At 33.8% G+C, this 72,089-nt stretch overlaps 1 protein-coding gene across 1 annotated transcript; it reads left to right on the top strand.

Moving 5' to 3' along the window:
• The first annotated feature begins 41,407 nt into the window (after positions 1 to 41,407).
• Positions 41,408 to 47,936, top strand: PHO1;H1 (EXS (ERD1/XPR1/SYG1) family protein). The gene is made up of 14 exons (XM_028058609.2): positions 41,408 to 42,249; positions 42,339 to 42,639; positions 43,293 to 43,704; positions 43,806 to 43,854; positions 43,952 to 44,023; positions 44,333 to 44,462; positions 45,111 to 45,231; positions 45,319 to 45,568; positions 45,676 to 45,780; positions 45,903 to 45,947; positions 46,040 to 46,192; positions 46,457 to 46,735; positions 47,142 to 47,278; positions 47,624 to 47,936. Exons 1-14 carry the CDS (start codon positions 42,025 to 42,027, stop codon positions 47,712 to 47,714), a joined length of 2,370 nt encoding a protein of 789 aa, XP_027914410.1. The 5' UTR covers positions 41,408 to 42,024; the 3' UTR covers positions 47,715 to 47,936.
• The last annotated feature ends 24,153 nt before the right edge of the window (positions 47,937 to 72,089 follow it).

Raw genomic sequence — 72,089 nt, 5'->3', positions numbered from 1 at the left:
ATAATAAAGCATAAAATTAAATTTAATAAAAAATAAAAAAATTTATTAAGATATTTTTTATTTTTTCTCTCACTGTTTTTTGAGTTTCTCACATATTGTACCCACTTTAGACTTTTACTTGTTTTGTTTTCTTTTGTTTATGAAGAAAAAAAGAAAGTTAAACACAAAATCACTATTTTGTGCTCTCATTTTGTATGCTTTCTTCTATTATTGAAGAAAAAAGTAATTCTTTTTTTCTCAATTGATAGTGAAATATTAGTTTAATAATTAATATTATTTTTTATCTCACGAGCATTTGATATATTCATTTTTATAAATATAGAAGAAAAAGTAATGCACTAAGTGTTTTTTAATAATTGGTTTTTAATTGTGACTTGATTATCATATATTTTTCTTTTATTAATTACGTATCACAATTTTTATTTAGATTATGATAAATTATCTTTTAGTATTTTTTTTTAAAACATAAGTATATTGATGAAGAAATAAAAGAATAAATTAATTATTTAAAAGAGATAAAATGGAAGCTACCATGAGGAAGAAAATAGAAAAAATCAATCTTTGACAAAAATAGGAAGTCAAATACATCTACATGATTGATTTTTTAATCCGTCTCGTCTTATTTTAACTCTTCTTGTTTCTACAACTATATCAGAAAGATAATTTTCTACAATGAAAATTATCAAAATAAGATTGCAAAATAAGACAGAAGATGAATTTTTTGGTTGACGATATGATTATTTACATTAAAAACAAAATATAACTAAAAATTTTAGTATTGATTCAATTATTATTGACTTGAATAATCTTACAGATCCATAATTAAATATATAAATTTTAAGTGTATTTTGGCACCCTATAAATATTGAGCAAGATTCGCCACTGCGATTAGGGATGACAAAAATACATGTGCCTATGGGTATCTGAAGATAAAATTCACAACGGATAGAGATGGCAAATAAACCCACTCCCGTAAGTATTGTCCGAACCCATCTCCGTTTTGATGGAGAATATCTAACTAGGTATGGGTATAGGTGTGGAGAATCCTCGACTTTTTTGAATTGGGTATGGGGATGTACATATCCCGCCATAATACCCGTCCCCATTTAAATTATTAAAATATTCACAATTAATTAAGTAACCCTATACATACATATATATATATATATATATATATATATACTTTTTTATTTTTTATTTCTTCTAATTATTTGATTTGTCATGAAACTCATTCGCATCTCCAATATATTTTTCATCTTATCATAACCTTTATATAATTATGTTAAAATGATGTATGTCAATTAAAAAAAATTAGGTTAAATTACTCTTTTAGTCCCTCTATTTGTCATGAAATTTCAGTTGGGTCTTCAAGTTTTTCATTGTCTCAATTTGGTCCTCATTTTCTTAAAAATGACTCAATTTGGTCCTCATTGTTAGTTTGACTAGACGGTTTTAAAGTCAACGCCACATATCAATTTCTTGTTTTTTTGAATTTTTTGAATTTTTTTGAATTTTTTTAAAATTTTTTTTAAAACTTTTTTAAATTTTTTTAACTTTTTACATGAGTCACTTCATAGTTGTGTCACGTGTCAAAGTTACTCAATTTAGTCCCTATATTTGTTTTTAGTTTCAATTTAGTCTCAATTTTTGTAAAAATGAAGTAATATTGTCCTTCCTTAAATTGACACTAAATTTACTTTTTTATAAATTTTATGGTGATATTCTTACTAAAATTAACGTTTTTATTAAATATTTGTATAAATATTTTAAATTAACTTTAAATTTTGTACAAAACATTAGACTTTGGTTTTGTTTTGAACTTAAAATTTAGTTCCTAAACTTATGTATGACAAGTTATTTGATTTTTATTCTTCACTAAGTTTGTATAATATGATACACTTGATGCCTTTATATATGATGACAAAATTGTTAATTTTTGAAATTAAGTTTGGGGTTTAACTTTGTTTAATAATAAAACTAAAAACAACTTATTTAAAAATATTTCTACAAACATTTAATAAAAACATCAATTTTATTAAGAATATCATCATAAGTTATATACAAATATTAAATTGAGTGTCAATCTAAGGAGGGACAATATTGCTTCATTTTTACAAAAATTAAGACTAAATTGAAACTAAAAACAAATATAGGGACCAAATTGAGTCATTTTGACATGTGGCACAACTGTATTGTGACACTGTAAAAAATAAAAATAAAAATTCAAAAAATAAAAAAATAAAAAAATTCAAAAAAAATTCAAAAAAATCAGAAATTGACATGTGGCGTTGACTTTAACACTGCCTGGTCAAAGTTAACGGTGATGACCAAATTGAGTCATTTTTAAGAAAATGAGGACGAAATTAAGACAATGAAAAACTTGAGGACCAAACTGAAATTTCATAACAAATAGAGGGACCAAAAGAGTAATTTAACCAAAAATTTATGTCTCATATTTGAATATTTCTATTATTTTATAATATTTGTATTTATTGTATATTTTACTTTCACATGAGAATGTTTAATACTCTTTGTACCACACCTAACCAAACTCGAACAAATAAGTAAACAATGCATCAAGGCAGCCAAGTATTCAACCTAGGTCGAGTCAGTCTAACTTGTACCGCACCTGGTCAATTTAACCATATAAATGATAACCCTCACGAACATGCCAGAGACAACCCAAGTACATGACCTGGGCCGCTATGGTCCCGAACTTAACTGAATAAAGGCTACAAAGTGGCCAACATGGATAGTATGCGGCCAAGGACGACATCTGACAAGTCAAGAAGTAAACGAATTAGACTGCTCTTGAAGACTTGGTAAAATGGAAGCCCCCACGTTCAATAGGCCTTAAGAGCCTGGATTAGGACCCAGGCCCACTCATAGCCCAAGCTAGGGCCCAAGACAAGGCACGGACCATTGGATAACCAGACATCATTAATGCTCTATAAATGCGCATGGACCCCAGTAATTAAAGGTACGCATTCATTAATCACTGATTTGACTTTCTGAGAGCTTTGACTTACTTGAGCTTCGGAGACTCTTCTGCAAGTAACCCCTCCTGGGTTCAAGCTGACATGTATCAACCGGGGAGAGAACAACTGAAGAGATAGCGGACTACATGGTAAGGTGACACTTGTGCCTAACTCATCTTATTTGTTCTCTACAGGAACAATTGGCGCCCACCGTGGGGCATGAGACGAACACCTTTAGTACCCGTTTTTCTCTGAAGATGGTTTCCACCCGTAGCAAAGCTGGAGTGAACAAGCAAGCGGATGCTGGTCCCTCTGGATCTCCTGGCATCACCCCTGATCTGGCCGCCATCCTAGACGGTCAAGCAAAGATGCAACAAGAACTCGCAGATTTGAAGAAACGCAGCGTTGACAAAATGGAGGCATTGAGGCAAGAGAACTCTCGCCTGAGGCGAAGGATCGAAGCTCATCCCAATCTGAAGGGAAAAGCCAAAGAAACTTCTGAAGCTGCGAAGTCTTCGGCCTTCCAGCCCACAGAGGAAGAAAGTGAGTACAACCCCACCCCTCACACATTCACCACCACTCAACAAACACCCATCCCCGCCACCCATCCCCCTCACTTCCCATCTACCCAACCGGGGATTACCGCACCCCCAACCCCCGCCGCTACCCTCCCTACCACCCAGATCCCCTACAACATACCCACCACCCTACACACCACACATATTCCACCCTACAACCCACAATATCTTCCGACAAACCCACATCCCCCCTCATAACCTAACCTCCACCTTCCCCGCTATGATCAACCATCCCATCCCACCTCACCTGCTCCCCCCCACCAGCCCAGGCGATGTCACCCCTTCACTGACTTTATTGCCAACACCCCTCTTCCAGCCTAGTGGGAACCTTTCACCCTGGATCGCTATACTGGCAAAACCGACCCTAACGAACACCTTAAGGTCTACATCACCCATGTCGCCCTATACACATCCCAAGACGTAGTCTTTTGCAAAGCCTTCCCCACTACCCTCAAGGGCCCTGCCCTAGAATGGTTCATAACCCTTCCACCTTACTCCATCGACAGCTTCGACGTCCTCTCCTACATGTTCTCTACCCATTTCGCTGGCAGCCGCCCCCACCAAACTACCACCATATCCCTCCTAGGCATCCGACAAGAACAAAACGAACCACTCAGAGCGTTCATAGATTGCTTCAACAAGGCAGCCCTCCGTACACCACACCTAAATCAGGAAATGATCCTCCAGTGCATGGCCCTTACCTTACAACCCGACCCCTTCGCCAACAACGTCTATCTCCACCCACTTGCCTCGATGCACGAACTCAAGTTACGTGCAACTGACTATGTTCGCATGGAGGAAATGCAAACCATCCATACCAAATTTTGCAACGACTATGCAGCCACCACCGCCAACCCTACCCCACAGCCTAACCCACGTCTTGATACCCGCCCACACGAACCCCGCCAACCTCGCTTCACCAGATACGCCCCTCTTACCGTAGCCTGCTCCCGTATCCTCGACGAAGCCCTACAAGCCGATCTAATCCCTCCACCACGTAAGACAACCACACCTCCCAATGCCGATATGACCAAATATTGCCGCTATCACCGCAACCATGGCCACACTACAGAAGAATGCAAAGCACTCCAGGATAAAATAGAAGAACTGGTCCGTGTTGGCCACTTTCGCCGCTTCATCCGAAGAGACGACCACTCCTCCTCCTCTCGAACCCGCCACCCCCTGATCCGATCACAGACGTCCTCCACATGACGCTCGTCATGACAAACACCCCACCCAACCCACCAGTCAAGAACCGGAGCCAGCCCGCACCGACATCACCCCTGCCGACCCTCCCTTACGTGGCACCATTAACACCATCTCTGGTGGCTTCGCAAGCGGAGGCTCCACCTCTTCTGCCAGAAAAAGACACCTCCGCCATATACAATCAATCAACCACATCGCCCATTCCCACCACAGATGTCGTATGCCTCTTATCGTCTTCACAGATGATGACTTTCACGGCCTCGACCACCAACAAGATAACCCCATGGTCATCACGGTTGAAATCAAAAATTACGCTGTCAAGAAAGTCCAGTGGATCAGGGCAGCTTTGTTGATATCCTCTACTCGGCCACCTACCAAAAACTTCAACTTCCTAACACTGTCATGGTCCCATATGACGAGCCAATATATGGCTTTTCCGGTGAACAGGTATCCACCTGAGGCTACATTGACCTCCACACCGTCTTTCGGGAGGGGACCCAAACTAAAACCATCCCAATCCGCTTCCTCATCGTCGACGCGCCAACATCCTATAACATCCTCCTGGGCCGTCCTTCCCTCAATATCCTTGGCGCCGTCGTTTCCACCCCTCACTTAGCCATGAAGTTCCCTGCATCGTCCGGCAACATCCTTACCATCCACTGCGACCAGCGCTTGGCACGAGAATGCTATATGGCCAGCTTGCGACCACAACTCCCAATCCAACAAACCAACCATATCGAGACACCCCTGGCTCCAACATAGCCCTATCCGGCGAAGATCTCGACCCCAGAATAGGCCAGGATGTTCGCCTTGAACCAGTTGAGGACACCTCTCCTCTAGAGCTTCCCAATGGTCACTCTAATAACCTAGGCACCAGTTTAAACTCTGACGAGCGTGCCACCATCACACCCATCCTTATCAACAACACCGATCTTTTCGCCTGGTCGGCCACCGACCTCCCTGGAGTGGACCCCCAGGTGGCATCCCACAAATTATCCATATATAAAGAAGTCCGCTACGTATCCCAGAAAAAATGCAAGCTTGGCGAAGAACGTCGGCAGGTAGCCAAGGTTGAAGCCGACAAGCTACTGAGCGCACAGTTTATAGAAGAAGCTCAGTACACCACTTGGCTTTCTAACGTTGTCTTGGTAAAGAAAGCCAATGGGAAATGGTGGATGTGCGTAGACTACACAGACTTGAACAAGGCTTGCCCCCGTGACGCTTACCCCTTACCCAACATTGATCGACTCGTGGACGACGCGGCAAGGAACAAGGTGCTTAGTTTTTTGGATGCATATTCAGGATATAACCAAATCCCCATGGCCGCATCAGATATGCACAAAACCGCCTTCATCACGGACGATGCCAACTACTTCTATAGGGTCATGCCCTTTGGCCTCAAAAACGCCGGAGCAACTTACCAACGGCTAATGGACAAGGTGTTCAACCACCTAATGGGACACTGTGTCGAAGTATACGTCAACGATATGGTTGTCAAGTCCCCAAGTCATCACCAACATGTTGAAGACCTGTCAGCAGTTTTCCCCGCGCTACGCCAATACAACCTTCGGCTCAACCCCGACAAATGTGTATTCGGCGTTGACCGGGGTAAGTTCCTTGGTTTTATGTTAACCCAACACGGCATAGAGGCCAACCCTGAAAAATGCAAGGCTATCATCGAAATGCGCAGCCCCACTACCATTAAGGAGGTCCAACGTCTCATTGGCCGTCTCACAGCCATTTCCCGTTTACTACCCAAACTAGCCGAACAAACCCAACCCATAATCCAACTCCTAAAGAAATCCACCTGGTTCACGTGGACTGATGATTGTGAACAAATATTCCAAAAACTAAAAACAACCTTAACCTCCCCACCTATCCTCTACAAGCCGAACACCCATCAACCCCTGCTTGTATACATCACAACCACCGACTATACCGTCAGCGCCGCGCTTGTCCAAGAAATAGAAGGCACACAACATCCTGTATATTTTGTGAGCAGAACATTGCAAGATCCTGAAACCAGATATCAAATGGTAGAAAAGTTGGCCCTATCTTTGGTCCACGCGGCACGCCGCCTACGCCCATATTTCCAAAACCACACCATAACCGTTAAGATCGACTACCCAATTCAAAAAATATTACAAAAACCAGATCTGGCCGGACGCATGTCATCATGGGCCGTGGAACTATCAGAATTCAACATCCGCTATGAACCCCACGACCCCATCAAAGCCCAATGTCTCTTAGACTTCGTCAACGACCTACAACAAACACCTATAGAGGACTAGTGGACGCTTCATGTAGATGGTTCCTCAAATCCAAGGGGTGCCGACGCCGACATCGTCTTAGAAGGCCCCAACAACATCCTCATTGAAAAATCCCTTCACTTTGCTTTCAAAACGTCAAATAACCAAGCCGAATACGAAGCCATCCTCGTTGGGCTTTCCCTAGCCCGCGAAGTAGGCGTCAAGAGATTAACGTGCAAAACCGACTCCAAACTTACTGTAGGTCATCTAAACGACGAGTTCCAGATCAAAGACCCCATCCTTCTACAGTATTACCATCTGGTCCGTGCAGTCATTCAATCCGCCTTCGAACAAGTCCGCGTCGAACACATCCCAAGAACCAACAACGTCAGGGCCGATATCCTTTCCAAATTGGCCAGCACCAAGCTAAAAAATCGTCATCGATCCTTACTACAGCAAACACTATCCACACCTTCCATCACACACACTTGTCAAAATTTAACCCACACCCCAGCTAACAACGTCACCCCCTTCCAAAGCTAAAACTGGACCACCCCCTACATCCAATACCTTAAAACCGGCAACCCCCTCTAGATGCGAACAAAACTTGGCTGGCTAAGGCTGCCAGGTACACCATGATAGGCGATGACCTCTACAAGCGCGGATATGGCCAACCCCTCCTTAAATGCGTCACGGCAGAGCAAGCCCAATATATTATCAGAGAGCTACACGAAGGTATTTGTGGTTACCATTCCGGCGCACGCACCATGGCTGCTAGAGTTCTTAGAGCCGGATATTTTTGGCCGACCATAGAAGCAGACTGCCAGGATCATGTCAGGAAATGCAAACCATGTCAGAAACATGGCAACCTTATTCACCAGAAACAAGAACAACTACACCACATACTATCCCCATGGCCATTCACTATGGGGAATGGACATTCTCGGCCCCTTTTCACCCGACAAAGGGCAGGTAAAATTCCTAATTGTAGCCGTCGATTATTTCACTAAATGGATAGAAGCCAAGCCGCTAACTACCATCACGGCCCAACAAGTTCAACAATTTATGTGGAAGGACATTATATGCAGATATGGCGTGCCACATACCATCATCACAGATAATGACCGACAATTTATTGACAAGGAGTTAGCCAAATTCTACATTGGCCTAGGCATCAAACACATTACAAGCTCTGTAGAACACCCACAAACCAATGGACAAGCAGAGGCGGCGAATAAAGTTATCCTCGTGGAGCTGCGCAAGAGATTGGATACCGCCAAGGGCCGATGGCCCGAAGAATTAATAGAAGTACTATGGGCCTATAGATGCACCCCTCAATCATCAACAAACGAATCCCCATTCAGTTTAGTCTACGGCGCAGACGCCATGATACCGGTAGAAATTGGCGAGCCATCCCTGCACTGAGAACTGTACGACCCGAACCACAATCACCAAAACATGGCCTTGCACCTCGACCTTCTACCCGAACTCAGAGAAAAAGCCAGATACGACACTTAGCTACCAAACAACGAGCTGCCAGAAAATATAATGCAAATCTATGTCCACGATCGTTCATCACCAGGGACCTAGTATGGAGAATGGCCAACAGTGCTAGAAAGAAGGATGGCAAGTTCTCCGCCAATTGGGACGGCCCGTACCGCATACGCAAAGATGCAGGAGGAAGAGCTTATCGCCTGGAACACTTATCTAGGGAAGACTTTCCCAACACCTGGAATGCATCCCACCTCAAGTTCTACTTCAGCTAAATGTACATTATAATCGAACTGATGCTTGTAACCCCGGGTGTACTCTTTTTCCTCACCTGGTCTTTTTTTTCTAAGGAGGGTTTTGGCCAGGGAGGTTTTAACGAGGCACCCCTATTCAATAAATAAAAAGAAGGCTTCCCAACCATACGACTTTCTCATGTGTTTTCTTTCACATTTGTTTAACTTTCCCACCCTTACCGCAAGTAAGCGGCTTGGGTCGAAACCCCTATATTATGATTAATTCGTTTAAGTTCCCCACCCTTACCCCAAGTAAGCGGCCTGGGTCGAACACCCCTATATTATGATTAATTCGTTTAAGTTCCCCACCCTTACCCCAAGTAAGCAGTTTGGGTCGAACACCCCTATATTATGATTAATTCGTTTAAGTTCCCCACCCTTACCCCAAGTAAGCGGCCTGGGTCGAACACCCCTATATTATGATTAATTCATTTAAATTCCCCACCCTTACCCCAAGTAAGCGGCCTGGGTCGAACACCCCTATATTATGATTAATTCGTTTAAATTCCCATCCCTTACCCCAAGTAAGCGGCCTGGGTCGAACACCCATATATTATGATTAATTCGTTTAAGTTCTCCACCCTTACCCCAAGTAAGCGACCTGGGTCGAACACCGTTATATTATGATTAATTCATTTAAGTTCCCCAACCTTACCCCAAGTAAGCGGCCTGGGTCGAACACCCATATATTATGATTAATTCGTTTAAATTCCTCACCCTTACCCCAAGTAAGCGGCATGTGTCGAACACCCCTATATTATGATTAATTCGTTTAAGTTCCCCACCCTTACCCCAAGTAAGCGACCTGGGTCGAACACCCCTATATTATGATTAATTCGTTTAAATTCCCCACCCTTACCCCAAGTAAGCGGCCTGGGTCGAACACCCCTATATTATGATTAATTCGTTTAAGTTCCCCACCCTTACCCCAAGTAAGCGGCTTGGGTCGAACACCCTTATATTATGATTAATTCGTTTAAGTTCCCCACCCTTACCCCAAGTAAGCGGCCTGGGTTGAACACCCCTATATTATTATTAATTAATTAAGTTCCCCACCCTTACCCCAAGTAAGCGGCCTGGGTCGAACACCCCAATATTATGATTAATTCGTTTAAGTTCCCTACCTTTAACCCAAGTAAGCGACCTGGGTCGAATATCCCTATATTATGATTAATTCGTTTAAGTTCCCCACCCTTACCCCAAGTAAGCGGCCTGAGTCGAACACCCCTATATTATGATTAATTCGTTTAAGTTCCCCACCCTTACCCCAAGTAAGCGGCCTGAGTCGAACACCCCTATATTATGATTAATTCGTTTAAGTTCCCCACCCTTACCCCAAGTAAGCGGCTTGGGTCGAACACCCCTATATTATGATTAATTCGTTTAAGTTCCTCACTCTTACCCCAAGTAAGCGGCCTAGGTCGAACACCCCTATATTATTATTAATTAGTTTAAGTTCCCCACCCTTACCCCAAGTAAGCGGCCTGGGTCGAACACCCCTATAATATGATTAATTCTTTTAAGTTCCTCACCCTTACCCCAAGTAAGCGGCCAGGGTCGAACACCCTTAACATATAACTTATCGCGACGCACATGCATCACATATTATCACAACTCGGCATACACAATAACACAGAACGTTAATCGCATTAAACATAAACGCAAAGTATACCAACGTAGCACAATGTACCGGTTATTACAGACATAGGCTCAAATATGTTCATAACAATAAAAGTTAAAGTCCTATTCTGCCGTGTCAGCCCCCACTTCCCCAGCATCAACCGCCTCGATAACCTCTTCAGCCACTTTCTCTTCCACCCTCAAATCCGCTTCCTCACCAGCACTATCATCATCCTCATTCACAAGCCTCCCATCGACAACATCCTTGTTGACATCAAACTTGACATCCGTAACATCCACCTCCTTGTGGAAAAATGCTGCTTGACGCAACCCTTTTTCAAAACCATTGATGTGTTCTTGTATAATGCTAGTCTTTAGATCATCGAGCTCGCCCACAGCTCCATCATACTTATCCTTCAAGTTCTCATAGTCCTCTTCCAATTCCACTATCCTTTTATTCAACTTCTCCTCAGAATCCAAGCAACGAACCCTCCATGTCGCCAACCTCTTTCTCTCTGCATCCTAACTCTCCTTTGCCTTCTCCAACGTAGCCTTTTCCTCCTCCAGCTTATTGAAATATCCTTCCTCACAGATATTTCTGGCAGCTCGATCAACCCAGATTTCGGCCCTTTCTCGCCATTGGCCGATCCTGCTCCACTAACCGACCTCGTTCCGAGCAGGGCTGCCCTTACCTTCTTCACGTATTTTCCCTTCCCACCACAGATTCTTACAAGTTGGGAACATCAGTCTTCCCAGCCGCCTTGGCCTTAGCGGCCATCTCCTTCCTCAGCGTTTGAAAAAGCGCTAAGTTCTTCTTTCCAGACTGCGCCATATGCCCTACAATAATACATTACAACTCGGATCAAAACAACTTAGAATTATTAACACAATTTAAGTAATAAACAGATACCTTCGATATCTATTATCGGATGCACCGAATTATAAACTCTAACTAGGCCCTTAGTGGGCAACTTATCAACAAACTTCAACAAGATCTCCACAACCTCCTTATCACTAGCCAACAACTCATCCATCCCCATGTCCTTATACCGAGAAGGATTGCTTGTCCAACTAAAAGGAAATTTGGTGCTCCCATCTGCGTTCAAAAAATGAGCTCTTCCTCCTTCTTCAACGACAACCTTGAAGTACCCATCCTTGAAATGCTTGAAAGACTGGGAAAATGCATCCAGTCTACTGATACTGGGGCGACTTATCAAAGATAGCCAAGTAGCCGGCCGCCGGGGTCTGGTGTCGTAAAAATACAAAAAAGCATAAGGAGTGGGCTCCAAATACAAGGATTGGCACAGGATGCGTAAGGCTTGCAAGTAGGCCCAACTATTCGGATGTAGCTGTGTAGGTGCCACATTCAACGCCCGCAATACGCCCATAGTGAAATCGTCTAACGACAATTGCACATGAAGTTGAGAAAAATGGCACATATACATGTAGAAAAACTTCTCGGTAGCCCCCTCCTGCCCATGGCATACCCGATCGATAGCACTAACCCTCTCTAGGAAAACAATGTCCCCACTGACACCCTTGGAGATGACAGGTGTGCAGTTTAACCAAGAGTTCAGTAGACGGGACCATCGGAATAGAGATGATTGGTTGCGGACGTTAGCAGCCGCCCACCCATAGCCACCTTTCGCCAGCCAGTTGCTTCTGCCAACTCTTCGAGGGGATCTTCTCGAACCTCCCTCACAGTCTCCATTGGAATCCCACTTGTCACGACCCCAGAACTTGTACCCTCTTCGTCAAATTGTCTACCCTTACTTCTCTCCGACTCAGTACTCTCACTACTACTAGACGTAGATAACGATATACTATCGCTACTAGACATACTTGTTTTCGTTTTTACGGGAAGATGTCGGCTGAGTTTGGGAACTAGTCAGACAGTATGATGCGCACAAGATCTCTGAATTCAAAACTCTCGCAAATGAACCAAGTAACCCCTCATCCGTTTCAAACCCATATTTATAGTCCACGATCCCAAACGACGAAAACTCTTCCCGCCAAAATAATACCCAGACCAATCGACACCATCATTGCGAAGGATATGACTCTTAAAAAATGACGGCGCCAAAACTTCTTGATTTGACCACTAACACCCCTTCACCTACCTTCAGGCAGTTACCACTTTTTAGCCTTAACATTGTTCATCACACTTAAAGGCTGGGGGACTGATGTATCACACCTAGCCGGTCCCGCTAGCATACCAACACATATCACCTTTGACCGACAACTCATATCGGACAAGGCTGGGGGACTAGTGTACCACACCTAACCAAACTCGAATGAATAAGTAAACAATGCATCAAGGCAGCCAAGTATTCAACCTAGGCCGAGTCAGTCTAACTTGTACCGGACCTGGTCAATTTAACCATATAAATGATAACCCTCACGAACATGCCAGAGACAACCTAAGTACACGACTTGGGCCGCTATGGTCCCGAACTTAACTGAATAAAGGCTACAAAGTGGCCAACACGGATAGTATGCGGCCAAGGACGACATCTGACAAGTCAAGAAGTAAACAAATCAGACAACTCTTGAAGACTTGGTAAAATGGAAGCCCCCACGTTCAATAGGCCTTAAGAGCCTGGATTAGGACCCAAGCCCACTCATAGCCCAAGCTAGGGCCCAAGCCAAGGCCCGACCCATTGGATAACCAGACATCATTAATGCTCTATAAATGCGCATGGACCCCAGTAATTAAAGGTACGCATTCATTAATCACTGATTTGACTTTCTGAGAGCTTTGACTTACTTGAGCTTCGGAGACTCTTCTGCAGGTAACCCCTCCTGGGTTCAAGTTGACATGTATCAACCGGGGAGAGACCAACTGAAGAGATAGCGGACTACATGGTAAGGTGACACTTGTGCCTAACTCATCTTATTTGTTCTCTGCAGGAACACTCTCAATTTAAGTGTTTAATATCATAAACCTTTCACTTACTGGGTAATATAAAATAAATTCTTTACTTATTATTATTAATTTTTGTTGCATTTGAAAATTCCTTTTGTTTCGCTAAAACAATTTTTGTTATTTCTCAACCATTGAGTATATATATATTGATATTTGAAAATTTTTCTTAGATCTCTAGAGTATTTTTCATCTTATCATACCCTTAATCATACATTTATTTTTCTTTGTGTGATTTCTTTCAATAATCTCTTAAATTGTTTATAAGACACACATTTTTTAATTTTTTAATATTTCTGTTTTTTGTTTCTTTTCATCATGTAGAATACTATTTCCATATATTTTATTTAATTATTTTTTATTTTTTAACTCATTATCAATCATACTGTAATTTTTTCACTATAATTGTATAAATAACTTTTATTTACTACAATATAAAAATTTAATGTAATTGCCATGTATAAAAATTTAATGTAATTGTATGTTTATTATTTGTTCTTTGTGTCTTTTTGATCAAACAATGTATTATAACTTTTATTAGTGTATAAAAAAAGAAATTCATTAGAATTTAAAAAATTGAAGTAAACAAACATTCAAAATATATTTTAATTTGAATATTTGTTTTCCTTTTATATTTTTTTAAAAATATTTTTAAATTTTATCAACTCATTTTCATTAATGTTTTCAAATTTAATAAAGGCTTTGGTTCTCATGAAATTTTATTTGGTATTCTAATCTAAAATGTAAACAATTATAATTTATTTCAAAGTATTTGATATCGAAGAAACAACCATCCTCCTAATATTGAATATTAGATAATATTATGTTTCCTTTACCATAATTTTTTTATTATTTTATAAAAATTAATTAAAATTAATATTGAAATAGTAAGAAAATGGCTACGGGTATGTGATGAAGGATTGACCCCAACCAAGGATGGAGGCACATGCTTAAGAAGACTAAGCATGTTTAGAAAGGAAGTTCACTAATCCTTCATCCCTTTCTTTTCTGTTTGTTATTTTTGATTCCCTAAGTTGACTTAGTTGAATCAACTTTAGTTGACTTGTTGACCTTTGACTAGGTTTGACTTGTTGACTATAGTTGACTTGACTTAAGCCAACATGCTAATCTACGTTTATTTGCTTTGTAGGTTAATTAGGAGTAAGAAAACAATGCTAGGTGGCGCATGGTGATTGAGGAGCATAAATGATGTGGAGGAGATAGTAAAGCAAAGGCATAAAGCATAAAGTAAAAGCCATAAAATAAGTGTACCTATGTACCTTTGGTCTCCTTTATTTTAGTTACTAGTAATTTTTAATTTATAAATTAGTATCAAAATTAGTTACTATAGGTGACTAATTATTTTTAACCACTAAAATTGATCATTATTTAAGAATTTTCTTGTATTGTTTGATACCGGCTTTTGTTTATACTCTCAATTATTTTATTTCAAAATTTTGTTTTATTTTTATTTATTAAATATAATAATATTATTAAAAGGTGGAGTCAAATAGAATGAAAAAATTGGGTGTGAAAATATAATTTTCCTAAATGTGATAATATGATCAATACTGACTTCATAAATAGTGTTCTATTTATAATATTTTTATAAACTTTTAGCTGAACGAATGTACATCAACTTGGTCTAGAGTTTTTTAATACTTTATTAACATATTCCTCATGTTGTTTTAGTGAGAATCTTATATCAGTTAAGTTCATATAATACACTAACTCCCATACTTTGGCCTCAAGTTTTTTATAAAAAAAAAAATCATTTCTTTGATGTCAAGGACTTTTCCGCGTACACGCAATGTTGAAAACCGTAAACATGAGACTCGTAATTCATCTCGCAAACAACTTTACGATGTTGACACCGAAATACAGGTTTTTGAAAGATAGAACAATAATACTCTTTACTAATGGTTTGTGAAACAACGAAGAGACAACCTCAGAATGATGATCGGATTTGATACCATTTGTTAATATTCAAGAAATTACTGAATTCCTTTGATGGTACTTAATGTTTCCCTTTTGATGAGGGAGAATGAGAGCCTAATTCATTTTTGTTTATTTTCTTAGAGGTCATAACAAAACCCCAAATTTTAACGAGTTACCTCATTTCTGTTAATTAAATTTATATAAATTTTATGTTGACGGTAGAATTAGTTTTTTAAAGGCTTAAATATATTATTGGTTCCAATTTTTCTAAATTTTATTATCTTTGGTTCTATTTTTTTTTTAAATGTTCAAAATGGTCCTAATTTTTATAAATTGTGGTCAATTTGGTCTTTTTCACATAAGCTGTTTAAATGATTAACCGAGGATGAACAATTATTACCATGTGTCACCTCCTGATTTTTTTTTTTATTTCTGTAGTTTTTTTTATTTTTTTAATTTAAAAAAAATTGTTCATGTGTCAAGTCAGCATTGTGACATGTGACAGTGTTAGTGTCACGTGTCAAGCAAATGTCACTGCCACGTGTCAATTTAGTATATTGTCATGTGTTAGTGTCTCGTGACTTATATTCAATTCGGTCCTAATTTTCGTTAATTTGTAGAATTTAGTCTTAATTTTTGTTATTTTTGTTCAAATTAGTTTCAATTTGGTCTCTCTTCAAATTGATTAAATTTAATCTCTATATAAATGTTATACTAAAATTTTATTTTTATTAAAATTTAAATTTACACTAAATATTTCTTTCATTATTTTTAAACCCGCCATAATTATATTATTGGAAAAAATTATTAGATTTATGTTTGATGTTTGCTACATGTAAAAAATAGGTTTAGAGTTGGTTTTAAAATAATAAATAATTTTCCTATTAATTTTAAAAATATTGAAAAACTTTCCTTCTAAGTTTAAAAATAATTAAGAATTTTCCTTATCATTTAAAAAATAATAAAAAATTTTCCTTCTAATTTTAAAAATAATAAAGAACTTTCCTTGTAATTTTAAAAATAATTAAGAATTTTCCTTATAATTTTAAAAAAATAAAGAATTTTCTTTCTAATTCTAAAAACAATGAAGAATTTTTCCTCTAATTTTAAACTAAGTTTAACCATTTTTTTACATGTAGCAAAAATCAAACATATATATAATAATTTCCTTCCAAGAGTATAGTTAGGTTTGGTATAAAAATAATGAAAGAAATATTTAAAATAAATGTAAATTTTAATAAAAATAAAAATTTCAGTATAATATTTATATAAAAATTAGATTTGGTCAATTTGGAGATAAACAAAACTATGACTGAATTGAATAAAAATAATAAAAATTGGGACTAAAGTGAACAAAATTAACAAAAATTGAGACTGAATTAAATATAAGTCACAAAACACTGGCTCGTGGTCATCACACTAACTTGACACATGGCAAAATTTTTAAAATTTTTAAAATTAAAATTAAAAATTAAAAAAATTACGAAATGACACATGGTAGTTACTGTTCACCACTCGTTAACGATTTAAACGACGTATGCAAAAAGGACCAAATTGACCATAATTTACAAAAATTATGTCATTTTGAAAAAATGAGAACCAAAGAGAACAAAGTTTACGAAAATTGATACCAATATATTTAAGCCTTTTTTAAATTAGATCACTTGATATATAGTCTATATAAATGTAAATAGTTTTAAGATAATACGTGACCCATTTTAATGTAAACTAGTAGACTAACCCATATGTACGCATGGATTATATTTTATTTTTTATTTTTTATATTAAAATAATAAAATAATGAAAATATTATGTAATAAAATATCATGAAAATGATGTTATATTATTGTAAATGTTGTTATTAAAGTAATGAATTATTAAAGCTAAGTGATGCAATAATAATTTTAATTTTAAATATAATAAATAGAATTGATATTACAATATAATGCACTTAATTGATTTTACAAAATAACTATATTAATATGTGACCTGTGACCACGTTTTTTCTTGTTTTTTATATTTCAAATCTTTTTAGAATAATAATATAATTTTTAATATATTTATTTAACCACTAAAAATACTAATAATAATATTAATATAAATTCTAAATTCTAAAAAGTTTTGAAAGATTAAAAATCTATTTAGCAAAATATTTAATATAACAACGTTTTTTATAATTAAAAAAATATACATAACAATAACACCATGAATAATAATAATAATAATAACAATAACAATAACAACAATAACAACAATAATAACAATAATAACAATAATAATAACAATAATAACAATCATAATAATAATACTAATAATAATAATAATAATAATAATAATAATAATAATAATGATAATGATAATGATAATAATAATAATAATAATGATAATAATAATAATAATAATAATAATAATAATAATAATAATAATAATAATGATAATAATAATAATAATAAAAATAGTAATGATACCAATAATAACAAACTAATGATCATAATAAATTTTTTATGTTATAAATATTAATGTCAATGTTAATACTAAGACTAATGTTAATGATAATAATCTATAATTAAATATAAAGATATACATCAACAACAAAACAAATAAAAAGGACAAGTAATTGAAATACGATCTCTTAGTAAATAAAATTAAGATGTGTGTCTAAATATAATAATAATAATAATAATAATACCATTATAATAATATCTCATAGCGATAATAATAATAATAATAATAATAATAATTCATAAACTAAATATATAAAGAGATACACATTTTTGGTGTCCTTTTTTATTTTTATAATTTTATCCTCTTAATTATTATTTGTTAAATTTAAATAATTATTCATAAAAAAATTATTTGTCAGTTTTATCATTTTACTAATTTTAGTAACTATTTTTTTAATTCAAATAATTACACAGATACAGAGATAAAATGAATAACAAAACAAATAAAAAGTACAAATAATTGAGATATGATCTCGTAGTAAATAAAAGTAAGATGTGTGCCTAACTATAATAATAATAATAATAATAATAATAATAATAATAATAATAAATAATAATAATAATAATAATAATAATAATAATAATAATAATGCAACTACATACATAAAGAGATAAACATCTTTTATGTCCTTTTTTATTTTTTTTAATTTTATCCTCTTAATTTAAATAATTGTTTATAATAATAAAATTACTTTTCAGTTTTCTTATTTTACTAATTTTAGTAACTTTTTTTTTAATTAAAATAATTGTTCAAATGTAAAGATAAATGTACAACAAAATAAATAAAAAGAAAAGTAATTGAAACATGATTCCTACATAGTAAGTAAAAGTAAAATGTATATCTAACAATAATTATGCCATTTTGACCATAATTTACAAAAAATATGTTATTTTGAACATTTTAAAAAAATGAGAACCAAATAAAACAAAATTTATGAAAATTGAGACCAAAATATATTTAAGCCTTTTTAAAATTAGATCACTTAATATTTAGTCTATATAAATGTAAATAATTTTAACATAATACGTGACCATTTTAATGTAAATGTTCCTTGTCTTTAGGAAAAGCATCGTAAAAATAAGAGTTGTTCCTGTCGCATACTAGGTTGAAGAATAAACTTTTATGTTTTTTCGTGCTTCGGAAAGAATCCCAATCCCCTTTTCAAGATTTTGAGCATTAAGATATCTATTAAGATGTCTATTAGGGCATCTAGTATTTCGGATTTAATTAGTTTATTCTAATTCCCTTTGTCTTCCCCAAATAAATTACATTATAGAGACAATAACAAATGCTTCCAAGGTTTTTTGGTATATGATCCAAGATATACTTTTGCACTTTAATTAGTTCAACTAAAGACGTAAAAGATTGCTTATGCATAAAAAAGTTACGGTGTGTGTATATCTTCGGAATATATATATATATATATATATATATATGACATTACACTATTAGAAACATTCAATTCGTCAACGGAAATTTATGGAAGGATGAAAATTTGTTGGTAATATGCAATAATCGAAGAAAATTATTGGGAAATTTTAATATTTTATTTATTGACAAAAATATTCGGCACAGTTAGTGAGTTGTGTTATAATGAACCAATTATTCGTCGATAAGGTTGTCACAATTGTTTTGTCGATCGATGCGAGGTGTTGGTAATTGAGTGAGAGAATTAAAATAAAATTTCTAGATTCAGAGAAGGTGTTTCCTCCCTTTTCCAAGTCGTGAGCAGCCCTTGCTCTTCCTCGTTCTCTTCTTTTCCAAGATTTGCCTCAAATTCTTCCTTCCCAATTTGCCAGGCCTTCATTGCCCACTCAACATTGCCATCAAAACCTAACTTTGAGTGATGATTTGGGCGTCTCTAGGTGTCGGCATTGGAATTTCCAAGTCGAGTCTACGGAGCTTTTCGGTTGTTCGTGCGTCGTCGCGGGGAGCAAAGATGGTCGATGTTCGACTTCACGACCATTTGTTACACATGTTTCAAAATTTTCGATTGATATACAGTTAAAGAATAGATGTTGAATTGTCTCTTCACCCCTCCCATGACACATTCACGATTTATGAGATCCTTCCCTCTTTTGAAAATAATATCCTATTTTCTCTTTCCCTAAATCAAGAAAAATTATTATCAAACTAATTTTCTTTGTGTCCCATCCCGATGCTTTCCTTAAATCTCTCACCACTAGGATTTATAATGACTTTGAATTGTAGAATTTAAGCTTCACCAGGAAACATAACTCCAAAATACTTTTCGCAAATCATGTTTATCTTTTTAAATTCACCACTTCCATTTTTCTAATAAAGATATGTTAAAAGCTTTTAAATATCTAATCCTTTATCCACATTCTTCTTTATATTTTAACATATTTTCTCAACTCATGCAATTTTCCTTCAACTATATCCCCAACCCCATATAGATTGCCTCTAAAATCTATTAATTCCTTCTCTTACTTTTGATAACATCTTAGAAAGAGATAAATAAAACAGTGATAGGACTATAATGACTGATTTTATGAGTGTGATTCCACCAGAAAAAGATAGAAACTTCCCTCTCCATTTATCAAATTTATTCCTATTCTTAGTTATAGAGTTGTTAAAATGAGTTGGAACCTGTGAACCAACTCGGCTCACCACGGGTTCGGGTCGGGTTGAGTTGAAATTTTTTTACAAATTTCAATACAGGTTGATTTTTGACCTGGCTCATCTAAAACCCGATTCACCCGGGTTGAACCTGTAGTGAGACCAACCCGTATATAAAAGGGTCACACATGTGTTTTTTATTTTTTTTATTAAGTTGGGTTTTACATTTGGGTCATGTTAGGTTGTTTTTTTATCCAACACATAAATATTTGTATTTTTTTATTTTGGTTTGTATTTGAATTGTATTAAATTTTATTTAAATTTTAATTAGAATTACAATTTAGTTTTGACCGAAAAAAATAAAAAAAAAATATTTTATTTAATTAAGTGAACCTGTGAGCCAACCCGTTTAACTCGCCAATCCGTGGTGGACCAGGCCGGGTTCAAATTTTTTTGACTCGCTAAAAAGTGAGCCTGGTTGGGTTGGCTCACTAAATCATCAACCTGTGATGGGTCGAGTCGGGTCAGACCGAGTTATCTGTTTTGACAGCTCTACTTATTTATCACACCATTCCAAAAATAACTCTTTCCATTATTTTCTCCCGGTGGCATGCCTAAATATATTAATGGAATAAGCATTTTGGTACAATTAAGTATAACTGATAACATTTAATAACATTTAATATGTATTATTGATTTATCCCAACTCTCACCGAATTAATTTTGTAAAAAATTACTTTTAACTACTATAAAAAAATGTTTCATTAATAATCAATTAGTCACTATAATAACTAATTTAAATAATAATTTATATAATAAAAAATCATTTGTTACTAAAATAGTCACTATTATGAATTAAAAATTATAATTGGTCATTAAATATATTAATGGAATAAACATTTTGGTGCAATTAAGTATAACCGATAACGTTTAATATGTATTATTGATTTATCCCAACTCTCCCCAAATTAATTTTGTAGAAATTTACTTTTAACCACTACAAGAAAATGTCTCATTAACAACTAATTAGTCATTATAATGACCAATTTAAATACTAATTTAAAAATAAAAAAATTATTGGTTACTAAAAAAGTCACTATTATAAAATAAAAATTATAATTGATCACTAAATTGATTACTAATTAATTAGAGACTAATTTAGAAACTAACTCTTTTTGGTAGCAAAAACCTTGCTAGCTAATATTTAGTAACCAATTTTCTTTGGTAAGTAAAATCTTGTACCTAAATTTTAATAACCAATTTAGAAACTAATTATAATTTTTTATTCATAATACTGACTATTTTAATAACAAATAATTTTTTGTTTTATAAATTGGTATCTAAATTGGTCACAATAGTATAATTTTGGTTACTAAAATTGATAACTAGTAAAGATTTTCTTGATGTTTTAACTATTTCAAAAAACAAAAGATCTTAATATATAGTCGTTATATTGAGTTTCAACCTAATACATAAACAAAGTATCATGGGTAAACTGTAACATGAGTAATGGCATGTTATAACGTAGGACTAAAATATATGTACATATATTTTTGCTTAATTAAGCTTTATTTTCAATAAATTTGGAGAACTTCGCTATTGGTCCTAAACAAATATATTCCCATTTTGGTCTCATACAAATTTATTGTTTTTTCTTTCTTTGTCGTTTATTGTGACCATGTCGGTGTTCGAATTACACTAAAGTTTTTTAAGAGAAAGAAATTAACAATATTATGGAAACTATGATATTTCGCTTTAGTTAGGGTTTGCATCACTATTTTTTTTTTTACTCTTCCTTATTAAACAATAAATTCCAAATCAGAAATAAAAACAACGGGTATGTAGAAAGAAATGAACAATGTAAACTCAAACCTAAAGAAAATGACACAACTCCATCACATTGATTAATTTCTTTCCTTTAATAAAATAAATATAATATATCATTTAATTGATGCAACACTATTGATGTTTATACTTTGGTCAGCACAAGAGCCATAGTCTAATAGGACAATAAATAGTTAAACTGTAAATGAAATAAAAATGGCATGCTTCAGAGATGCTCTGTGCCTAACTCTTTTAACATGTGAAGTAACAAATGATGTGAAATAAAACAAAGAGTCGTGTTCAAAAAGATAAAGGTATAGCTTTTTCTTTTAACGTGTTTTTTCTTGTGATCTCCTACTTTAGTTTAAACTAGTAAATACCTATAACTAGCAAAAAGCATACCTCAATTGTGTATCATCACAACCTATTCTGTACGTAAATGCAGAAAAAACAAAGAGTATCTACTCTTATTATATTACTAGTGGAAAATTTCATGTCTAGCATATATTTTTTAACATATTTGATTATTAATTAAGATCTTATCAATTAGTTATGTAGTGTGCGTACGGCATTACCGTACGGTTTTTACCCTTTAAATCTTTTATTCTTGCAACTGATCGATCAATACAGGCCGGACAGTCGAATCTTTTTGATTAAGCTTTCCTAATCACGATTTAGGAAATTGGGTGATGATTAGGGTAACGCTAATCAAAACTGAATTACAAAATCTATACCTAGAGGTTTAGGTAACGTGGTAGGTCATTTTCATTAGTTGTGCATTTAATAATCTTGCATTTGGACTTAACTAACTTTAGTATCGGAAGACGGTACATCCGATCAATGAGGAAAAACAGAAGAAGACAACAAGAATTGTAGATTAGGAAGTGACCGAGTGATCTCATATATTTGAAACATTTTGACGTCCATTGTGGGGATGTGTGATTACTTTTTTGAACTCATGATAACCACAAGGAACATGACAAGAAATGTAATCCTAAAAGAAGCTTCAAAACGAACAACTAGATCCAAGGAAAATGATACCAAGGATACAAAAGCAAATGGATGACATACATAGGAGGTACGAGGAAGAGTTGAAAGCATTGCGAGTTGAGAACACAATCTTTAGGGGGGAAGAGGTAGTAAGGACTTAGTCCCATCCACCCCGACTCTCTCAAGACTGGCAAAACAACCTCGAGACCAACCTCGCTCGTCCTACTTAGCATATGACAAAAGAAAGATGAATCGCTTCGTGAATTTTATGGATCGGTTCGGGAAGTTGACCCGTAGGATAAGGGATTTGAGGCTTGAGATAGCCATGCACCACCTTATTACTACCTTGTGATATGGTCCGTTCGCAGACATTCTATGCATGCAACCACCCAAAAGCATAGATGAGTTGCACCAAAGGGCGACTTAGTTCATAGAAGTGGAGGAAATCTGAAACTACCGTAAGCAGCTGCAAGCGAAGGTCTTAGGGAACAAGAAAGTGGAGGACATGAAACCGTCCAACAAACCAAACGAGTCAAGAGGTAGAGAGCAACTTAAGGGATCCTACTTCAATAACTACGCTCCTCTTTATGGCCCTTCACAAGAAACTGACTCTCCTAACACCGACGACGAGAGGCATTACCTTTATCATTGCAACCTTCATTACACCACCGAGGAATGTTCCCCTTGAAAGACAACATTGATGAATTCATAAGGGTTAGACATCTAAAAAAGTTTGTTAAACTAACTGGTACGAGAAAAGATCACCATAGCACCAGTAGTCTCCCAGCCATCGAAAGGCATCTCGATCTAATTGTCATAGAGAGCCATCTCACCAGCGAAGCCGTTGCAAGAGTAAAAGTTGAGATTGTCCCTTAAAAGGATATATAAACAACATTTCTAAAGGATTTGTAGGTGAAGGATACTTAGCCTCTACTTGGAAAAGGCACATTAGGGCACTAAAGTTAGTGCACCTTGTGGAGAGAAAAGTTAGCAATATGTTGTTTATCACCTTCACGGATGAATATTTTAAGGCATTGGATCTTGATCAAGATGATCTAATTGCCATCTACATCTAGCTGGCTGATTGTGGAGTAGGAAAGATCATTGTCAATCAAGGAACCTTGGTCAATATCCTCTATTGAAAAACCTGTTGAAAGATGGATATCTCAAAGGACTTGATTGTGCCATACAATGAGCATATCGTTTACTTCTCAGACGAATAGGTAAACACGCGTGGATATCTGGACTTGTGAACCATGATTGATTCTAGCAGAGAAAGTTGATAGGTTAGAGTTTGCTATTTGTTGGTTGAAGCGAATACCTTGTATAATATACTCATAGGTCAATCGTGTCTCAATGGTTCGACGCTATTATATCCACCACTCACCTAGCAATGAAATTCCCTTGGACAAAAGAGGAATATACATTGTGCATGTCGACCAGCAAATCGCACAAGAATGCTATGTGGCAGGATTAAAGGTGGCACTATATCAACCGCTTAAGAAGGTCCGCCGGTTGAAAATGGCCATGGCCGACCTAGACCCCATAACCAACACTGATGATAGCTTAGATGTTTAATACCAAAGTCAAACACAAAAACTTTAAGGAGGGAAATTTAGTTTGGAGAAACACAAATGATGACCGTAAAAAGTCTTCACACAATAAGCTAGCACCAAATTAGGAGAGTCCTTTCAGAATCGTTGAAAACTTGAACAAAATGGTGCATATCTACTAGACCACCCGAATGATAAAGTAGTGCCCAACAAGGAAGAGTACTATAATGACTGACATTGTTATATGATTTAGAAGTTACATGAAATAGTCCATACATTTAGTATGTGAAGTAGACGACTAGTCTTGTATAGTCTAGTATAACATGTACAATTTGTTTGTATCATCTGATGGAGTATCGTCTAGTGATTACTCAATCCTATGTTAGAAGCACTATTCACATGACTTACTCAAAACACTGAACATGTGTCTTCAAATTTGAGTATACGTGTGTCTCAAGCTTGACAGTTATAACAAAATTCATGTATATATAGGATATTGTAGCCTTTGTATTAGGTTAACCTTAAGTTGTTTTGTGCAAGAGTGTGTAGTGAGAGAGAAACCTCTATTTTGTAATAAATGATTTAATGAATTTTCTCTGTGTACATATAGACTTAAATTCATTAATACTTTAGTCGAATCACGTTAATTTATATGTATGTGTGTGTTTGTTCTTCTTGTTTTCTTGTTTTCTCTCATTTACCTTCTGCTATCTACCTTCAAATTCTACAAAGCATTGATTTTTCAACTAATTTCTTTGTCAAAATCTTGATGCCCAACGAAACCAACAGCGAACCCAATAGAGAAGAAGAAAAATGGAGCTATGGGAGATTCATACGCATGTAAATGATAAACAATATATATAATTGGAAAAATATAGGATGTGGAAAGAAGTTATAGGATGAAAAAAAACAAAACAAATTGTGTAACGTCCCATTTAATTTAAAATAGCAATTAACGGAAACGCCACACAAAGATAGTACAACAATGCAGTCCTGGGATTCATAACACCACCCCTACAAAACTAGGCATATCACGATGCCAACCAAAAACAGGATAACGGTTCGACTAAAAGTTTACAAATTCAAGAACAGCGAAATACAGGGGCCATAGCCCTAAAGAAAAGTCCAAAGGAATCTATAGTCCAATCCACGCGGACTAAGTAGCATAATCTCCATTTCCTTGCTGACCACGAGAACCTTGCCCATCTGCTCCCATCAATTACATTGATGATCATCGCAAGAAAGAAGAGCCACATACAAGACAACCATACAATAAGCATGGTAAGCTAGAGCCAACAACATTTTCATCATACAGTTAAATATGGCTTCACCATCCAATGTCCATACAACAACCAAGCATGTTATGACTCTACAATCAATACACTACGACTCCACTCGACTCATTCGGATACGTACAACTTAGTCGGATTCAGCGGATGCTTGCACTTGTGGTGGATACCTCTGCTCACCCCCGAGCTGCTCGATCCTGAGCTATGTGTTACAAGTATTACGATGAATCAAATTTCCCTCACCACAAGGTTAGCCCTTAATGAATTCCAGGCTTCTTGCTACTCTCACCATAGGAGTCAGTCCGCTCTAAGTGAGACTAACTGACTCCTTAGAGTGTCAGGATGCAACCTTGACTTGAATCCTTACCTAGTTATACAGATGGGGCACCACCATGGACACCCACTAACAGGGGCCATGGAATTACGTCCCGACCACTGAAACGCAACCCCGGAAAGTCTCACCTAGAGACCCCAAGGAATTATGCACTGACACGGACCAACATATATAAACAACCAAGGATTTATGCATACGTTGCACATAAGGTTTCAACCCAAAACCCATAACAAATCTCCATTTCTCATATGTTGAATCATTACCAACTCGTTATTCTCGATCATGCATGAGGTGTTTCTCCTCATGCCAACCATACCAAAGCTTTACCAACCACCAAAATTCATCATTGCTCATGCCAAGTTTGTGGCCCCACACACATACATATGTAACCAACTCATCATATACAAGTCATGTAGAGATCATGCCAACTTTCATACCAAACCCATCATTTGTAATTCAAGAATCATACTACGTATACCTCATACTCCATTATATACATATCGCTCATCATACATTCATACCCAACCAAAACAAACCATTCAGGAACAAACAAACATCCAATCACAGCATTGTCTCGCCCAGCACCTCGCTCAGGTTGAGGGGTCTCGCTCAGGCGAGGCGAGCTCGCTCAGGCGAACCCCCTTCGCCTAGGCGAGGGCTCGAAAGAGCATCTAGAAACTAACGCGGGATCTCGCTTAGGCGAGACCCCTCTCGCCTAGGCGAGATGTTTGCTCGCTCAAAAATTTGAGCGGGTCGCCTGGGCGACCCTTCGCGCAAACTGGTTTGGGCGAATCCCTGTTTGTCTCGCCTAGGCGAGACTGGCTCGCTTGGGCGAGATTAACAGGTATCGCCACTGTTTCACCTGCAGCAGCTATAGTTCCGAACCCACCGATCATACAAGATATCCCACACACCACAAACAACAATTTTATCCATACAAATATTCAACGAGCTCAAAAATAGATCAAAGACGACTCAACTTGAAACCCTAACTTCCCGTACCTGGAAATGGGTTCGTATAGGTCTCGACACTGGACCCTGGAGCACAGCAGTTCGAGAGATGGACAGGGAACTGGCAGAACAACGGAACAGTAGGAAGAACAGGGTCATCAACTAACATTAAACGGTGGAATACGAAAAGGGAAGTAAGGACAGTAGGTTTTAGGGTCACTTACATTGTGCAGAAAGTGGAACGTGAGCTTTGAGCGGACCAGATCGAGACGACAAGGCTAACCCTAGCAGAGCTTTAGTGCGGAAGGGGAAGGTGACGGCTGCTGAGTTTCTGCAAGAGTGAGAGTGAGTGTGGAATTAGGGCAACATGAAGACTTTTATCCTATGAACCGACCTTTAGGCCCATTATTGTAGGACAACCCTTAAAAGGAAGCAGAAATAAAAAGAGGGTCTTACAAATTGTCAATAACAATTTTGGAATTTCTAGTTGTATACAAATAAAGCATCATATTCAGACGATTTATAAAAATGTCTATCTTGATGTTGTATACAAATTTCTTGGTGGGAATATAGAGATTATATAGTTAAACTTAATTTCTCTATTACTTTTGAGTAGATCTCGTTGTGACATATGGTGGTGCTCCTAAGAATCCTCTACATTTTGTTTTATCTATCTCCCAATTTGAGATTGGATAAATTTTTATTTTGATTCTTCACACATCAATCTTTTCAAAATAAATAAATTAGGAAGTGACACCATGTGCTGAAATAAATAGTTTTGTTAATTAATACACAGAAACTTAGGCTTATATTCTCTAACATACACATCAATGGCCCTAAGAAGTTCACATTAAATTAAATAAAGGGTATAGTTTATAGTAGGTTATGTATTTGATGTTAAACGTCAGCATCAACGTGGGCATTTATGTATTCTGTTTAGAAATTGAATGGTTTGTAACATCTGTGTGGGAATCAGAAGGTGATGGTAGGCATTATTTGAACACTAACAGAAATATTAATATAATACATAATCACATGCAAAGAATAGAGCATATACTGGGTAGTAAGCTTGATGGTGGCAAATAATGTAGTGTTGTGCAAATGTAAGTCATATATGGTAGAACAGAACCTTTGTGGCATTTAAGAAATGCGTATATGCCCAGGTACTTAAGCATCAACCTTCATGTCTGCAGCATGGATAATGAAAATTCATAGCAACTTCTTCAAATCTTATCCACGTCAAACCAGACAAAATCACAAAAATTTCTATAATTTAACTACCAAATATCACTTTCGCATATAATGTATATCGTTAGAGATCGATAAAATGAATTTATATAGTATAATGTATGCGTATTTTTTAAATATTTATAAATTATTTAAATTTTAAAAATAGTAATTAAAAGAATAAAATTGAAAAAACAAAAATGTATATAATTATAGATATAAATATAAATAAAATAAATTTCAATTATTGAAATAAATATTAACAGTAATATTGTGTAAATAATTTTTTTAATATGAGTAATTATTTAAATTTGAAAAAGTAGTTATTAAAATGATAAAAAAGAAAATAATTATTTTATAACGAATAATTATTTGAATTAGAAGAAGTAGTTACTAAAATAGTTTTTGTAAATTATTTTTTTATTATGAGTAATTATTTAAATTTGAAAAAAATAGTTATTAAAATGATAAAAGAGTAAATGATTATTATATAATGAGTATTTTTTTTAATTGATTAATTATTTAAATTTGAAAGAGCAGTTACTAAAATGATGAAAGAGTATATGATTTTTTTGTAATGAGTTATGATACACCCATACTTCAATTTAGGGACCACGTATATATATTTGACACGTTCCTGTTTTCGATACTTTAAATACTTTTCTTTATACTTAACAATGAAATATCTAATCGATGAAGCATTAGTACTTTTATGACGACAATAATTTCTAATTTTTTATGTTAAAACTGAAAATATATAATTATTTTAATATGAACAATTATTCAAATTTAAAAAGTAATAATTTATATTGTTGAGTTAAACTTGAAATCCATCTTTTAAGATAGTAACGGAGTCATCCAAAACTTATCTTAACGAAATTTTATTATTTGTTAGATCAACATTGATATCGAATTACCATTTAATATCTAATCTTATTTTCAAGACATTTGTCTCAACATAATTATTGGATGATCATTAATCTGATGCTCAAAATATATATACATTTATATATATTAATGTCAAATATCCTACTCAAAATATATATACTCTATTTAAAAAAATATATATACTCTATTTAAAAAGTGATGTTGAAAATCTCATATTAATTAAAATTAAAAATAAGATAAATTTAAAATATATAAATATTTACAAGTCAATTTTATAATATTAAATTAGATTTAAAGTTCCGTATTTAAATATCTTTTAATTTAAATCAGGCTGCGTATATTCTTAGGAAAAAGGATAATATTATTTAACATAGGTTAAACTGCTACAGTAGCATCTCAGTTCAGTCATTGGTATAAAGGGTACGAAATTCAGCTCGCGAAACAGTAACAATGCTGGTTTTACTAGTTTGTGGATGTGGTGGGAATCGAATATCAGCATAAATTAATTGTTCCGACAACGTGTGTAGTTATACCGAAACATTCTCGGGTATAAATACTCCTGTGTCTAGATAAAATAATAATATGAAATATAGATGGAAAATTCTATTGGGTATTTAAGGAGAAACATATCATAGATTCAATGCGAGTAAATTATGACTAATTTCGGAAAACAGATTAAAAAGATTTATTCTCAATCTAAAATTTGAAGAAAATAGATTTGAGGACTTTTTTATATATTGTTCATGTTATTTATTTTAATTCACATTTTAATTTCTAACAATTTTTTTCATGTTCTAGATTTTTCTATATTAGAACAGTTCTCTTCGACCACCAACAATTTTCTTATTATGAGTATTTCAGTTAAGTATTGTATTGTCATTTACTTTATATGGCCCACTTAATTCTGCCATAAAGTTTAAGAACTTATCTTGGTCTCTTGAGCCTAAGGTTGACTCATAGGGTGTCAAAACCCATAAACCAGCCTAACCTTCTCATTTCTGTCCACTTTCAGAAAAAAAAAAAAAACAGTTTCCCTCCTCCCCTTTTAGAACTACAGCAACGCTCTGCTAGGGTTTGGTCTCTAGTTCTCTTTAAGCTAGCTCAACCCCATTACTACTCCATGTAAGTTGATCTTCAACCCATATCTTCTCCTCTTTAGCTCCATTTTCGTGGTCCAACAGAGGTTCATCTTAATAACCTCATTTCCTATCTGTGCCAGTATTTTCCAGCTCACGAATCTGCTCCTAGAGCTACTGTGCTCAATTGTTTGGGTGTTTGAGTCTTTTGCTAGTCTTTTCCAAGTAAGAGAAGCTAGGGTTTTTTTTCGCATTTTGTAATATGTTGATATTTGGCTACTGTTTCTTGATTTAAAATGCTTGATTGATGTTTATGCTTGTATGAGATTGAACTGGTTGTGGCCTAGTGCTATTTTCTTGGCTTGTCTGTGCGAACAGTGCATGAACCTGATATTCTCGCCCAAGCGAGCAGGTCTCTCCTAAGCGAGAGTACCTAGAACCCTTTTTGGTTTTGGTTTGCATTGTTGCTCAGGCAATGAGCTCACGTTTTGAGTGAGAAGACATCTCGCTCAGGCGAAGAGGTCTCGCCTAAGCGAGAACACACGAAAAACCTCACTGTTCCACTGCTCGAGTTCTCGCCTAAGCGAGAGAACCTCTCTTGCATGAACGAGAATTGAGCAAGGAAGTGCTCAGATACTGTTTTCTCCTCTGTTCTTGATTGATAATCACAAGTTTTGTTTGAATTGCTCTATTAAAGCATGATTTGGGTGATTATGCATGTATTAAATGGTTTATGGGATGAAATTGATGAGTTTGGTATGATCTTCGTATCGAACATGATTGGATAGTTGGTTATATATATATATATATATATATATATATATATATATATATATATATATATTTATGGGCATGAGATTGATGCATGATAACTTTATGTTGGTTGGTGAAACATGATTTTGGTATGGTTTAGGACGTAATTCCGTGAATGTCTTTGTGAGATCTCATGGTGGTGCCTCATGGTCAGGACATAATTCAATAAATCTCTTGGTGAGATTTCATGGTGGTGCGTCATGGTCAGGACGTAATTCCATGACCCCTTTTAGTGGAAGCTCATGGTGGTGCCTCATGGTTAGGACGTAATTCCACGGAGGTTTCGTGGTAGTGCCTCATTATATAATTTAGTAAGGATTCAAGTAAGGATTGCATCCTGAAACTCTAAAGAGTCAGTTAATCTCACGTAGAGCGTACTGACTCAAGTGGTGAGAGTAGTAGGAGGCCCTAATCTTTGGCAGGATAATGGCCTTAGATGTTTGAAGGCTAACCTTGTGCGTGGTAGGGTGAAACCCATTGGCAATGACTCTACGAAGCAGTAGAGGCCACCATAAGTGCAAGCATCCAGTGAATCTGACTAATTATATGTATCCAGATAATTGAGTCTCAGAGTCTTGCTTGTTGGTCATCACATGCTTGGTTGTTTTATGTATCTTTGTCTTTTAAATTGTATGCAATTGTATGATAAAACCCTTTTCACTCTAGCTTACCCTTTATGTTTGCTTGTGTGCTCTGTGTGTGGTTTTCTCCTTTTGCGATGATCATTAATTTATTGATGTGAGCATATGTGGGAACTCCTCGTGGTCATTAGGGTGATGGAAACTCCGCTGCGTAGCTTATCTTGGGTTGGATCCCCTTCCTCCAAGTTTTCTTTTAAGGCGCCATGACCTATGTATTATCCTACTCCTTGAGCATGTATTTTGGATACTGTTAAACTTTTATCTTGTCTTGTTAATGGCATCGTGGTATGCCTTGGTTTCCTTCCTAGTATATTCTGGATAACTGTAAGGAGTGACATTTATATTCCATGACTTTGCTCTTTATATTATTCATCGTGATGTTTCATTTAATTAAATTTATTTATAAATAGAACGTTACAACTTCAACGTGACATTTTTTTTAATATAAGGAAATCCATGAACCTAAAACTCATCATTCACTCTATATTGTACTTATTCAAGCCACTTACTCAAATAATTCAACAACTCTAATACCACTCGTTCTTTGTAACGAAATACTTTGAAAATTTTAACATCAATAAGTTATTTATAAAGTCCTAATGAATTTCAAGATACTATTTGTAAGTTTTTTTACATGGCCAAGAACTTCTAACTCTCACTTAAATTCTTAATTAAAAATAATAAAGAAGAATGATTAAGTAAAATTAACATATTTAAAATATGTGTATAATTAAATTATAGATAGTTAAATTTAGAGGTTATGAGAAGATAAATTAAAAGCAATTCCTCAATATTATCAGCAAAATTTTAAAAACATAGAATAAGTTTAAGAGTAGAGTAAATTGAATTATGAATTTTTTTTCATAATAATATGATTATTTTTCACTAAATCAAATTAAATAAAGTTGTTAAACAAGTTTTACAAATATTTGAAATGAAATATTATTTCAGTAAAGGTATGGAACTTTACTCCGAAGACAAATGTAAAGAAATATCTCGACCTTAACAATTAACACTTAAACCAAAATAGTTATGTCCCTTGGTTATGGGAGTAACATTCTTATTTATAGGTAGATCGGTTACAATTTTTTGTCAATATATAAAATCATATCTTCTTAAATAATTTAGCTAAAAGATAATCAACAGTAAATAATGACAATATCCCCTGATTCAGTTTATATTTATCGAATATGGGAGAGATAACATTTTATTAATTAAGATTCTCCTATATTTTCTTGAATATTCATCATATCTTGCTACTCTATAATGTTTTTCGGCCTTCTGGAGATATCTTTCCATATCTTGGATCATCACATGACTTCTTACTATGACCTCGGTCCATTGGAGACATCCTTCCATATCTTGGATCATCACATGACTTCTTACTATGACCTTGGTTCATTTGAGACATTCTTCTATGACCCGAACCCTCACCTAACTTCTTACAATGACATTATCTTTATGCATATATCCTTTATCCGGAGGGTACAAATATATATATCAAACATTCTTTAAACTCTTAGAAAATTAAAATGTAATGAACAATATGTCATTTGAAAAGGTACGAAAGAAGAGACACACGTAAATATTTATACAAAATTACTTTGTCACAAGAATTACACCAAGTTGTTTAAACGATATATTTTATTATTATTTAATATTATGTTACACATCATTACTTGCAAACTTTGACATCTAAGTTGGGTGGACACCCCAAAGATCAACAAGTATACGTCATCACATGAAGCAATCCATTTAAAAAAAGAGAAAAACAAATATAAAAAAATGGGAATATCAAACTAAACTCATGCACATAAACATACAAAACAAACTCCCTTAATACTATAAAAAAAAAAACTCTAAACTAATAACAAGAGGAAATTTATTATCAATCTTAGATATAAAAGCTTATCTGTACAATGATTATGGTAAAAATATTGATGATATCAGATCTTTAAGATTCAAGATCTTGTTGTATTGTGTTTTGTTGGGAGATTCTTGCAAAACTAAAAAATATAACTAATGGGTCTAATAAAATGCACTCAAAATTAATATTGAGTAAAAGTTAATTAATTAGTAGAATATTCGGTCAGATGATCCTTTTCTCAAGAATTTTAGGTTTAATGAACAATAACCTTTTTAACTTATTAATTGTACCATAAACAGGAGAATCATATTCTAAGAAATTTATAGTATAATGGTTATGTGCATGTACGAGTTAAGTTTGTACATCTAATGCATAAATTATTGTTTTGAGAAGAAATAAAAAATGCACGGATACATAGCAGAGGAAAGGGGTGCTGGCTGTGGCATCATATTCTAAAATACCATTCGGGATTTATTCAGAGGTGATGAAATATAGGTCATGGAAGCATCGAATATATGTGACAATTCATTGAATAGGTGAAAGTCATAAATTTACACAATCTCCTCACTTTTTTTCTTTACGAATTTTAATGTCTTATAAACTAACTTTGATTTAATAGGTATTAGAAAACGAATATTGGTCAATATTTATTCACTGTCAAGTTTAAGCGAATATGTCGAAATAAATAATTAATTAAAAAATATATTGAACTTAACCATTATTAATTTATATTTGTGTTTTTCCAACTTTTTTTAAAAGCAAATGTACTTGGATAAGGTATTTTAAGAGAATAATGTGTTTCTTTAGAAAAATTGAAATACTTTGTGTTAAAGTATGTTGTTTGAATAAGGAATTTTGAAAGAAATTGAAATTCTAGCAATTATGTTTAAAACTAAAGAATTTCAAACCTAAAAGGTAAAATATTGAAATTCTTCACATTCTCAAATTTATGGTTTTCATAGTTTGGATTGATATGAGTCTAGGTCGATTCGGCTTAAGTTAGATTCGAGTAGACTTGGTTCGACTTGACGTGAAATTGATCCAAATTAATCAAGCCTAAGTTGACTTCAATCTGTCAAACCTAGAGTAACTTATAGCTCAACCTAGAGCAAGGCCAACTTAACTCAACCTAGGTTTGGTCTAACTTGGTTAATTGACTCAAGTCAACTCAACTCAACTAGGCCTAGATCGACTCAGCTCGACTCCACTTGACCTAGTCTTGATTAAGCTAGCCCAACCTGATATTTATTGGACTAGGACCACATGGGCCTAGCCTAACAAGGTTGAACGTTACTTGGCTCTAACTAAAATGAATGTGGACCTGCATCGTCTCAACTCAAAGTTTAAACTAGGTACAAGCCAACTTGGTTCAACTCAACTCGCTCAAATTGACTTGACTTGACTTGACTTCGCGCAGGTTAATCTTGTTCCTCTTGGGTTGAGCAAACTCAACTTGACTTGGCTCGACCAACTCTTGATTAGGCTAGTCTTGACTTGATCTTAATTAGACTAGGACTGATCTAGGCCTAGCATAACACAATTTAATGTTTGTTAATCATGACTTCGATGAACATCAACCCACTTCTAACAAACTGAATCTAGGTTGCCTTGACCCACTTCCTCCTATGTATGAACCGACTTGGCCCAACTTGGATTTGGAGGCCTAAGCCAATTCGGCTTGACCTAGGTCTAAGCCCGCTTGACTCGACTAAGGTATAGGCCTACTTGTCTCAAGTTGGGCCAAAACCAACTTAACTCGACATGAACTTGGATGAGCTTTATTGGTGCTATCTTACTTGGATATGACCTATCTATAATTTCATAACTTTAAAATAATCTCATTTAACATAAATTGAGTAGAAGTTTTGCAAATATAAAACAAAACAAAAAAAAAAACTTGATAAACTTCGATAAAAATAACATATTAAGATCGACTACAAATGATCATCAATATTGATACCTTTTTACTTTTAACAATTATTTGATATATATTTAAATAGGTTTTTCAACTTGGTGTTAAAATACTTTATCCAAACAATAAAATAAAATAAAATAGTCTTTATACAATTGTTCTATAATTGCCAATAATTAAAAAGATTTACAAGAATTCTTAATTGCTCTCGTATTTTAACATATGATGGTAGTTCTAGTTTTAACTATGAGTGAGATACAACATCATTTTTTGTAATAGTCATTGTGATATGCTTTTCTAATTTTTTTTTATTAGTTTGTTTGACTTTCAATAATAGTTCTTGATAAAATCGTAGTTGAAAATCACATATAGTAAGAATTATATTAAGAATAGTCATCATCATATGTGTAACTTTTTTTCAATGATTGTTCTATTTTATGACTACCTCTAACCTCAATTCGACCAATTATCAAACACATTGTCCCAAACTTAATCTAATTAATTAGAATTTATTTTACTTCACACAATATAAAAAACATGATTATAAACACATGGTCCAACATGAAAGTCCAAATCCTTTTTATTCAACATATCAATAAGTAAAAGTGTAATTCAAGTGTCAAAGCATATTTAAAAGGGTAGTACAAGCTAAGTAATGCAAAAGCAATATTGTTTTGCCAACTATCCTAAATTATTATATATAACCATTTGCAAATGTTTTCTCATGTGTTTCTAACACAAGCCGATGCTTCTAAGTTTAACAATTGCGTTTTGTTGAAAAACAACAAAATATTTTGTAATACAACATTTAAAAGCAACAATTACAAGGTTAATTAATATTGTCACATTTAATTTTAAGACTAATTGACACTAAGTGAAGTTATCCAAATCAAATGAGCCTATTAATAGAAAAATACTAAGATGACTGGAATGTAAGGGTGACAATGTGGGTCAGCATGGCCCATTTAAGCCTATCCCACACTAGGAATGCACATGGCGGGCCAGGCTGGCTCTTCTCGTAAAGAAAACACAAGCTAAAAGTCTGGTCCGTCGCATATTCTTTTTGACCCGCAGGACCACGAGTTGGCATGTTTTTTTTTAATTATGATAAAGCTTTCAATGTTCAACAAATTGGGAAACTTTAACAAGTTCACAAAATTAAGCAAAGACTTTGAGGAGTTGAATGATAAATTGATAATTCAACATTTTCATTATATTCATATTCGTACTACAACAAACACGATTTATTCTTCAAATTTTAGCACATTCAAAAATACATAACACTTGTCTTTTCCACTCTTACAAGAATTTGGAACATTCACGTAGAAGTCTAGAAGGAAAGTAATTAATATACATAAGTGCAAGTTTTTTTATGCGGGTCGCGAGCCAGCTCGCATAGGCTATTGGACATTTTACAGGCTAGTAGACTCAATATCTCAGCATGCCCCGCATTTTTTGGTTAAGCCCACATTGCCACCCTTACTTGTATGTTTTGATATTACTTACCTTTCATCACAAAATTAATGTTTATCAAGTATAAGTGTTCAACAAATTCATAAGCTACACTCCAAAAATAGAGATATGTGATATCTCCAATAGATATAATAAAAAGATTATCCAAATATTTTTATGGTAGTCTGAATATTATTTTTATATTCATGAAACACCAATGCAAGAGGATTTTTAACAATGATGAAAATATTCTTTTTACAATGATACCAGAAGTGTTTTTAAAAATAGATTCACAGGGACCCTTAACTGCCATTGTATATATTCACATATAACAATAGTTATAGTTTTAACCTTCAATTTTTATGTTCGATACAACAATAATTCTTGCAACAATTATATGCATTTTAATTATCTTTCATTAAACTTTTGGCTAACTTTCAACATAGGCTTTTGATTAAACCGTAGTTGATGCTCTAGCATGACAACAACTATATTAAGAATCGTCATCATTTGTGTAGCTTTGTGATGTAATGGTTAAAAGGACGTTAGAATCATGATCAACTCAAGAAGTGTTGGAAGGCTCAAAATCCATTAAAGATAAGATAGTAATGTTGAAATCAAAGGAAATACCATGGTTATGATTCAAGTGTAATTAAAGTTTCAAGGTGTATTTAACAAAAACAAAATAACATGCAATGTAATAGATTATGGAAGAAAAATTACTCAGTATTTTTAATACTAATTTATCTTATACTGTAGATTACGTTCAACTCTTAGCCAACTAGTCTCCAACTAGGAAAATTACTGCCACAAAGCACACATGAGTATTCTTTTAGAACATAGTCACTCTTGTCTAACCCCTTACGAGTTTTATTTCAAAATGTAGCCTTTTCTAGCTAATCCACCAAGTATTCTTTGACACTTAATCACTTCTGACTAAAAACTCTGTATTGTTTCAACAACTCTTGACTTAACATGAGTATTCTTTAAACATTTCAATCTTGACCTGTGGCACATGACGAACACAAAGTCTATATTCCTCAATTTGCGAAGATGTGACAAAGGCAAGGTCACCTTTGGAGGAGTCGACAAAAGTACGATTTCAAGTTTTGGCTCTTTTGAAATTCTCTCCTTGTGTTAGCTAAAAATCTTTTGCACATTGAAAGGCTCAAATATAATCTATTAAGCAAAATCCTTGTGAATTTAAACTCAAAGTATGTTTCAAAATTGTCAAATAAAAGCCTCATCCGAAGATTTCCCATTCTTTCTTGGAAAGTTCATCTTCTTTGCAAAGCTTGTTACAATAAAAAGCAATTAAAAAGCTCTTTCAAATATAAAAATTGTGTTTCTACTACTAGACCTTTGCAACTTTTGCACTGGATCATTTAAATAACTAGCCAGAACGTTGAGTTTGGGTGGTAAAAGGTATGAGTCAGACCAACTTTTGCACTCAGGTTGTAGCCAGAAATGGTCGCATTCCATATAATATTTGGCTTTCTAGTCAAAAGTGGTCGATTTTTCAAATAATACTTGGATTGTTTTAGTCAAGGTGGTTGAGGTTCAAACAATGTCAGCTTTTGTCTTTTCAATGTTAGTCTGCTTAGTAAAACTTGAACAAGTTGATCAAGAACTAAACACGATTTGCCTTTGTGGATGAACTAATATAAATATTTACAATATAAATTCTCTTTCCTTAAATTTTTTTTAGATTGCATGTTATAAAACATGCACTAATAAAAGAATGAGAGTTTTCAAAATAATAAGTTTTCTTAAACATTTTTTATATATAGATAACCTGTAAAAACTTTTAATATACAATTCAAGGTTTTTTCTTGTGTATTTAACATGTTTTCACATTATTGAAGGAGTTAGACTTTGAGAAGTTTCTTCATGATGGTTTACCTTCCGATAAGTTTTTTGTTATCATTTATTGTCTTTCTGAATTAAAATATATTGCTTGTAATAACAAGAGAAGAGAAGATTAATAGTTTAGTACTTTTTGATCAAATGTGAGCACTTTATGTAAGTCTACAAAAGTGAGTAAATTGTGAATTTGTTGTGATTATGAAACATTCCCTTCTCATAATACACAAGTATTCAACTAAAATTTATTTCACATTTACTATGATAATCTCCTCCATTATTAACACTTTGAAACTCCATAACTGCGTGTGCAGAATTATGCAATGAACACAAGAACAACAGTACTGTTTGGTAGACATGCTTTGGTGACAGGCCCACGTTGCTGAAATAAAGGTCAAGATCAAAAAGCATGTAGGGTCAAATGCATGGTGTTGTGTGTAAAAAAAACGTAGTATGTGGTAACACGATAATGTAAATAACGATGCATATGAATGAAAACACTGATGAGTTGGGTAGAGGCTCTAGGGCGCACCAAATGTTATATGCTATCCTAATCAGACCATCATTTTCATGGCCTGTCATTGGTGCCACACGCCTGAACCCTCGCATGTCTTTTTCTTTTCCACGTGGAAATACATGTTTCTCTTATTTGCATCAGACCATTTTCCTATAACAGTAGAAAAGTTAATATATGTGGTTAACGTTTCCTTCTTAATCAACTTCTCCATGCCAATTCTTCTTATATAAGGATCAGTATTATAAGCAGGAGTTATACCTTATTATAGTTTTCTAATTAAGAGTTACTGTTTTTGTTACGGCATGTAAATTGGGGTGCTTATGCTGATATTTTCAGCTTATACAAATTTAAGTGAGATGACACCAAGTTGTGTTCACATATGAAGATGACAAAGAATATTTATTGCACATGATGCTTGAGTTGTTACATTTTTCCTTAACTGTGTATGTTAGTCAGTTTGTTCAATTCATGCTTATGAACCTACTTAATCATCCTTTATATTGTTTCTGCAAAGTGTTAAACAAAACTCATAATATTCCTTTTTTTTATTTCTCTGTATTGTTCTGTGCAAATATCTTTTCATGCATGAGAGGGTCCCAAATGGAAAAAGAAAAAGAAAACCTAAAAATGGCGTATCTTTGAGCCACCCATCTTAGGGCGCTGTCAGTTCTCCACAATTATAATGGTGATTTTGCAATCCATGCCTTGGTAGAAAACTGAAAAGATGGCACCTTTGTTTGTTTGTTTGTTCCATGAGAAAATATTACATGATCTAAATATTAAGAAATCTAATTGTGAGTTCAAGTTCCAGGAAGTAAATAATGAGAAAATTGAATAAGATCCATAAATTCATTGCATTAAGATTTATAATTAAAGGTGGTCTAAATCTCTTATGTGCATTAAACTCGTTAACTCAATCCAAATTGGTGTGAGTCTGAGGAGAGAACAAGGAGTGGAAAGGGTACATATATGTTACAGTTTTTGTAGCTTTTTCATTGAAGGTCCAATCATGTTTACAAGTAGGGTAGATAGTGGGTTTAGAACCAAGGAATAGAACACAGAATTCAGTATTGTTATTAGCAAGATACTGGTATGCCAAATATATTACCAGCCTCATCAGATATGTCATCACACTATTATATGCTGCTTATCCTAAGTACATTGGACATGCAGGATGGAGGAATTATTCCATACCAAAACCGCGTATTAAAGTGAGCCTTATCTACTAATTCCCTTGTACAAAGATTCCAACATCAGGTGTTGGAACTTACCTAATCTATAGCAGTAATAATTTAAAGAAGATTTGGCACTACGAGTGTGCAAATACGTGTTGGATTTATAAAATTTCAGTATGCTACTTTTTCCATATATTTTGCAGATATTCTTTTTGGCACGGAAATAGGGAAGCAAGAGGTGGTCATGTTCTCCCCTATGGTTTTCTGTGCTACAAAATTGACTTCTCATTGCCACTCATCAATCAAGGTCTCTTAGAACTCAATTGCCAAAACTTGACGAAATTGAAATTGTGATGCTTTTGAAGTGATGAGTGCAACCTCTTGGTTTATATGTGAGGAATGGACTCAACTTTACAGTTAAACAAAAGGGGTTGCTTAATGAAAGTGGAGAAGTTGTGAAAAGCTTTTAGTTATCCTGAATTAGTGGAAATCAGGTTGGGCTAATTAGAGAACACCTTTGTGTGCTAGCAAATAATTTAGCCAATATATTTCGCTTTTTAACTATTCAACAAATTCTTGACTTAACATACCAAACAATCACACTAAATACAATCCATATCAAAAATCAGAAATGCCCTTAGATTGTTTGTTTGCGTTTCAATTCCAAGTCTGTGAAGTGACATCGCTAAGATCAATCATCACATCCAAGGTATTAGTCTGAAACTTCATCACAGTTCTTTGGGGTGAGAGGAGGTAAGAGTATTTTAATTGTTCTTGATATCGACTCTTAAGTGATATGAGACTATTGAATTTACCTAGACAGTTTGTATATTAACAACATCAGCAACAACAATAACTCTGATTTTTGCTAGTGAATTATTGTGGCAAACTTTATGAATTGGAAAAGCTTGGTCATCCTCTGTCTATCTCTGAATAGTCTAATTTGTCCCTTCTCGGACAGAACCACTTTAAATTGCCACCCTTTTCAAAATCCTCATGAAGACATGTTGGCCGAGGAGTGATCCTAACCCGTGGTGGTTTGGTTACTTTCCGGTGAGGCATGCCATTGTACATGCCAAATCCTCAAGTGGAGAAGCATAGGATCTAAGTATATTATAGAATGTGCTCAAGAGCATCAGTACCACAACATCAATCAAAATACCTTTTCCAACTCCATATATTATGTCATTTTGGGTTTCCCTTAAGCACTCACAAGGCAACAACACACTCATCATCTAGAGCTACACACTCTACTTCTTCCTTCTGAGGTTTCCAACAACAAACACAGAAGATGGTGAAGTTCTCAAAGCAGTTCGAGGGGCAACTCATTCCGGAATGGAAAGAGGCCTTTGTTGATTATTGGCAACTCAAGAAGGACCTCAAAAAACTCCATCTTTTTAATAACACCAACAACACACCCAACAACACTAGCACTTCTTTACCTAAGTACATATTTTCATCACTAAGAAACTACTCTCCATTTGGCCACCAACATAGAGAGCATGGACCAATACAAGTAATCCATCTTTCTCTTAAGACACACATATAAGAAACAAAGTTTTCTCAATTTTATCATTTTTTTATGCTTCTTTTGGTCTTTTTCAGGTCCATAGGAAACTTGCCTCATCATCTTTTAATGGGGACATGTATGAGACTGAACTGCTAGATCAGTTTTCTGACACTGATGCCACCAAAGAATTTTTTGCATGTCTGGACCAGCAACTAAACAAGGTCAACAAGTTCTACAGAACCAAGGAGAAAGAGTTCATGGATAGAGGAGATTCCTTGAAAAAACAAATGGAAATCCTCCTTATTCTCAAAACCACGTTCAAGGAGCAGCAGAGCAAAGCAGGCTCTTCCCATGGCTCCAAGGAAGATCAATCTATCTCATGCACATTCTCAAATGGTAAACAACTAACTTTGTTTCTCTCATCTTACATAATTCAATGTCCTTCATATGAATGAATGTTTATTCACAAGTTCATTTCATTGCAATTGTTTTCTTTCAACTATCATATTGAATAGTATTTCCCTCATGTTAGCACACATGTATTAACATGATAACTATTTGTTGTTAAACTCATATTTTTCTAAGTTTCCAATAATATTTGTTTAAAAAAACTCATCCACCCATGTCACCTTTTACGTATAACAACTAGCAACACTGGATGATAAGACAACTCATTCATTTTTCGGTGATACTATTCAGTAGGAATAACATGTGCACGAATTTCTCCAAAGTAAAGCGAAATGAAGGTTTTCGGAAATAAACATTGACTGGAAAATTTAGAAATATAAAATGATATTACACAGAAATAAATATACACAGTTCATGTGAGTTTTGTGAAACCCTTAGTGAACAATTACTGTTTTTTTTCTTTATTTGCTTTATATAATCAAACTTTTATAATTAACCAAACTAAATGAGCATGAAACACAAACAAAAACGATTGTCATGACAACGACTGTTAAACATTTTTTTTGTGTTTTATGCATGAAACATGATATGAGAAGTGATGAGTAATTATGTGTGTCTAAAAGTCTGTTCATTGGAAACAGAGGAGGACTCTGTTAGGAGCAGACCACAGCAAGAAGAACTGCAGGACACAACAAGCACAGATGAATTGGAGAAAATTGAGGCTCCATTTTCAGATTCCCCTGGTGCAGAAGAACTTGCCAAGTCTTTGCAAATGAAAAGAGAAGATGGTAAATTCAGAACACTTTCTGGCCGTGTGATCAACTGCCAAGGGAAGAATCTGAGGATAAACATTCCCTTGACCACACCATCCAGAACCTTTTCAGCCATAAGCTACCTTCTCAGGGAAGATTTGCTTAACCAGTCTTCAAGGAAATGTGGTCCAGAAGGTGGAAACATGCACCTGAACAAAACTAATTTGCACCATGCTGAAAAGATGATCAAAGGAGGTTTCATTGAGCTCTACAAAGGCCTAGGATATCTCAAAGTTTACAGGTAAAAAAAACAAAACTTGTTTTTCAAGCATGTTTGTTTAATAAACTTAACAGATGTATTCCATTTAATATGAAAAATCTTATGTTTTGTTCAATTTTCAGGAACTTAAACATGCTTGCATTTATAAAGATTCTGAAGAAGTTTGATAAGGTAAAGAATTAGAGGCTTCAAAGTTGATGCTACAAATTGGGTTTCAACTATGTTGTACTAAACAAACAGTACAAAACATTTCTTTGTGGTTTTTCAGGTCACAGAAAAACAAATTCTTCCCATTTATCTCAAAGTGGTTGAGAGTTCCTATTTCAGTAGCTCAGATAAGGTAAATCTCAGACATACACTAAAACTGCTTCCTAGTAAAATATCTGAGTTCCATCAAATGGACTGATAAAAATATGTGTGATACATATCAAATCATGTCAAGAGTTTGGCCACAAGTTATGCTTGCACATGAATGGTCACCGACAATCTCAAGTGGCCAATAATCCTATGTTTCATTTTGTGCACCACTAGATGACCTTGAATCATGCAAAATAAAAATTAGATATGGCTGTCTGTCACTTGCACAAGGGTTTCTTTAACTTTTTGAACTGGCTTTGTTTTGTTTGCTTATTACTCTGAGAAATGACAGGTGGTGAAGTTAGCAGACGAAGTTGAGGAACTGTTCATCAAAAATTTTGCTGAGGAAAACCGAAGAAAGGCCATGAAATACCTTAAACCAAGCCAACGCAAAGAATCACATGCTGTAACTTTCTTCATTGGTGAGTTGCTCTCAGCCAAGTATTGATCTTTTTTACTTGAACTTCTATTTTGTGTCTTTTGCTTGTCAACCATTTTGGTAGAGATCTTTAGTCTTGTGCTTTGTGACCATTGGTATCAAAAGAAACCACAATAAGGAACCTTTTAATGCACTAGGTTCACAAAAGGAATGGCAGTAACTGGTCCACTCTATAGTGGATGGGAAGTACAGGTCCCATGCTACTCTCTATTAATCATATTTGAGCCATACATAACCTTATGAAGGATAAAACTTAAAAAGCCTATCTAAACATATAAGGGAAGTATCTCAGTGGCTCTTTGGCAATGGTGCCTATGTGGGTTTCACTAACAAGATTATGCCTATGTGGGTTCCTTTATTGCAATTATAGTACACCAGCACCATAACATTTGTTTCATCATGTCCTTGTTTTGGTAAACCTAAACCTATTTTGATCATGCTTGCAAGCTAAAACCAAGAAAATAGAGTCAAATTTAAAGTTCCATGACCTTAATGATTAATTCTAGGTGAATTTAAGGGGTGAATAGATACAAAATTTTCAAACACTTTTTACTCTAAAGAGTGCAGATTGTGTAGAAAGTTACTTACTTCCAAAATAACTTATTAGAGATTATGTTTCAAACAAAATCAGGACTATTTACTGGATGCTTCTTGGCACTTCTTGCGGGATATGCTATAATGGCTCATGTGACTGGTTTGTACAGACCACATCAAAATTCTGTGTACATGGAAACCGTCTACCCTGTGCTTAGGTAAGTAAAAGTGGTTCTTACATCAGAAAACATAAGTCAAATTTGCATAGTATTTGCACATCAATAAGTTCTGTCATGTCTTTGCAGCATGTTCAGCCTTGTGTTCCTACATTTCTTTCTCTATGGTTGCAATATTCTTGCATGGAGAAAAACTCGTATAAACTACAGCTTCATTTTTGAGCTGGCCCCTACCAAGGAACTCAAGTATAGAGATATATTCTTAATTTGCACGATGGCAATGAGTGTTGTGGTTGGTGTTACGTTTCTTCATCTGACTCTACTGACAAAAGGGTATTCATATGCCAAAGTACAAGACATTCCTGGACTTCTACTTCTGGTAAATATGCTTATCATACATTATACATCACATTCACTTTTACATTTTTTTGGCCTAATACTTTAGTAAGCACAGCTGAAAATTTAACACTGTTACTGCACTTGCAGGGCTTCTTATTAATACTAGTGTGTCCCTTCAACATTATATACCGGTCAAGCCGTTACCGTTTCCTTTGTGTGATAAGAAACATAATTTTGTCACCCCTTTACAAGGTAGTGTTTCCCACTATCATCATTGTAGAATCATGTCATCAGGCACAACAAACAGTAGCACTAATTGTCCAAAAAGTGAAAAGATGTTCAATGAAACAATTTGGCTTCTCTCTTCTTTTCAGGTTGTCATGCTGGATTTTTTCATGGCTGATCAACTTTGTAGTCAGGTATGAAGATTTTTCATTACCATTAATGAATAGCTTTTTACTCTAAGGAAAAAATGTAATATTTATTCAACAGTTGTATCATTATTTTGCAGGTGCCAATGCTCAGGAGCCTTGAGTACGTGGCATGTTACTATATAACTGGTAGCTATAAAACTCAGGACTATGGATATTGCATGAGGACAAAGCACTATAGAGATCTTGCTTATGCAGTGTCATTTCTCCCCTACTATTGGAGAGCTATGCAGGTAAAACAAAACACTGAGTAAATTACATCAACACTTGTTTAGGTTCAGCCAAGTTTCTCATGATACTCTTTGACTGCTACATTACCCTTTTGATTATCCTGCAATAACCATTTAGAAAACAAGGGTCATGGTAATCTCAAAAGCCCTCAAGGACTGATACTGCAATTTACTTTGAAAGATTTGAACTTTTCTTCCTTTGAAGCATATCATGATATCCATTCCAAAAGGGTAGAACTGATGTGTCCTATAACTGATGTTTTGCAGTGTGCTAGGAGATGGTTTGATGAAGGGCAAACAAGCCACCTTGTGAATCTGGGAAAATATGTATCAGCAATGTTAGCAGCTGGTGCCAAAGTGGCTTATGAGAAAGATGGGAGTGTAGGGTGGCTCTGTGTTCTGGTGATCATGTCAAGTGCAGCAACTATGTACCAATTGTACTGGGACTTTGTAAAAGACTGGGGTTTGCTTCAAATGAATTCCAAGAATCCATGGTTAAGGAATGAATTAATGCTTCACAGAAAAGCCATTTACTACTTCTCAATGGTACATGTCAGGCCCCTCTCTATCTATTCACCTAGGACCCTGTAGTGTGGACCATTGCCTTACAATTGGCACCCAAAAGCTACCTTCACTCATCAAAATTATTCAAACATGCTAATTATCGTAATCTAACCAAACAACACATCAACCATGCTATTGGGTGTTCATGATAATAAAATGTCACAAAGTGGAGAATCAACATATTCTCAAAAGAAATGCTGATAAGGCCATTACACAAATTAAAGTGAGATTCTCCAAATCTAGATCAAAAAAGGACAAAAGATAACAACAGAAGGTTATATTTTGCCTGATACTAAAACCACACATAATAGGAGCTAATTACTATTTGCAAATATGGACCCTTCCATTTTCACACATTGACCATGAAAAACTTTGGCAATTTATGCAGGGGTTAAATCTTGTTCTGAGGCTTGCTTGGTTGCAAACTGTTCTTCATTCAAGTTTTGAAAATGTTGATTATCGAGTTACATGCTTATTTTTAGCATCTCTTGAAGTTATTAGACGAGGGCTATGGAATTTCTTCAGGTAAATGAGTTAAAGTGCATTTATTTTCACTCATGACACAACATACATGCATAATCTTTGTCTGATACGAACCAGGTTTCTCAAATTTTATGTCAAAATTAGTTCCTGTCTTTGAAAAACATGATTTTAGTACTCATATTTTATAATTTGTACTATCTTAAGTTTTATATCTTATCAACATCATTGGTACCAAGCCAACAGTTACCAATATTATAAAATAGGATGTTCGAAAACATTCTGAGACTAAGTTTACCTCAAGATTTGTTTTACCATTACAAACTGTGTATCAGTCACGTGAAGTTTACACAAAAACATATCATGAAAAATAATATTTTTCTGGTGCAGATTGGAGAATGAGCATCTAAATAATGCTGGGAAGTTTAGAGCAGTGAAGATAGTACCACTTCCTTTTCATGAAGTTGATGAAGAAGACTAATAATAAAGCCATTGGGTGATTTATTCGAGGTTGGGGATGCTTCCAGACAAGTATTTCAAGGAGAAGATTTGTTGTCTTCCTTCAAGTTGATGTAACATTGATCAACTTGATTATTTCATTTGGTTTATTTGCCTCATATCATCCTCAATTCTATTATACAATTTTTCATTAACAAGAAATACAAAATTAATGAAAAAGTGTTGCTCCACTTTATTTTATGTACTTTTTAGATCCCTTATTATATCATCCACAACATTGTGTATAATTTACAATTAAAGAAATGGGAAAGCAAAATAGCATGTTCTCCAATAAAACTGATAGGGTTAATATGCTTTGGGAATATAATTGAGTTATTCCTCAAAAGAATTGGCAAATCCCTTTTTTTTCTATAGGGGATTAGGTCAAATCAATCTTGTCTTCTCTCCCGATGACAATTTAAGGGTTAATAAAAATACTCAAAGTAAAATGTGTAGTGATAATTTAAATCACTTTCTGAAAAATACTTTGCAAATGTCCATTCAATAAAAGAATGAATTGATTTTGATATTAATTATCAATAAATTAAAAGTTATTGTAAACATGATTTTTAAAATAATTACTATAAAATTTTATAATTTTCAGTTATTATAAAAAAAAAAGAAAGATAATATATACAGTCTACTTCAACTATAAAGGAATACCTATAAAGAAGATTGAGCAACTAGCTTTTTCAACAAATTAAGCATCAATATCTCAAAGTGGTTTATACAATAGGTGCTGTTTGGAGACACTATCCCTATTGGTTCAATTTTGAAATTGTGCTCATTGTTAAGGCATAAAAGTTGAAGAGGATAAGGTAGGCTAAATCAAATAGTAGAAAGATAACAAACAATAGATCTTTACCTCGTACAATTGGTCCGAAATATTTTACATGAAGATTTGAGAAATGTATTCGGTGAAAAATATCATGTTGTTGTATACCAATGTTTCATTGTTGCCATCATGGTGTCACTGAAATCGTCCATAATGTAATCAAGAACAAGAACCCACCAAAGTTATCATAAGGTGAAGGGTTGATTCATTCCATATATTTTATCAAGTACGTTTTGAATTAAATGAATCCACTCCGAAGTGAATTGGGAATCTATCTATTATCCACATTTTATTTTAAGTATTAAAAAAAATATTTATCTTTGATAAATAATTGGATTTTTCTTTTTATTCCTACTAGTTTTTTCTTTAAATATCTCTAATTTTAAAATTGTCTTAAATATTTGGTTTCATTGTTCAAAACACTATTTAAACCGCTAGTGGAATAAGAAAAACAATAACAAATTTATTAAAAAGAAATTATTAAAGAAAAAATTATGTTAAAGTTGTTAAATAGTGATCCGTCTAATCAAATATTGATACAATGCATGTGATCTAATGGGACATTATCTCCACTATTGTATCTACATCATAATAAGAAAAAATATACACTTAATATTAAAAGACTAAAACAAGTGTTAAATGACCATATAATCTGTAACAAAGTAAAACTTTACTCATCCATTTAATATATTATATTGTATTAAAACAAAGATCAAGTTAAAGCCATTCTAATAAAATAATGCAAATTTTGTTTAACAATTATTAAGTCAAAATTTTTTTTAACTTAGATTGAAAATGTGTACACAGATAAACAACATAAATAATATCCTTAAACATTACAAGATATAAAAGTAGATCAATTATCTAAGGATAAATGGTACAATTTACTATTTTGAATCCTTACTTAGATACAGTGAAGTCATTTTATGCGTGAGTATTTTTTTTTTTTTGATAATGATATAATAACATAAAGAATTTGGCTACTTCTCTTGCAACCCATATGTGACAATTAAGTGGGTATTTTTTTTTTTTTAACTGAGAGAAAAGAGAAAGGAAAGGGGTTTGAACAAAGTGGGTTTCAGGACTCTTCAACTCCTCTCCTTCTTAAAGTCCTCTTCTTCTTCAACTCCTCTTCTTCTTCAATCTCGCATGAAGCTCTTGAACCCTTGCTGGTGGTGTTGACTATATTATTATTGTTGAAAGCTTTTTTGTTTTTCTTCAAACCCTTATTGTTGGATCCCGCATTGTTGAAATCCGACTCAATTGTCGAAATTCATCTTCATCTTCGAAGCCCTCTTGTTGAAAGCTTGTTAAACCCTGTGCAAGTTCCAATTCCCCACAAGTTCTGAAAATCCTAAACCTAATTTTAATTTTTTTCGTCTGTTTTCAATTGGGGTTTTTATCGTAAATTTCTTTGTGTAGTTCGGTCCTTCGTTGCGGAAGAGTGGTATTGGTTGATTGGTAAGCACTCTATCATTATACAATGGTTAACTGTGTTTTTAGTCAGTCCCTTCTGCATTCCTTTGTCGATTAAGAAAAGAGTGAATCCTAACCCCTTAATCAGTGAAGGCTTTCAAATAAACTTAGGCACCTACTGTCAGAAGTACTTGCAAAGTCAAATATAAATAAGTGTCAACCCAACTGATTTCTTTTGCACTTTTGTGATACCTCTTAGCATACGTGACTAAGTAAGTGTTCACTTTAAGTTTTTCAAGTAAACATGATATTTCCTGCATTTATGACAATATATATGGCATAACACGTGAGTAAATAAGTGTGAACCCAAGTATAAGTATTTGGACACTATGTTCCCAAGCAAACAATACTTCACAAAATACCATTTTGACAAGTTGAGTGAATGAGTAAAGTTTTGGTCATCATTCTAGAAGTATTTCAAGTTATTTTTACTAAATATTATATTGCATTCCATTGTTAATTATTTACAGTAGGTTCTATTGACAAACTATTTCTTCATCATAGGAAGAGCTTCAACATGTGAATGGGTTCTGGATCCAAAAAATATTCACCGTGATATGATTCTTCATGCAATAGAGTACAACACTTTTGATTTCCCAAAAGAGGAATGAAAACAGTTTATGGAAAGTTTGACTGTTGTTGAAGGTAAATTTGTGCCTTGTTTAAAGCTATTAAGTGTCAACCCACGATATTTGAATTGTGCATTACCTGTCGATGTTGATTATACATGTCCCACCTTAATTGTGACTGATTCGCATTATCAGTAACATGTAACCGTAAATGGCTGAAAAGGTTATTTGGCGTATTAACCATAAATAACTAAAGCACTTCTCCTCTTTCTAGGTTAGAATAACATATAAGTCCAGTATGATAAGCATGTGTGAACCAGGAGTCAAATAAGCGTTAACCCAATTGTGTGTTTTTCACTTTTTGAAACATGGTCATAATTGACAATATTTTCAAGTATAATTTTGGACTCCTTGCCTTATTTATGTACATGTAATTGTGAATAGTTAAATCACTTGTCCTTTTTTTAGATGAGAATAACATATAAGTCCAGTATGAAATGCAAGCACTACAAAAAATCGTGTAAGTTACGACATTTAATTTTGCAAATAACAATGTTTTTAAACGTCGCTATTTATGCTAGTGGTGTTTTTCGAAAACGTCATAATTCTTGTCGCTACAAAGTATAATATGGTGTTTTGTACTTAAACGCCGCAACAAACGCCATGTTATACATTGTATAAAGTGGCGTTTTAAAGAGGTAATTATGTCAGTTAAAAATGACGTTTCTTACTTACTGGAAAACGAATCCAGTGGAAAGAGCGACATTTACAAATGCCATATTTCACATCATATTACAACATTAATAAATGTCAATATTATAAATAATTATTTAATAAATTATTTTATTATTTATTATTATCTACCTATATTTATAATTTCATAATTTAGTAATATTTTATTATTCATTATTATCCACCTATATTTTAATTTCGTAATTTAATATATTTTGTCCTTAATAATGACAAAATTATTTACAAAAATTATAAAACTCTAAAAAAGTATATGCGAGTACAAACAAAAATGAACAAAAAGATGAAATTTCATTGATTGCTCAACAATATCAAAGTGCAAGAGTTGAAATATTAAAACATAAAATAGACTATATTAAAAATAATTGTCAAAAATCGAACTACAATTCTATAATTAAATGTATAATTTGCTTTTGTCGTTTGATTGTCCTATATCATTTAGAGACGGTACATCACTTTGAATGTCCTGTGAATTGAATGAATAAAGAATTTAAGTAGTTGAACAATTTTAAAACAATACAATAAGATTAAGTAATTTTCTTAAGTAAATTATACCTCATTAGCATACGGGTGTACCAAAGCAGCAACCATTGTAAAAGAGATTTAGGAACATCTTCCCTATAAGCAATATAAGCAAGCAATGTTTGACAAAAATTAAAGAAATTATCTAATCAAAGAAAATATCAAATAAAGAATAAATAAATTATCTACAAAATTGATTGACAAAAATATCTAATCAAATAAAGAATAAAAAAAATAACTTTCAGGTATGCTAAAACTTTCGATCCTAATATACTCCATTTTAAGCCTTCCAAAAATGGCACAAAAGAAACTTCAAAATTCAAATTCCTTACTTTATTTTTGGTAAATTTTCTTTTCCACAAAAAAAAAAATTAAAATGTTAAAATATGGTTGTCGCTCTTCCAACTTGCAGCAAATCATCAAAATATGGTTTTATTGAGATCTTGGAGGGAGTTCTAGAAGGAGCAATTTGCTCTACTTTTTTAGAGGGTTGGCATATGAAGACATGATTTACGTGAATGTTCACCAGGGCTATCAAGAATTCACACTCTATTGAAGTTGAAAAACAAATGAAGAAGTTCCTAGTGTTGGTGGTGCCTCCTTTAGAAAAAATGTGCAAGACTATTATATTGTCCAAGACTTGGAAATGATTGTGTGGCTGAAAAGGCAGAGAGGATTCTGAAACTATGGCTGGCATGCTCTCATCCTATTGCTAGTGAGAGACCAAAGATGCGAAAATTTTTTCAAATCATATTTGGTTCAGTATTTGTGCCTCGTGTTACACCTTTCAAACCAGCTTTTGCGTGCCCAGCTATGGATCTATCAAGCCTTGCCAATGACCTCACGCAAACCATAAAAACACAAACCATAAAAACTGAGTATACACCCATGAACAATACCACACATTCTACGCATGTTGATTTCTCAGGTAGTGGTTCTCTCGTCTAAAACACAATATATGCATGCATTCCAATTCCATCCCCTCTTTGAAGACAACCTTTTTACCTTGTTTTTTTTTATCTATATGTTGGTTAACTTTTCCTTCTAAAAGAAGCAAAATTTCCCATTATTTTTCCCAAACTTGATTTGATTTCATTTTTCAGTGATTAAGTATATGTTTTCTTGTAATTTCTAATTTTGATTGGAAAGGTGAAATAATTCATATTCTGTATGTTCTTTTATTTGTCACTCTAATACTTAACATTCACGTATTGTTTAAACATAAGCAAAAGGGATATACAATTAATAACACCTATCACAAGAATCTCAACACCTTTCTATTCACACTTTCTTCCCACACACAAATTAGCTATGGTTTCTACAATTCTCATATGGTAAAAACAATGACAAAGTGAGCGTGCAAATGAGATGTTAAGCTAGACGAGTGTCGCAGGTCCCTCAATGATTTACAATCACACAACTTTGTCCAAACCAGAAAGAGGCACTTCTAGGATGAAACACTAACAAATGTCTATTGCGTTATATAGCAAATATTGGGCTTAGTAGTGCCCATAGTAAAATTAAAACACATTTCAAGAAGCCTAAATTTCTAATGAACCCTAAATAATAACAGTAGAAAATTCTATTGAAAAATAAATAAAAAAACCCTATAACACAAATGAAGAATGTGAATGAGGTAAGACCGTAAGGAGATCGAACAACACAAACCGAGAACGCATCTGAAGTGGTTACAACAAACACTGAACAACGAATCGAGAACTGAATTGGGAACGAGAATGTGAACCCAAAGGTGAGCCAATGAATAGCGGACAATGCGACAGAAGTGGTTACAACGGATAGCAGCCAACAGATTGAACTGTTGAGTGTATCTCCGTCACGATAGCGTTCAGTGAGTCTAACAGTGGAACTTGGTGTTTAGAGTGGGATTTAGGTAGAGAAGGAAGTGGAAAACGAAAAATTTGAGAGAAGAATATAGAGAAGGGATTTAGTGGGAATTATTTTAGTAAATGTAAAAATTAAAGTTTTATATAAAATGTCGTTAAAAAATGTCACAATTTTAATGAATAGTATGACGATGTAAGAAGCGGTGGTTATAAATGTCATATTATACATACATAGTTTGATAATTGATAAAATGGCATATTATAATATAAAGTACGACGTTTTTAGTTAACCGTCATATTAAAAACGTCATTATATACATCATTTTTTATAGTGAAGTGTGAACCAGTGGTCAAATAAGTGCTAACCCACGACATGGGTTTTTAACTTTTTAAACATGATAAAAAATTCACAACATTTTGAACAATAATTTTGGAGTCCTTGCCTTATGTACATGTAACCATGACTAGCTAAAGCATTTGTCCTCTTTTTATGTGAGAATAGCATATAAGTGTAATATGAAACACAAGTGTGAACCAAAGGCCAAATAAGTGCTAAACCACGTTATGTGGTTTTCACTTCTTCATCATGGTTAGAAATTCACAACATTGTGAAGAAAATTTTGGAGTCCTTGAATTATTTATGTACATGCTACTATGAGTAGCTAAACTACTTGTTCTCTTTTTAGGTAAGAATAACATATAATTGCAGTATTAAACAAAGTGTGAACTAGGGGTCAAATAAGTGCAAACCCACATTATGGGTTTTCACTTTTTCATCATGGTAAGAAATTCACAACATTTTGAACAATAATTGTTGAGTCCTTGCCTTTTTTATGTACATGTAACCATGAATAGCTAAAGCATTTGTCTTCTTTTTAGATGAGAATAATAGATAAGTGCAGTATGACACATGTGAACTAGGGGCCAAATAAGTGCTAACCCACGTTATTCATTTTTCACTTTTTCATCAAGGACAAAAATTCACAATATTTTGAACAATAATTTTAGAGTCCTTGCCTTTTTTATGTACATGTAATTGTCAATAGCTAATACATTTGTCCGCTTTTTAGTGAGAATAACATATACATGTAGTATGCAATGTAAGTGTGAACCAAGGGCAAAATAAGTGCTAACCCACGTTATGTGGTTTTCACTTCTTCATGATGGTTAGAAATTCACAACCTTTTGAAGAATAATTTTGGAGTCCTTGTCTTATTTATGTACATGTTATCATAAGTAGTTGAAGTACTTGTCCTCCTTTTTTATAAGAATAACATACAAGTGCAGTATTAAATAAAGTGTGAACCAAGGGCCAAATAAGTGCGAACCCACATTATGGATTTTCAGTTTTTCATCATGGTAAGAAATTCACAAGATTTTGAACAATAATTGTGGAGTCCTTGCCTTTTTATGTACATGTAACCGTGAATAGTTAAAGCATTTGTTCTCTTTTTAGGTGAGAATAACATATAAGTGCAGTACGAAATGTAAATGTGAACTAGGGCCAAATAAGTGTTAACCCACGTTATTCGTTTTTCAGTTTTTCATCAAGGACAAAAATTCACAACATTTTGAACAGTAATTTTGGAGTCCTTGCCTTTTTTATGTACATGTAATCATGAATAGCTAAAGCATTTGTCCATTTTTTAGGTGAGAACAACATATAACTGCAGTATGAAATGTAGGTGTGAACTAGGGGTCAAATAAGTGCTAACACACGTTATGTGTTTTTCACGTTTTCATCATGGTTAAAAATTCACAGCATTTTGAAGAATAATTTTGGTGTCCTTGCCTTTTTTAATATACATGTAACCCATAATAGTATTAAGAGTTTGGCAAGTGTACCCCATCGTGCAAGTAATAAAAATGGTAAGTCCAAGTATCATTTTTCCATGAGAATTGCGTTTGTTTAGTTAACTATGTGTTCTTACTAGTTTAGGCAAAGAATGTAAACATAGATTGATTCAAATCAAGTGAAAACATAAAATATTTCTACTTGAAAGTGATAAAATAATCAGGGCAAAGATTCATCTGGGTTGTCCTCTTTTTAAGTGAGAAACATATAAGTGTAGTATGAAACGTAAGTGTAAACCAGGGGCCAAATAAGTGTTAACCTATGTTATGTGTTTTTCACTTTTTCATCTTGCTCAAAAATTCACAACATTTCTTGCATCAACATTTGTACCACTCTTTAAATACGCTTCAATTACATTTAAAAGGAACCAAAAATTGATACAAATGCAATGTTACATCCTTCTATTAATAAACATACATATAAGTGCAAAGCCAAAATATGTGTATTTCACATTCAAAAAATCTGATAGCTAAACATGTCAAAACAGTGAGGACTTTTAATTGACTACTCCCATGGTTTCCATCAATGACCATGTCATTGACAAGCACGAACAGATAACCATGGCAGGCAAAACGTAGTGATAGAGTGCTTACCAATCAATCAATACCACTCTTTTGCAACGAATGACCAAAATTGCACAAAAAAGGGACGATAAAAAAAACCCAATTGAAAATAGATAAAAAAATTAAAATTAGGTTTAGGGTTTTCAAAACTTACCGGAAATTGGAACTTGCACAGGGTTTAACAAGCTTTCAACAAGAGGGATTTGAAGATGAAGACAACTTTCAACAAGTGAGTCAGGTTTTAACAATGTGCATTTTACATCAATTTTTCTATATAGACTTCTCCTTAGTGGCACCACTAAAAAAATGTGCATTTTACATCAATTTGATATAAATTCATATTATTGTAAGCAACAAAAGTAAATAAAATATGAATAACTTTTAGCCTTGTGATTATTGTATAATTTTTTGTGTAGTTTATAAATTTTGTTATGAGTATTTTTTTGTCCACTAGTCTAACCTTATTTTTTATAATCTTATATGTTTCACTAACCATGTTTTTAAATGTCATTCTTTTGAAATTGTTTGAGTTCTTCTTGCATAAGCAATGTCTTATTCATAGATTTTGGTTCAATTTGAGAGATGAAAGTGAATTTTTCTTGATGAAAGGTTAAATCATAATGAAAGATTGAACTTGCCTTAACACTGTCATTTGAATTGTATATTATGCATTTTTATGGATGGTCATTCAGGAGTTTTATGTTTCTCCCTATGTGCCATCATCTTTCAAGTAACATGGAGACTCTAGAATGAGGTTTGAATAAAACATGATACATTTTTTTTAAGTGAAAATAGTACCATCTAATATAAAAATTGTCTATAAAGCAAGAAGGAGACAAGATGTCCATACCAATTCACACTTAACTTTTAGATTACAACAAACTTTTCTCTTAAAGGATTTTATCATAATCAAATTTTACCACAATCGTGTTAAGGTATAAACGAGGTTTTATAAGATAAGAGGCAAGTAATGATATGAAAGTCATGCCTAAGACACTCATAATTTGGTAATAACAAAATTTGATGTGTCTAAAAATTTACCTAGTTTGAAGTAGGTATTAGATAAATCCTAAAACAACATAAGATATTTTATAAAAGTTTAGACAAAGTCTTTAAATATTTGACAAAAACACTACACGTATATCAAGATAAAACGAAGTCTCCTATTACAACACACCTGAAGGTGAAAACTGGTCCTTTGAAGTATATAAAGGAAACATTGAGGTTATCAAACCAAAAACAATTTAATTCCATCAAGATGCCAATATACAAAAATCATAGAGATCACATGTAGATATATACAACAAAGATATTCAACAAGTGGAATATTGATTAACACTTTCTGAAAAACGAGTATTAAATATGTCCTATGAGATATTAACATCTAATCCAATACACAAAACTTAAATTTACAAGAGAACTTAATATAATGAATATGGGTAAGTTCATTACAATCCAAGCCACACGTTTACACATGTCACAGTGTGCAAGAATTTCCCCAACTTATCATCAAGTGGTATCTTAGTCTTTATGATTTAAGTTCATCAATGTGACGACCTAATAATTTTTTTTCTATTATTAATTTATTGTTATTATTATGTCATAATTAATGATGATGATTATTATTATTATTATTATTATTATTATTTTCTATAATACACTTATAAAAGTTTGACACAAAATTCCACAATAATATATAACATACTTAAAGTAGTCATATATATATATATATATATATATTATACAGTACTATAGATATCTTATATTTATATAATTTGGTATTATATTTTCTTTACTAGAAGAGGAAGGAGTATTATTTATTTACAGTTTTCCTCTTGTATACTAGCCTTCAAACATGTGGAGGATAAAGGTTATGGAGAGGATTCACTTGGACTATTGGGATTAAATAAAAAGTGACTCAAATTTTTTCTTCAAGGGTAACCGATGCATTTGGAGCATTTAAGAAGGTGGTGGTAGAATTTCCCGTTCCTTGAAATGTTACCGAATTATATATTGTATTTGTTTGCCATGCACTTCTTGGGAAGAAATGTCGACAAAGAATGGGTCGGACATCTTAGGGTCAACCGTCTACAATGAGATTATAAGATTTTGTTTTTCATACACAATCATGAAATAGGAAATTGAGACAAATATCACATACAATATAACATATCTTAATAAAATAAAATAAAATGAAAACTCTTTCAAATCCATAAAACTTGGATTTTTATTATACTTTAGAAAGATTTTGAGTAAATTTATAATGACTAGTCAGGATAAATGATTCCCATCATGGCCGACAAAATAACCCAAGAACATCTGATTTTGAGTACTAACTATTCATTTAAATCCTCAAGGTCGTACCTCCAACTACAATAGTCAAATCTTTATTTATCATAAGTTTTATTTTAATATTAAATCATGTAATTATATAAATAAATAAATAGGATCAACGTATAACTAAAAATAAATATAATAAACAAAGGGGACTAGTACGTGACTGGAGATAGATGTAAATGAATAAGTAAATATAAATTGAATAAATAGGACCAGTACACAACTAGAGATGAATATGAATAAATAAGAAGTGGAGCTAAAAATAAATTAGAATGAGGTTAGGGACACCTCACTTAAGATAAATATATAAATAAAAATAATTATGAATAGATAAAAGATAATAAAAGTAAAAGGATAAGATGATAAATGTCTCCTCCCCTTACCTTAGTTATTGTGAAAAATACACCAAGGTTGTATTGAGACTTTGATGATATATAGATTTTTCTTCTTCGTTGCTACTATGTATCCCCACTTTCTCTTTTTTTTTTTGTCCACTAACTCTTTTGTTCACCACTGCCTCCTCTCCACTTTTTCTCCCCCTTTCTTTTATCATCTACTTTGGTATTTATAGAGGTAAGGTAATAATTGCTTTTAGTTTAAATTAAACTAGGCTTTGTGTTATTTTTTTCATTTAGTTGCTCGTGGATTATTCTTAGAAGATATTTTGTTTTCTTCTTATCACTACAGTAATAACGTTTATCTTTCCTATGTAAGTATGTGTCCTTATGTTAGTATTTATTAGTTTTTATTAAGGGTTAACTATGTTTCTAGTTCCCAAACTATTGAGCAATTTTGGTTTTAGTCCCTGTTCCAAATTTTGATTCAATTAGGTTTGCGTCGTATTAAAATTTGTGGAATTAGTCTTCATTGACTAATGGTGTGAAGTGAACTTTAAGCCTAATCATCCTACAAAATAAGTTTGTAATGTAATGTTTGCACCCACTTATATTATATAAATTAGTCTTATCTTTAATCAACTTTTTGTAACTTCTAGCCTTTATACTTTTAGAAATATACTTTTAATATGGTAATTTATAATTTAAAATAAATAAAAAATACATAAAGAATTAAAATGAAAGTCATAAAATGGTTAAAATTAACTTTTCCTTTCATAGAACTACAACATTTTCATCCTTGCCATAAAATCAAAGACCAAGTGAAATCGAATTATAATTATTATTTTTAAGTATTAATACTTAGAATATATTATTTTTTAAGTAAATAGTAGGTTCATCAATAAATAACCATTTTATTAATAAATCTTAATATATTTTTTTCAATATAATAAGAAAAATATTACAATATTAATAAAATGTTTTAACTTTTTTTAATGTTGTTTGAATGATTGAGGTAATTGACACATGCTTATGTATATATGTTGTATATTATATATTATAACATGTTCTAATAACACATGTCATAACAATATCATATCAAACAATTTATTATCTTAATTATTATCATTCAAATAAAATTAAAGCTTTTGTACTAAAATCAAAAATTTTCTTTCTTATCTACTATAAATATAAGAACCCAAACTGATAGGGATATTACCACCATACCTATATCTAAATTGTCTACATGTGTCCATTACTTTGGTTTTTTCGACCTTTTATAGTTGCATCTTGAATTTGTTTTTCCATGTAGCACCTTCCACTGGCGACAAATACTGCAACTAATGTGAAAGCTTTCTTTTCGAAGTCAGATAAGTTTTTCAGGAAGCTTCTACTACACTCTACTAAATTGATATATTTTGTTTTGGTTTTGTGATATTCGGTTCCTATTTTCATTGCATTCTCTCAGGGTCATCTTTCTCAAACTCTAGGGTTGTATTTTTTTCGTTCTCACTTGGCTGTTAAGGTTTTCTCTGCTTCATCAGGTGATTTCTTTGTTTTCATCTTCCTTTGGCCGTTGTTTTGGTTTGGTTGATGGTCTGTTTTTTCTTAAAATTTCTCAAAGTCTAGCTTTAGCTTTTTTGTTTTGGGTTTTGATGTTAACCAATGTATTCCTACGAAATTTCAAATTTAGCAAAGGAAAAATATAAATATTAAAGTGCATTATAATTCGATTTTATAGATTAAATCAATCATGTATTGGTTAAACCATATTCAGAATACTACAAAGTTTGAACCTTAAGTTTTTTACAATAAAACATTAAACAAAACTTATATTCAAACAAATTTCTTGTGGATTCTTTTCACAACTGAAGTAAATGAAAATTGTATGATGGAATTCTATAAAAATAGCAGAATGGATTAACCTTAAAACTAAAAACATACTATTGGCTTTCATTAAATCCATTCAACAATCAGAAATGAAATCATAAAACACCATATCAATGTTTAATCTAACAACATAAATCAAACTTCATGCTTGAAAACAATATGAATTGAATGGATAAATGAAATTTATGATGAAATCAATCAAAATATTGAAGAAGATTTTACCTTTGATGGATTAAGTAACGAAAGCCAACAAGGATGGAAGTTGCTAAGACAGATAGCAGAAGATTAAGCCATTTCAATTCAATACTTGCAAAGGTTTTTATTTTTTGACTGTGGTAGTGTATGTGGAAAATTGAACGACAAAGATATAAATAATGAACAAAAAACTGACCTATTAAAGAAGTCTTTTTCATTGTCGTAGTTCATCTACGAATATGAACGACCAACATATATATATATATATATATATATATATATATATATATATATATTAACCTTTTAAATTGACGGTATTTAATTAGATTGTAATAAATGACATAATATATGTTATATAATATTTACATGTACTTCTACTATATATCTAAGAAAAAAATGTTAGTATAATGAAGTTACTGAATTGAACATTCTAATTCATTGACATGTGTCCCAAATGGAGGATTTTTTTATCTTTTCTCTCTTCTTTAAGTTTTCCCGCTTCTTCCCCCTTAATGGCCGATCAAATTTTTGAATCACCTACATTTAATGCTTGATTAAAATCTACTATATATCTGAGAAAATGTTAGTATAATGAAGTTACTGAACTGGCCATTCTAATTCATTGACATGTGTCCCAAATAGAGGGTTTTTTTGTCTTTTCTCCTTTAAGTTTTCCCACTTCTTCCCCCTTAATGGCTGATCAAATTTTTGAATCACCCACATTTAATGCTTGATTAAAATATTGATTGACGTGTGACAAACAATTACTATTCTTTTTCTTCTCCAAGAAAAACTATTTTCATTCTTCTTCTTCCACAAAAGTTTACAGAACCAGAAGAAAACCCCCAAGGTTTTCTCCTCCTTCTTCTTCTTCTTCTTCGTCTCCTGCTTCTACCGTCATATCCAGTTGAAGGTAAGTTATAATAACCCAACTTTGTTTTCGAGTTCTTCTTCTCGATGTTCATAAAAGGGTTTCTTTTCATCTTAATCTAAGGGTTTTTTTCTGCTTCTTATTCGATTAACTTCAGATTGAACATTAGGTATTATTCAATAGCTTGAGTTCTCCTTTTTCATTAGAGGTTCTTCTTCTACTTTTTTTAACTGAACTTTGTTTCTATTTCGTCTCTGCAGGTCTCCTTCATCAAAGGTCTCCTTGTTGTTCTTAGATTTTGAGTCGACTTTCTTCTAGGTCTGCGGAGGTTTGTTGGGTATTTTTTTTCTCTAATTTTATTGGCGGTTTAGTTGGGTATATTTTTATGTTTTTGTTCTATACTTAGGGGTTTGCTAAATTTTGTTATAAAAAGCTTTGGTTTGTTTGCTATGGCTTTCGTTGATGAATTATTTGTTTGCTTTGTATGATAGTCTAAAACAAACATTAGCTTTCAATCTTATTAACTTGAAGTTTGAGTTGAGTTTCTTCTTGGTCCGTGGAGATATAAGCTCAAGACCATGTTATGAGATTCCCTGCGGTGATTACTAATTCTTTGGTGCTTTTTTTCCTTCTTTTGCGTTAACCCCAATCTTAAAGGTAGACTTTTCATAATCTTCGTTTTGGAAGAAGGTTTTTTCGTAGCTTCGTATGTTCTAGATGTTATCTTCTTTTGTTGGTTCTGTTACTATGAAATGGTACATTTAATATCTTCGTATACTTTTGTCTTAGTTTTTGTACAAGATGAAGATGAACATAACAAAGTGCCACTCACTAAAATTGTTTCTTGCTTTTGTAGATTAGAGGATTTCAGACTCAGATGACCAAATGGATTGAAGTATGTGGCTGCACCATAACAAAATCAAGTTATAGCAATTTCATATTTTAAGTCCTCCTTCACATGTTATTGTTTGCAATTAGGCTCATTGTTTGTTTGCAATTTTCAGGATGGACGGTACAATGGCAGAAGCATTGATCATAGGGCTTCTCATAATTCTTTGATAGGATGGCTAACATGTTTGATAACATAAATAAGGTTTCTTTTTGTAAGACCCGTGGAATTTAATTAATTAATTAATAAATGCGGGTAGTGAGAGCCTTTATGACATTTAATACTGACATATATGATGTAGAAAAGTACTAGCTTAAATGGTTGGGAGTACTTCATTGTGTGAGAGGACTTGGGTTTGAGTCCTATGTATGTTATTTGTGTGTTATTTAATTATTATTATTATTATTATTATTATTATTATTATTTTTAATAATATGTTTGTCATGCTGAGTGATAATATAATCATAGAATTATATTAATCATCACAAAACATGAATTGGTTAAATGGTTGTGCATTGGTTTGACATGGACATGGTTTGGGGTTTGAACCTTGGTTAACTCAAACTAAGCTTTCTTTTTTATAAACTTATTTTTGGCAAAAAGGAGAAGGGTTAGGAACCCTAGCAGCCACGTGAAGGCGGCCTAAGAGGCTGGAAAAACAACTAATGATGGACTTTGAATGGCTATTATATCACTTTTAATTAGGTAAGAAGAAAGGTTTTCTGCATTTGTTATTGCTGTATAGGGAGAGGAGTACAAAAATTGAGAGTTTGGTAAGGTTTGAGTGAGGAAAGGAGCTGCATTGAGATAGAGTCAAAGGAAGATCATTGGTGATCATGGGGGAACTCAACAATTCCAAAATAAGCTAAGGAAACCATGTTAGGGGAGCTCTACACGTTAATTTTTATATTTACGCATGAATGGTATAATACGTATGTGATAATTATGCATGAACCTCCATCTGTTCTATTGAAATTCGCATTTCTAGAAATTTTCCAAAATCCGCCTGGCGGGCTATTCGTAGCCGCCAGGCGCCACATACTTTTCTGGGTTGTTTATGGGTTCCTGACAAGAACCGCCTGGTGGCATGTTGCGGACCGATAGGCGATGCAAGCTTGTAATCCATTCTCTGAGTTTTCTGATGAAGTGGCTGGTGGTGATGAACACCCGCCAGGCGACGTGAACCTGTTCATTTGATTTGATATTTTTACGTGTGATATCGTTGTCGTTAGGCGATCAAATTACCACTACTTTAGCAACTTCAGTATTGCCAGTTAGCAGTGAACAAAATAGTTAGGGTTAAGATAACCCTGAGTCGTCTCACAACGAATACGGAATTGATCTCAAATATTTGATTCTTAAAAATGCAATTAAAACTAGCAACTATAAAAATAGGGGGATTTTGATGTGCAAAGAAAATGACACGGAAGATTGTAAACACAGTAATAGTAAATAGGTCAATTCCACTGCTTTTTCTAAATAAGATTCTTCATTGGTTATCTAGAGATTATTGTTAAATTAATTATTGTTGTTGATTTACAAATAAATCAATGTAAAGACTCAATTCATTTGTTGGCATCCTCACTTTTAATCAAAGTACAGTCTCAATTAAAAGTGAGCATTGTTTAGATTGTCCATAGTAAATTTAATCAAAGTACAGTCTCAATTAATTTTACTATGCCTAATCATGTCTATTCCTTTGTTTCTTTACCAAATAGAAAACTTAATTAATCAAAGTAAAGTCTTGACTAATTTTAGTTAAAGTAATTACCTCTAATCAAATTAAAGTCTCAATTATTGGCAAAAACTTATTTAATCAAATGAAAGTTTCTAAACAAAATCAAAGTAAAGTCTCAATTTAATTTAAAAACCTTTTAACTCATATGATTAGCATGCATGTAGATTTAAAATCATTATTTTCTATTCGATTAAGAAGCAAAGGACATAGATAAACAAAAACCACAACAATAATCAAAATAACAAAACATATAAATTCATCTAACCTCAAAATCCATTTAAGAAATTACAGTTGAATCAACCCTAAAAGCTTAGCCCTCCATGGCTTTGATGGAATACATGATGATATGAAGGAAAGAAAATAAAAGAAAGAATGAGAGATGTGGTGGAGATAGTATCTGCCAAAAGCAGAGAGTTCTAAGTGTCTAAGCTGTGAGTTGTAAAAATGTCTGTTCCCCGCTTATGCTCCCTTAAGTCTCTTTATATAGGCTTCCACTGGACTTTGGGCTTTATCTGTCAGTTGCTAACATCTTTTATTTTTATTTAATTAATTAGCAACTTAATTCCTGTCCAATTTCTAATTCTGCCCCTCTCATTTAACCATATTTGCAGTTTTGACCAGAGTTGACTGCTGACTTTGACCAGTTGACCAGTTGACCAGAGTTTACCAGTTTGACTGTCCTATCAGATGCTGACACATGGCGCAGAGTACTCTCTCTCCAGAATTAGGGTTTGCTGCTCCTTCCTCCTTCCTCCCTTGGCTGCGCAGGTGCAATGACGGCGGCTGTTGCCGTTTTCCGGCGAACTCTTCTTCTCCGATCTGGTGCACGGTGTGCGACAATGGTGGCGCATTGCAGTCTGGCTCGCGTGAGAATCTGCTGGTGCAGTGATGGTGTTTTGCGGTGGTGATTGAACGCGAGATGGTGGTGCATGGTGAAGTGGCGCGCTCGTTCGCGGTGGCGTTCTGGTTCGCGGAGGTTGTGGTGCTGCTCGTGAAGTGTGCGGGAATGGAGGCTGTTGTTGCTCGTCGCTGCTGCGATGTTGCTTGCGAGGGAGTGGTCGACGAACGGTGCAGTTGATGGAACGTTCATGGTGGCTGTGGGAGAGATGGAGGAGTAAGTTGGGAATGGAGTACCTTGGTGTGGAGTCTGCTGCCATGGTTGTGCGGATTAAGCTTCACGGTGTGCGATGCAAAACGGTGAGGAAGATGGTGGCGCAAGGTGCAGAGATGGTGGAGGTTGGATGCATGACGGAGCTGTTGGACGCGAGAAGAAGATGGCGTTGCTGTTCGTGGTGGCCGGAAGACGTGAAGGTGCGTGGAGATGGAGGTTACTATTTCCGGCGAGTTGCAGTGGTGGCCGGCGAGGAGATGGCGGCAACGGCTTATGGTTGGCTAATTTTAAAAGGTGAGGATTGCCACATGGCATGATCTGGTTGAGTGGAGTTTAAGTGGTAGGAGGGGTGCAACTTAGTGAAAACTGGGGGTGCAGAACAGGTTTTTGTGGTCCACTTGAGGGAGGAGTGTGCAAATAAAATCTAGGGTGCATTTAGCTCCTGATTTATTCTTTTCCAGAATTTCTTGATTTTGGACTTATTTTGTAACTTTGAATATTTCAAAATCACACTATTAATTGACCAAAAATAAATTCCAGCTGCATTAACAAACGTTAGAATATCCAATAATATTTTATGCAACTAAAATCAATTTTTACGCCACTTTTACCAAACTTACTCAATAAATCCAATAATCACAAATCCTAATTAAATCAATCTTTAAGCACAAAAAATTCAATTAAATCCCTAAATTTAAATATTAAATGAGGGCAAAAATTTGAACTCATCAACGTGTTCTGGAGTGATTCTAATTGAGGAAATGGGAATTCCTTATTGGTTCTGAGTGTTTGGGCCTCATACATAATTGAATTACATGTGAGTGACAGTCAAATTGGACAAAAATCGAATTAATATTATTTAGGGTTGAGATTGTTATTGTGACACTAAGTTAAGCGGAATAAGGTAAGGGGTTTTCGTATATTGGGAGCCATAGCAATGAACCATCATCTTAAACTTGTGAGTGTAGCCTTTGAATAAAAAAATCAATGGAAAACAGAGTAGTTGGGGATTGGTTAAAGCTCGCAGGTGCATAGAAGAAGGTTGGGGTTCTTGGAATAGCAGGAACCGCCTGGTGCCACATTGGTTACTACCAGGTGCCATATCAGAGATGCGAGGGATGCTCTGATTCACGAAAAATATTGTTTTTCATGTTTTTCGCTGAACAGGAACCGCCCGACGTTGGCTTTGTACTGCCAGGCACCAGGGTCCTGATTTTGGGCGCTAGACGCCACCATTTTTCTAGTTTGCGCAGTGTTTGTAAAATTGCATTTCTCGGTTCGTTAACCGTCAGATTTAAGTGAAATTTTGACAGGTAGTCCATAACATGTGGTTCTTCACTTTGAACGGTGGAGATTGGATCATTATCTAGAGATATATATTACTTAATATTGTTGTTTTGGAGTCTGTAAAATACATGAATAAGCTCTTGATAAGTTCAAGTAACTTCTAATGAAGCATGATTGGGTTATGTGGTAAGTCTCTATCAATTTGAATGTTCCTTTGGGTTAGTCATATATGGAGAATTGGTTTTGTGAAGGCATGGGTGTCAATATTAAATTGCATTGGTGCATAAGATCATGTGCTTAAAATTGTTAGAATGTTGCTGCTTATATTTTATTTGAGCATGCTTGGGATGGTCTATATGACTAGGGGATGAATGCACATATGAGATGCTATAAGGCCTGGAACATTATAGATGACAATGCTTTTCATTAGGAGTACTCTAGAATGAGAGCAAATGAGAGTAACTTGTGTGAAGTGTGCTTGAACCTGAACTAAAACCAGTACTGCACAAGTATTGGTGTAGCGCCTGGCAGTGGTGATCGACCCGCCAAGCGACAACATAGAAACAGGGGGTCCTGGATTACGGTGACGCTTGGCGGTAAGGAGGGGTGCGCCAAGCGGAGTTTGTAGTTTAGTGAATACTAAGGCGCGTGGCGCCTGGCGGCAGAAGAACTCCCGCCAGGCGATTTTGCTACAACAGATTCGTGTTATGCTTGCTATGATGTGCGTGATCTACAAGGCTTCTAGGATATCTTAAAGGTCGGTTTGCTGGTGTTCTTTGAGTTGAGCTCGGAACATATCCCTTGAGTTGTGGCTCGGGATAGGGGTTAAGCACGTGGCATTCCTTGAGTTGTGGCTCAAAATAGCATCCCTCGAGTTGTGGCTCGGGATGGCGGATGAACACGAGGAACTCTTGAGTTGTGACTCGGGTTGGCGAGTGTTGCCAATGTGAGTGCGCTGGTTGTGGCCAGTACGGATGGGTCCAGATAGATCGTCTCCTCAGTAGTAACTGACGAGTTTGGTAGTCTTAGGACGTTACGAATTAAGTTCAAATATGGGAACTCCACCTGACGTTACGATGTAAGATCTGTAGCATGGTTTCTCGCACGTGCTTTATTGGTTGTGGCTGATAGGTATGATAGCAAGACACCTTGAGGTACTAATTAGAAGACGTAGAACACGATTAACATGGTGGTGGCCATGTGATGAGATATCAAGGGATGGATTTCCTTTGGTGTGATTGTGTGATTGTATAATTGTGCCATATATATATATATATATATATATATATACATATACATATATATATATATATATATATATATATATATATATATATGTGTGTGTGTGTGTGTGTGTGTGTGTGTTTATTTTGTTAGATCACCCTATCTGCTTGTGTTTGGCGATGATCGTGTACGCGGTACACGGGAGTAGATGATGTTGCAGGTGGATCTGGTGAGGCTTAGCAGCGGAGCAGGGAAAAACTCATGGGAACATTTTTATTGATTTTTTATCACTTATGGTTTTGGAATAAAGTTGTAAACTATTATATGACTGTTTTTGGTATTTTATTGAATTTTGAGAAATTTGAATTTAGAGTTATCCTTATTATGAAATAAATTATTTGAAATTTCCCTCATTTTTGGGAATGAATTTATATTTAATGAGATTTTATTTTTCTTATTTTATTTTATTATTTAAACCCATAATATCCAGTCGGGATGTTACACTTTTTGTTCTCAAATAACTCAAGGTATCCAAAGTATGATATATGCTTAATTTATTATTTAATTTTTTACATTTATGAAGTGTGGTTGCTATGAACTTTCATATGAATTCATAGAAAATTGGTAACTTTGAGAACTAGATGAAAATCAAGGAATATGATTGTAAAAATATCACCACAGAATACTAAATATCACCATGTAATTCTAAGTATCTAATCCTTTTTCATACGTTTTTCTACTCTAAACATAATACCAAATATCATGTATTAGTTTTAGATAATCATTTCATTTGTTGTAGTAACTGACATTCATGTCATAGATTTTAAATTGTAGCAAAGGTCACCCTCAACACATCATTATGTTGATGGTGGAAAGGCTGTTGAACTTTGAAGTTATATGGAAATGCCCAACCAAAGGTGAAGAGGATTCTTTTGTTGGTAACTATATTGAAAATTGTATATATTTATGTGTGTGGATGTCATTGCAGACATATTGATGCGCACACCTAATTATGGATAAATCCTAAAGAAGAATGTTTGCAGTATGTTGATACTAGAGATCCAATAGATGTGACTTTCAGTGTAAAAGAATTGAAGGTATGGTAAGCCTAGCCTTTTGTTTGTAAGTTTTTGTTTGACATAGGTAAGTTTAACAAATGACATTAAAGATTTAAGTTAAATGATATCATGTTTTTAAAATTTTATCATGTTATCTCTCAAATTTTGTGTTATTCTTTCTATCTTCCATTCTACGATAAATTAGAGTATTAAACTAGACTTTGTAGTTTAAATATTTGGAGCTGATAATTTTTTGTTGATCAAATTTCTCATTAGCTTTTTCATTTTGCAGCAAGTGCATACAAAAGCTTTAGTCCTTTAGAAGAGCGACATGCACAAGGAGAGACAGTTTTGAATGATGATGGTGGAAGAGAAATTCAAAGAAATACAATGCAATAAATTACAATTTAAACCTGGTTGAATTGTCATAGCAGATATAAAGTTGGGGTTGCTCAAACCAGACACTAGGAATAAAGCCTTTTATTTGAATTTTAGACTTATTTGCCTATTTGAAACCTTTTAACTTAAAGCAAATTGTTATCTTCATCCTCTGTTAGTCTATGTAGCTTGATTGATGTCTCAGACCAACTGAAAGGTCATAAAATACGGTTAGAATTAAATTTGATCAATTTCTAACAGACCTAACCAAGAATCATTTACTTGGAAAGGTTATTGCATGTAAGAATTATTTTCATTTTTCATGATGAATAAATATTAATAGTTCATTAACTGTTATAACTTTAATGTGTTTCGAAATATAAATATGTATACTATTGAATTCCAAAAGTGCGGTCAGCCACATGCACATCTACTACTTTTTTTGCATTCCAATTGCAAATACTCAAATGCAGATGATATTGATTGGATGATATCAGCTAAAATACCATGTCCTATACCAAAGCTAGAATTATATAAATGTGTCAAGGACTATATGATTCATGGCCCATGTGGATTAGCAAACAAATCTTTATCTTGCATGAAAAATGGTAAATGCTCACAGTTTTATCCCAAAATATTTCAAAACACAACTACTATTTTCGAAGATGGTTTTCCACACTACCGTAGAAAGGATAATTCAATAACTATTGTCAAGAATCATATTTCCTTAAAAAAATGTTCAGTTGTTTCATACAACTTCAAGTTATTGCTTAAATTTCAAACTCATTAATATGGAATGGTGCAATAGAAGTACTTCGATCAAGTACTTATTCAAATACATTAACAAGGGTTATGACAAAATAACTACAACTATAGTTGATAATACCAGTGAATCTTCTAATTTACATTAGCTTGTAGATGAAAGCAAGCAATACGTTGATTGTAGATATATATCTCCAAGTGAAGCATGTTGAAAATATTTTTATTTACCATTCATGGAAGAAATCCAGCTATAGAAAGACTATTTTTTCATCTTCCTGGAGAGCAATCAATGTACTTCAAGGATAACGACTATATTAGCGATATACTAGGAAAACCTACTATTGTAGAATCCATGTTCACAAGTTAGATGAAATGCAACAAAATGTATGAAGATGCAAGAAGATTAACGTACCCATATTTTGTTTCAAAGTTTGTATATGTCAAAAAGGATAGATGTTGGAAACCAAAGAAAATAGGTAACACAATTGAAAGACTAATTTAGGTTCCACCAACAATAGGATAACTTTTCTATCTGAGGAGAATGCTAACAGTAGTCAAAGGGTCATTATGTTACAAAGACATTAGGACAGTTAACAACATAGTGTACTCAACTTTTAGAGATGCTTGTGAAGCTTCTGGATTCCTAGCATATGATAATAAATACATAGAAGTCATCAAAGAAGCAAAAGATTGAGGATGTGGTAACTTCTTAAGGAAACTTTTTGTAACAATGCTATTTTGTAATAGTCTTAATAGACCAGACCAAGTATGGGAAAAGATGTGGCATTAGTTGTCTGATGGTATACTACACAGGGAAAGAATAACAGTTGCAAATCCAGGTAAATTAAATATATCCACGAAAGTAACATTCTTATTTAACACAAAAATAGTATGTTACTAATTCAAATATTATTGACGCAGAACTACAAGCAATGACATCTTTAAAAATTTAACTATATTTGAAATAGAGCACTTTCTATAGATTAATAAAAGAAGCTTGAAATAGTTCCCATCAATGCCTTATCATGATGGTTTTTTAATAACAATTGTGGCAATAAATTGATATACTCTGCACTTGATTATAACGTGGTCGAAAAGAATAATCTATTTCAAAGAAACTTCAATTCCATAAGTGGTAAATCATTGTCGTCTAATTTGATGTAATGACTTGGTAATAAATATTTTAAATAATTTGTTGTTTACTAATTATAAGGTAACTTGACTTATTTAATTGTATAGATGAAGAAAAGAACATATTTGAAAAGGTAAACCACATTGTTATGAACAATATTGGAGGAATCTTCTTTTTGTCTAGATATGGTGGGACAAGAAAAACTTTCATGTGGTCAACATTATTCTCAACGTTATGATCATAGGGAAAAACTGTCCTAACAGTAGCATCAAGTAATATAGCATGACTTTTATTACCTAGAGGAAGAACAACACATTCTAAATTTAAAATTCCCATTTCTACACTAGAGAATTTGATTTGCAACATCAAACAGGGTTATAATATGGGATGAAGCACCAACGACACACAAATTTTATTTTGAAGGTCCAGACAGAACATTGAAGAACATCATGAAAGACCACATCACATATAATTCAGTTTTTTTAGGAAAGGTTGTTGTATTTGGAGGTGACTTTAGACATATTCTACCTATCATTCCTAGAGGAACTCGATCAGACATTGTCCATGCAACCATTAATTCGTCATACCTATGGGATCACTGTCAGGTATTGACATTGACCAAGAACATGCGATTATTACAATTAGGACTACAAAAATCTACAACAACCAAAATTCAATAGTTCTATGATTGGAGAGTTAAACTTGGAGATTGAAAGTTGTGTGAACCAAATGATGGA

This window comes from Vigna unguiculata, chromosome 2, assembly GCF_037176805.1.
Source record: "Vigna unguiculata cultivar grain cowpea cultivar isolate G323 ecotype 2 chromosome 2, ASM3717680v1, whole genome shotgun sequence".
NCBI lineage: Eukaryota > Viridiplantae > Streptophyta > Magnoliopsida > Fabales > Fabaceae > Vigna > Vigna unguiculata.
The sequence above is the reverse complement of the archived record's forward strand: the minus strand, read 5'-3'. Positions and strand labels throughout refer to the sequence as shown.